This window comes from Centrocercus urophasianus, unplaced genomic scaffold (assembly GCF_019232065.1).
Source record: "Centrocercus urophasianus isolate 14NV4802_14NV808 unplaced genomic scaffold, USGS_Curo_1.0 seq_24, whole genome shotgun sequence".
Taxonomy (NCBI): domain Eukaryota; kingdom Metazoa; phylum Chordata; class Aves; order Galliformes; family Phasianidae; genus Centrocercus; species Centrocercus urophasianus.
The window spans coordinates 12,162,140-12,233,224 of record NW_024884800.1 but is presented as its reverse complement, the minus strand read 5'-3'; the positions used below and the strand labels follow the sequence as shown (position 1 = coordinate 12,233,224).

Here is a 71,085-nt window from a genome sequence, read left to right as displayed (position 1 = left end):
CCATGGTGCTGCTCTGCAGCCCCACACAGGTGCTGGAGGATCTGTCCTTCAGCAGCTGTGGTTGATGGGCCCTTCTGGAAGGGCTGGGCCAACAGCGCGCGTCCTCAAGTTTTTCCAGGCGCAGATCGATAGGCAAGCACAGTTTAACAGCAGCTGCAACGACAACAACAGAGAAAGCTTGTTCTGTGCGGCTGGTCCCCGGGGAGAAGTGGAGAATTGTCCTCATAATAAGAGAGGCTCAGTTTGGAGTAAGTAGCTCTCCCTGGGAAACTCAGAAGCAGGGCAGGCAGCAACAGAAAGCAGTGCTGTTGGGCTCTCGCTCTCAGCCAAGCTCTGGTGCAGCACTCCCCGCTTCAGGTTGTGGCAGTGGCAGCTCTGTGCTATGGGAGCAGATCCGAAGGAAGGGCAGAGCCAGTGCCTCTCTCCTTCAGGTGTGCAGCACTGCATGGCCGGGAGCTGCTCAGGCAGGATTCACAGCAGCATCACACTCCTGTATGCAGTGTGACTGTGCTGAGCCATGGCCGCAGTGGCCACCTGCTCTACATAGCACTGCCAGGAGCTTTTCCTCACTCGACCATGTCCCTAGCAGTCCTCCCCCTCGCCTCACCTATCCTCTGTGCTCCGTGGGACAGGACGTGGTGAGATCTGCGTGGGGTGGGCACTGCTGTTAGCACCTCGTGTCCATTGGATGTGGCACTTTCCAGACTGTGTCGGTCCCTTTCCTGGCTGGGTGTGAAGGCACCAGGACCCCCCAACTCCTCATGGAGGTGGAGCACAGCCATGGACTGCAGTGCTTTGAAAGCATGTGGCCGCAGGGGCCGATCCTGGGAGATGCCCACACATTGCTGCTCTTGCTGGTCCCCCCAGCAGCCCTGCCTGTGCCAGCCCACACTGTCCTCTGCCAGAGCACAGTTATTTTCCCAGGGAATGGGATTAAACTCCAAACAGATCCTCGTGCCTCCTGGCTGAGGTTTGCTGCTTGCTGCCAGCTTGCTTCTGCTATTGTGGGGTTGTAGTGTGCGCCAGTAAATCAGTGGAGCACAGAGTCTGGTAGTAGGAGCTTTGCACGTCTCCCCCATGCTGCAGTATTTTCTGTTTTTCTCGTGGCTCAGAACTTGTGTTTCTTTGCTGAAATTTCCTTGTGGCATGCCAAGAAGCTGGTGAGTGCTGTGCAAGTGCTGGACACGTGCTGCTGTTTGCGGCCACCCATGTCAGTTCTGGCTGTTGAGCTGCTGCTGTCCTTGCTCTGCAGTGTTATTCCAGTGAAATCATGGGATGGATGGTTTGGATGCAACATAATATTTCTTTCTCCCCCACCAGAATCCTCTATTTATTCCTTTTGCATTCTCTGCCAAACAGAGAGTAGTCAATGGGTGGAATTTTTTGCAAGAAATTCAGAAAAATTCAGATTTTTAAATTAAAAAAAAAAAAAAAAAAACAACTTGAGAACACAGCTTTAGGAACATGCATGTGTTACAGAGCACGTTGTATTGCACACAGCCAAATCCAAGTGATCCCACCCTCCCTTCTTCCTATCATTTACATGCAGCCAGCCACACAGAGCCAGCCCAGTGGTCTCTGTAGTAAAGGTGAGTGAACATATTGGGTCTGCACAGACAGGACCATGCCCAACAGGGCTGTGTCACGGTGTGGTGTATGGTGTGTGCAAGGTGCAGGTGAGAACCTGGATCAGTTTGCCCTGAAAGGTGGTGGTGACCCTGGCTCTGGAGACACTTAAGGTTGGGCTGGACAGGGCTCTGAGCACCTGATGGTGCTGTAGGTGTCCCTGCTCACTGTGGGGGAGTTGGACCAGATGACCTTTAATGGTCCCTTCAGATTTAAATGATTCTATGATTCGATGTCCATGGTTACGAAAATGCACACTTTGCATAAAATTGTACGGGTTGAATCAAATGTTCATTTTACTATGTATGTTGCTGCATTAGTGAGTTTTCCAAGTAACTTTCTGCATATGGGTGGGCTCCTCATTGAGAAGGTAGCAGTCCTGAACGCTTGAGTGAAATGTTCTCCTTGTAAATTGAATAGCAGGGAAACATAAATCTGCTTAAAAGAAAAAAAAGATTTTTCCAAAACTTTCAGAACGTCAAAAGTATAAAACTTCCAACTGTTTACACTGTTCACATCTTTCCTTAAGAATGTCTTTGGTGCTTGAATAAGATGTTGATGACTCCGGAGCAGAGAGCAGTGTGCTATGTCTCGGAGACGTGCCACTAGAATTGAAGCCATGGAATATGTGGGGTGATTCTCCACCTTGTTGGACAGAATTACACTTTCTCTGTCTTCTCTGTCTTAAAATATTTTGACTAGGTATTGCAAAAAATAAGCCAATGGAGACTTACTGAACAGGAGGTAGGGCATGAGTATTTTTAGTCTCAGAGTAAGCCGCAGCGCTGCGTGGTTGTGTGTAGTTTGGCTTTCTTTTTTCCCCCCTTTTTTTTTTAAGGGGCTACAGAAGCTGCTGTGGCTGTTGGTGTCTGTAGCACAGAAACTGCCCCATACAGCCTGGATAGGTGAGGGCTGAGGGTTTCAGCTGCTGCCTGCAGCTTCCCCTCACCTCGTGTTGTGCATGCATCAAACTGGCAGTGCCCTGCAAGTCAGTATTTCACAGGGTGTCTTAGGACCATGCAAGTCACCAAAGGAGAACTCCAATCCGTTGCCATTGGACAGGGCAGAGCCAGAGACACCCAGAGCTCCACTCTGCAGCTGGGATGTCCTGGTGCTTGCTGACAAGGCTGGGGGTGGGTGTGCATGGCACAGCTCAGTGGGAAGCTGGAGAGGCAAAGCGTTTGTGTTGGTTGGAAGGACGCTTATTAGTTCCATTCCTTGTCATTTCAGACGTGGCTCTGTGATGGTCTGTGTGATCCTTAGCCGTGTGTTAATCTCAGCTCCGCTGAGGTTCACATTGCTGTCCTTCCACCATTTTAGTGCAAGGTTTACATGCATCCCAATTGGAAATAAATTTCCTTATTATACATTCTTTGACCTTGGCGTGTTTGTAACCCTCACTGTTATTAGAGGGAAAAAGGAGGACTTCTGGGAATAATTGCCCCGTTTGTTCTTTGTCTCCGAAGCATTGATACCTGCAGTTCTGTGCTGAGATAATTAAATCTTAGAACCACAATCACACTGAGAGAATCTCTCCATTTTGGTGGCAAAATTGTATTTTTTCCTGGAGGTATAAAAGTGTGTTTTCGATGTGCAACACATCTCCATGGCTTTTGGAAAGCAGTTATAGCAAGTGTCCGGCTGGGACAGCTCTGCACAGGGCTCTGGGAAATAGCTGCTCCAGTCACCTTTGAAGGTAATCAGATGAAAACCTGTATACAAGAGAGGAGTCAGGTGCTGCTTCTTGGTATCCATAGTGAAAACAATTTTAGAAACCACTCCTCTCATAAATACCGCGTTTTTGGGATAGCTCTTCTTGTGTTCTGCATTGCCAAGTGCATTGGCATGAAAGCAGCTTTCCTCAAAAATTAATCCGAGCCTGCTGTCTTTTCCTGATGGGTGACATGAGCTGCTGTAAGCTGCTGCTGAAGCTCCATGAGAAATTTAGACACAAAAAAAAAAAAAAAAAAGAACTCAGAAGGAAAACGCTCAGATACTTAAAAAAAATTTTGGATTGAATGAAAATTCCCACTCCTTTCATATTTTTTTTATGCTTTGTCCCTTCTTTCTTTTCTTAGGCTGCTTCTTCCTTCCTGGTCCCATGCCATTTAATGGTGTGAAATAATGAAAAATTATCCAATTTTCAGTTGGCTCCTCCTGGAGGAGGAGAGCAGTCCTCACTGCCGCCGCCTTTCTCCTGCTGCACTGCATGTGGGATTGTAGAAAAAATAAATCTGCCTGCAGTGGCAAGGAGGTTTATACAGGAACCGGTACATTTTCCTGTGTGTTTTCTCTCCTCTTTTCTTTCCCTAAGGACACAGCAAGATATTCTTTGTGTCATCCAAGTCATTGCAACATCTTGTTTTCTGGAGCCTACAATTGATATGGAGAAACTTGGTTGTGCTGCACGGAATGTTTAACAATCGAAACAAAAGCAGAAGGAGGCCTGTTAGCAACCAGGGGAGCTTTGTCATGGGAGGCTGCCAGGAGCAGCCACTGCAGTCACCTCATGCATCACCTTCCCTTCATGGCAGCACAGTCCTGCTCTCCTTGCATTTAATGTTATCCTGAGGAGAGGTGGAGGAAGGTGCCCTCTCCAGGTCCCCTGCCTTGTTCTCTTAAGCGCAGCACTTGTTTCTGACTTGCTGTCCTTACATTGGGTGGTGGTTTTGCAGGATTGCTGTGCTTTCCTTCAGGAAGCTTTCACAGCTCCACGTCGGCGCTGATTGACGTTTCTGTGTCTGCTTTATTGCAACTTCTGGGCTGCTTTTTCCAGTGGAAAACTCTGTTCCCTTTAAATTTGAAGGTGTGAAACAAACTGCTTGGCTGAGGCTCACTGTAAATCTGGTCTTTGCGAGCAACAAACAGTGGTATTTTCACATCACGAAAGTTTACCATTCCTCCTAGTAGCATTTTCAAAGGGGAGTTGCTTAACAAGTTGCTGTCCTTACTGTGGGCTGTTTGTGCTGCAGAAGGTGCACACGAGGCTGGTTTATTGACAGCAGTCGTTAGAAGATGCTGTAGGCTTAGGTCTGGCTCAATCTAATTTAAATTGTCTGCTTTTGATATAACGCTGGCTGAAGTTACTTGGTATGCTCAGTAAGCAGAAGAGGAGCCATGTGCTGGGATCAAATGCTTCCAGATTTAAGGGCTCAGTGTGAGCCAGCAGGATCTCCACAGGCAAATGGATTGATAAGCAGGCTTGTTTCCTTGGCGGGGCTGGTGGCACGGGCAGGAGCAGTTTGGGTTATTTAAAGCAGCATCCATTGGATGTGGTGACAAATGGCTGCGATGCATCAGCTTTCATTACCTCACCCTGAACGTGGCCAACGTTGTTTTTCCCTTTGCTTGCCTTTGCAGCATGCTTTGCCATGAGCAGTGAGCTGGAGCTTTGGGAGAGCGAGTGAGGATGGAAGTAAATCCTTTAGTTTGGGTCAGTTGTGGGGAGCCATGCGTATGTGCCTTGCCTTTCATTTCAATTGGCAGTCCTGACCCTGCTTTCACATTAAGGTACTTAAGTGAAAATCCATTAATAGATTCTGTATCACTCTATAAAATAAGAGAAGCTGATGTCAGAAACCAGATATAGAAGTTCCCAGTTCAGTCCTGGTCGGTGCACAGCTCTCTGCACTGCACCTTTGTTCAGATGTTGTCTGGCCCAGCCTTGTTCTCTTGCACTGCCACTTGTGCTGCATCCCCTGAGAGCTAACTGTGCATCTTAACAGGGCAAGGAGATCTCCATCTGAAGCTTTCTTTATTAGTAATTTCATTCCGTTTTTCCTCCTAACAGCCTCCCATGCTGGTTTCTTCTGCTTGATGTTTACACTCTTGAAGCATGCAGATACGTATCTTACCCTGCTATGCTGGGTTCTTGCTTGCAGCCAGATGTATTCAGATCTTTTCATCTTTCCTTAGAAATTTTTCCCTTCGAACCCTTAGACTTTTTTTTTTTTGTTTTCTTTGTATGCTGTTCAATTTGTCAATGACTTTCTGGTAATGAGGTGTCCAGAAGTGAATACATTATTCCATTTATGGATTAATTACATCTGTAGAGAGAGGAGACTGTAACGTCCTGCTATGTGATCCCTGCTCCTGTGTTTTCTGCCTCTGAAATCAAGCTGTCTTTTTAGCTGCCACATCTTTCTGCCATTTCATCTTGGGCCTCCTGCCCTCTGCCTCTGCACCTCCCTGCCTGCATTGCTGCATTCTCAGCATCTCCATCTCTGTGTGTCTGGACTTTGGGCGACGTCCTGTTCAATATTAGGTTTACTCTTCCGAACAGAAATATCTACATATATAATAATATATTCTTTTATCTTTTTCCGTCTTCTTTCAAATCTGGCAGGCTTGGAAGTTCCTCCCAGAGAGGACAAGGAGTGAAGTTGATAAGGGCGGTCCTGAGAGAAGGTGGGCACCTTCCTTATCAAAGATGTTCCAGTCAATCAAAGCAGTGCTTTCAGGTGCCAGTGGAAAAGCATCCCTGGGCTATGGTTCTCCATGAACCCTGCCCTTTGGACCAAAAATCGCTGTCAGTTGGATTCAATTCTTACAGGCACCACCTCCCAGTTCCTCCTGCAGCAGGGAGACTCGAGGATGCTCACATTTTGCGTGATTCTTCCTTTTAATTTCAGGACCGAGCCTCAGAAATGCTGCTGTAATCCATGTGGCATTTCCTTTCGTCTTTTCATTAAATAAATTATTTGCTCTAACAAACCAAATGTGCATAACGAGGTGTTCTCAGCAAATTTGCACTTCTTGTAGCTTGCTGAGCTGCTACCCGCAACAGAGAGGTTTTTTTCTTAGTATTTTTCCTTTCTGTTACTAGGAATGAAAGTTAATTGCATCCATCCATTGAAGTAATTTTCAAACTTAGGTATTACGTTTATGTTTTGAAGGAATTAGCTAAATTTCCCTTTAAAAAGTAATTCTTCACAACTAACAACACTCGATTCCTGTGGTTAATTGCACAGATTGAGTAGTTTGGCAGATGACTGCATTTTCCACATACTCCCTTTTTCTCCCCTTCAGTAGTGGCTATTTTTACAAACTCGCCGTCGCTCTCTGATAGCACAGGCATCTTTTCTTAATTTACTTTTGAAGACAAATTTAATAAAGGAATTCCCTTTCTTAGCCACATTTGAATTATTCTTTTTATTTTTTTCTTTTATTAATTCGCCTACTCCTTCTTAACCAGGTTTTCGTCTGTATGTTTATAAATAAGTCCTTCATTCCTTAATCCTTTTGTCTAGCATTAACTCATGCGGAATTTTGTTTTTAGCATTTAATTGACTCTGAGAATTAAATGTCCAGGCAGTACTTGTTTGTTCTCATCTCTGCTCCCACTATTGTTGCTAGTAAGCCAGCTCTCACACACACATACTGAATGCTTTGGGTTTGGGGGAGGTTCACAGTGGAGGTTCTTGTTTTCTTCTGGTTTTGCTGGAATAGCTTTGCATAAATCGTGGTATTCTTCCCTGTTTGCCACATGGCACATTGTCAGCACTGGGGGAATTGGTGGAGTTCCTTTTTCTGGGTTGGTCTGGGGCTGCCAGGTTTGGAGAGATACTGAGGACATCCTGTGGAAATGGAGCTTATGTTTCCTTTATGGCTTAACTTACAAGGGAAGCAGACAAGGCTGGTATTCTTGACTTGACATAGTTTGTGGCCACTGGTCCCGAATTTTGGTAAGCCTATGGTAGAAAGCAAGACCTAAGTGAAGTCGCTAACAGTTGGAGCAGCAAATTGCATCCTAGACACGTTCAGGCTGCCTTGGAACCGTCCTTCGTCACTTGAAACTCTCTGCAGTGGGTTGGTCTGGGATGTTTTTAATTTGATTTGCTGCAAAAGGCTGCAGCCTCTTCTAGTTGATGTTTTTTTCAGTGCTGATGACACCATAATTCAGACAACCCGATCTTCCCTGTTGAATTTCAGCTTATTGGTATTATAATTAATTTTGACACGTAACACCACCCCTCCAACTTTCCCTCTCAAATCTATTAATGTGTAATGATGAAAGGTGTGTTCTATGCATAATATTGTTTTAGGGTTATAGATCTTACGCCCTTGTTGTCTGAGATGCATAAATGCATTAACTCCTCTTAGCTGTGGGTTGCTGAAGACTGGAGATGATCTCAAGTTCCGTAGCTTGCGGTGACAATATATCTTAGTCTTAGATGGGAAGATGTGTGTTTTATTAAAGCTCGAGCTTCAGTATTTCAGTCCAATGTCTTTGCAGTGTACTTTCCAGCGTGCTAATTATAAGATACTGGACTGCATTACATCATATTGAGCCTCACTGCTCCATAGTATTTATAGGACTGCAGCTTCCTTGGCTTCGTTTTCATGATCTTACAAAATGTGCTGAAGGCAGTTGGTGGCAAAGGAAAAAAAAACGCACACACACAACCCTGTGTGCATTTGTTACAGAGGCCATTAGCAATTACATCACTGGCATGTTGGTTAGATTCCATTTTCCTTCTGTACTTAGTAAAACTCCAGAAAGAATGCCCATGAGGAATTAAGCTATAAACACTCTGGCGGAGGAAGTGCGTTAAAAGCAATTAGCAGAAATTTAACAAAGTAGATGAAAATCAGATCTGGGCTCTCCGAATTTCCGAGGCAGGGCTGGGGGCTTCGTGCTGCTGTCTGTGGGAGGAGGGAGCCCTGGGCTGGGCAGCCCCTGCCAGCAGCGTGCCCCTGAGCAGCCCTCCAAAACTCTGGGAAACACATGTTTACACAGCCGAGAGTCCTTGTGTTGGTTTGGTTTTATGTTACTCATGACAGTGTGTTTGATGGAGATGCCAATTCCTGACTGCCTTTGTTTTTTTTCCCCCGCTTGCATCCTCGCTTTCTTTTTTTTTCTCATTAAAGGCGAAGGGAAATGGGCAGATTGTCCTGCCTGGGGAGCAGCACAAACAGCTGGTGCGGTTTGGGAGCAAGAGCGGGGGAAGCATGGTGAGTGCTTGGAGTGAGCGAGTGGGAGGTTAAGGGAGAAGGGGCTTCGCTTGACTCTGCCAACAAAATGGAAGCAGTGGTGAAAGTGAGCGCCTGATCTGCGGGGTGACAGGCTGCTTGCCTTTGGGAATCACACTTTGCAGCGTGCCCTTGTCCTGGTGTGTGAGCGGAGCCTGGCTCCGGCACTGGCGGGCTGGGAAGTTGGCAAAGCGCAGTAGTTGGTTCTGCAAGGCGCTGGGATAGATCACAACTTTACTATGGCAGAAGCTGTGCCAGAGCACCCTTTGAAAGGGCAAGGCATAGTAAAACATGGCAGCTCCAGGAGGTTTGGGGTGCTGGACGGCAGGCAGCCCTGTGCCCCTGTAGGGGTGCAGGACACAGAATGCAGACGTTCAGAAGAGGCCAGGTTGGTAGCATAGTGCTTGTCACAAAGCACCACGGTGTTTCCTCCCAGCTGTGGTCATTCACACCAACTGAGGCAGAAAAGCACCTCCAGCAACCCTGCCCTCAATTCCCCGCAGCTTGCCTGGCATGGGCAGGCGGCTGGCTCTTTTCTTGCATCACTGCATCCCAAAGAGCAGTGTAGCTGCAGCTGTTGGTTATCCACATTCTGCAGGTATCCATGAATGCTCAGTCATTTTGAATGATCTTCTGTGTCATGCCACCAATTACCTTGCAATCTCGGTTCCTTGCCTGCCAGGCACTGAAAACCACTGGCTGAGCGGGTCCCCACAGTCTTGCAGTGGTATCCAGCCCTGCAGCAGGAGGTGGCCAGATCTTTGCAGGGAAATGAAGGGGATGCTGAAGGGAAAACTGAACAGGGCAGGCACAAAAAGGCTGTAAATTGCAGCAGATAGACAATAGAAGAAAGTTTAAGTAGCAATTTATTCTCCTTTACATAGGTAAATGCACTTCATTTAAAAGAACCCAACAATTTGGGAAGCTGTACTTGATACAGCATGAACTAGATACACCTCGGGAGAGCCAAAACTGGTAATTGTGCAACCTCTCCAATGTGTACACAAGAAAACAAAAGTGAACAGTGATTGACAGAGTTAATCTGTTCTTAATGGATGCTTTATTTAAATATTCATTTTTCTCATTTGCATACTGGCTCTCTTTTGGGTCCCCCCTCAGCACCAAAGTTCCTGTGCTAGTGATGGTGGGTCACAGTCTGGGATACCCCTGGTGCATGGCAGCCAGCAGCTCCCCGAAGGGAGCCCTCCAGCAAGCCATTTGCACAGCAAGAGCATTTTCTCCTCAAACTAATACCAGAGCTGCTTCTGTGTGCTGAAGGCTCTTGATGAGGAAGACAGGAACAAGAGTGCAGGACTGATGTGCGTTGAGGCAGCATTCTCAAGGTGTTTCTCACAGTCTTATAGGAGAAGGAGGAGGGCAGAGTCCTGCTCCTGGCTGCATGATGTGACTGTGCATGTTCGTTAGGTGCTGGCCGTTCTTCCTGGTTACTGCCAGTTATCCCCATGTTAGCAGATCCCCTTGGCCAGGCCCGTGGTGCTTTGCTGGCTGGCTGCCCCAGCCTTGCTTGCTATTGGAATTTCCTTCGTCTCTCTGTGCTCATGGGAAACTTCAGAAACTTGCTCTTCAGAGCTCCAAGCTCCAAATCCAATGGGTTAGTGTCTGGAGGAGATGGCTTTCTCCCTCCTGCCCATTTCTATGCCTCCCAGGCATCCCTGCATTTGTCCCTGGGACAAGTTCTTGTCTGTCCACTGGGATTTTGTAGAACTGGAGAATGAATGCTGATAGACGCAGAACGTTTCCATGTAGTAGCACAGGGTTCTTGATTTAGTAAATAAGGCTAACTTCTGCATTAAAAGCGACCCAGGAAAAATGCCATTATTGTCCCACTGAAAGAAAACAAAATGATAAAACCACAAATTCCACCTTGTCTGTTTTAAATACATGAGCTTGAATGTCTGCGATTTCTGATATTTCTCTGTAAAGCTTCAGGTGTTCTTTAAAGCTCAGATGGCATTTTCCAATGCGAATTACTGATACGACGTCTGTACTGCTCGTGAGAAATGCTGCGAAATTTGTTTAAAGGATCTAATGAGTTCTGGGCTGTCTGCATCACGCAGCATCTCTGTGCTTCGTGGTACACATCAGGCCCTGTTAAGTATTTCTACATTTCTCTTCAAAAGATGCCATAACCATCAAAGATGCTTGCTATAAATGATTCTGAATGTGTGGTTTTTTTTCTCCACAGCTAGATCTGCACATCCAGTGTATTAAAGGAAATGTATTTTCCTTGAAGGAGGTAGTTCCTATGTTGGAGTTCTTCTTAGGACATCTGCACAGTCCATTTATTTTATCTCATTTTGTCCTGTTTTACCCATTTGTTTGTTGTTATTGTTGTTTTTTTTTTAATGAAGTTTGATGCTAAAGCAATTTATAGAACCAGAAGAATTCAAATCTTCATCCCAAGTGCTAGCACATGTTCTGAGGAGCGAGCAGCTCCTGTTAGCCTCAGAATGACACTACCAGTGCAGCTGTGGCTAACCCAGGCGCTGCTTTTCTCCTTCTCCAGACTGTCTTTTACACCTCAGATAAAAATCACATCTTGTTATTGGTGTGAGGATAAAGAACAGATGCATACAGTAAAATACAGCTTATTAAACTGCGGCTTAGATTGGTTAATTACTTTCCCCGCGTTAATAGAGGATCAGGGCTGCGACTGTCGTTTTTAGAATTCAGCAGGTTCTTCTCTGCCTCTGTAGAAGTGACTCAGTACAGTTCTTGCTTTGATTTACAAAATTGGATTTTAATCTCTTTGAAACCATTATGCTAAATCAATTTTTAACATAGCAGAGCATGGAGGTACAAAGCCCCTCTTGTTCTCTTGTTGCTAACTCTTTGGATGAGTGAGCACCGCATAAACAAGACTTAAATGGCTTCTATGTGGAAGACCTTGGGCCAGCACGGACATCCAGGTTCGCTCTGTTACAGTGAATAGCTGCTGTGGGGCACACAAAGAAAGCACAGGTGAAGCTGTATTTGCTACTGCTGCGAGAAGCTCCCTCCGGTAAGGCAGGCAGTGCAGGAGTGCACTGGGGGGCTGTGTGCTGCCTTCCTCTTTGCTTCCTCACTGCTGAGGTGGTTGGGAAGCACACAGAGGGCTCAATCACTGTATTTGGGGGTTTTGTGTGTTGTTTTTCCCCTCCCCTTAGCCCAGTTCCAGAGCTGTCACAGCATAAGATGAATCACCCCTCTGATGTTTTGGGTTTCTGGCACCAGTAGCAATTGGGCAATCATCCAAATCCAGCAAGAACTTTGCTAGTAATGAATGGAAGCTCATATGATTTCATGTGGGAAGCACAGTAAAGAGTTTTAAGAAGATGTTGTGTGCACATGCATGCGTGCACTTCTCTATTCTCCTCTTCCTTTCTGAAATGCATGGCATCCCTCTATCTAGTTTGTATATCTTCAGGGTGGGGATGGCCAAAACCCCTCTGAAATACCAGAAATGGATCTGAGCTGCAGGGTATCCTCAAAGATCAGATGATTTTACACCCATCCTTCTTGCCTAGTGTCCATTTTGAGATGCAGATTGCACGTCTTGCTTGGAAGCCTCTCCCAGTAACAGCTCCCCTGCCCCAGACTCTGCAGGGAACCAAATCTTGAACTTGATCATTCTACAGTTTTTTTCTTTGTTTCTATGTTGTTGGGTATTTTTGTACAGCTTGGAGCTTGAGATACTTCAGAAAACTTAGAATGGCCTAGGTTGGAAAGGACCACAGTGATCATCATGTCTTGACAGCTGCTGAGCCTGACCCCATCGTTTTTCCTCTCTACCTGGAATATTCTGGACTGTTTATTTCGGCTTTCAAATGAAAAGGGCATCTAGTGCTTATACTTGGCCAAGTTCACTTTTCCAAAACCTTATAATAAGCATAAAAGTTAATTGCAAAATAAATAGAATTGTGTGGGAATATCAAGAGAGAATAATCTTCTTACTCCTTAAAAATCTCCTTTAGGAGAAAGAATGTCTGTTGCAAGATTTGGGCAATTTGCTCCATAATAAGTCTCATTGCTTAAAAGCTGAGGATATTAGCGAAACAGTGATCCTGAAATGAAGTAGTAGTTCTATTTGCTTGTGATGGCATAAGTCTGCGGAAGGCATACATTGCATTCATCCTTGCAGTGTCAGTGTGGTGTGCCCCCAGCCTGCGGCGTGGTGCGTTGGCTGGAGGCAGCAGACATGGGCAGAGGAAGGATCCTTTTGCTTTTGCCTTTCTGTGCCTTGCCACTGTGATTAACAGGAATGTTTTGCTCCTGTTGCTCCTCCTTAGCCCCAGCAGTGCCATCGGATGGGGAAATGCACGAGAGCGAGCCCTGCTCCCATCCCGCCTGCAGCACGCGCTGCTGTGCACAGTGCCGGCTTCCTCGGGATTTCTGTGCGCTGGGCTGTTCCTCCCCCTCCTCCCCACAGCACACACTGGCTTCCTTTTCAGGAGCGCTGTGATTGAGGTCTAGGGGCTTTTTTTGTGTTAGAAAACTCCGTTCTGGTCCCCATCTTAGGCCAAAATGGCAACTTCTACCTGCTTTTAAACTGCATCAATTTAACTGATGAGTGAGCACATGAATTTGCTAATAATCTCTGATTATTCTCCGCTAATCTTGCAGTTGTAGAGGCTGGATCCCAATGACATTCAGCAGATGAGTTATTAATTATTTTCCTTTATATCGCTTGCCCTTCATGCCAGATTTCTCAGCACCTTTTGGTCTACATTGTTAGTGGTACTGTCTGACACTGATTAGTTCTTTATGCTCTCCTTTCCTCACCTAGGTAATGTTGTTCAGCATGCCTCAAATCAGCTCCATTTACTCAAGGCATGGCTTCACTGGGCAAAGAACCACTGCCACGTGTGCCCTGTGAGCAGGCGGCAGGCAGCCCAGCCCGTGTCCTGGCTGTGGCATGCCATGGCACGGGCATGGAGTGCTGGGTGCCTGGCATTGCCGTCACCTTGCGGCGGTGCTGGAGCAGAAAGATGATTTCAGAACGCTGCACTGCGCTGCTTTGTTATGAGGCAGGATCCCAAAATAACCACCTTTCAGTTGGTAAAATAAATCATAAAATTCTGTCAGATCTGAAATGCAATGGTTGGGCAAATTAATCCATTGTTGTATTGTTATAGCGCTCTAATCATATTTTTATACATCCCAGGAGTTGGAACTAAGAAGCATTTTGCTGTCATTGCAAGCACAATAATAAGAATAGTCTTAACAAAGTGACGTGCACTAAGTTGACTTTCTGCAATACATTTCAGCGGAAATTACAGATGCTTTTTACATTTCATTATCATTAAGGTACAAATAACTTTCTTGTATTGAAAACCAGGCCTACTTTATCTGGTTTAATAATTATATTGAGGCTCATTATGGACACCTTGTTTGTAATTCTCTTTTCTTATTGAATTCTAAATGAGTTATTACAGAAGTATCTACTTTAACAGATGGGGTATATTATGGCAGTGTTTAGTTCCAGTTGATCTTTTCCGAGGAATACACTGAATGATCTGGGGCTGAATACAACCGAGTCAGTGACACCCATCTCCCTGGGAATGCTGCTGACTGCAGTGCCAGCTGGGAGGGAGCAGAGCATGAGTGGGCTTGGGGAGGCCTCGGGACTGGGAGAGGTGTGGGATCTGCGTCACAGCAGGAGAAGCTTCTCCAGGAAAACATCTTGGTTGGTGTCAAGGTTGTCTCATTCACCAGTGGGATACTGCTTTAAAGGCGTTCTTTCTTCCTCTCCAGTTTACATAATGAGATCAAACTAATTAAACCATGTCTAGCTCTGGGAAAAGATCAAAATGTGAGCTCTTTTTATTTCTTTTTATTAAAACCTTCACCCTGTAATAGAAGATTATAGAAAGTACCTTGCTACCGGTGCATCTTGCTCATTCCTGGCAAAAATAATAGTTCTTTTTTTACTGGTGCATGCCTGGGTTTAATTGTTTTTTCTTGTAGCTTCTCATGTTTCAGGAACTTGAGGTAGGTAGGCAGGCAGTAGGTGGATGAAGTGGAGCAGCAATAGCAGCAGGTGAGGTGAGATGTCATACTCAGAACTACATTAAAGCCTGGTGAGAGGTTCTTGGTGTCATCCCATGATGTTTCTGAGCAGTTGCTTTGGTTTGTGCAGCTGCGTGACACACAGCTGACTGTCCACTGCCGTGTACAGGTTGGGAGTTCCTTGATCCTTGGACATTTTCCCCTGTATTTGCAGGGCTTTTTTCCCATCAAGTTTTGTTTTCTCCTCCTTTTTTTTTTTTTTTTTTTTTTAAATATCTGAAAAAGCAGAGGTTTTCATCTTGCTGGCTAACCTCTGGTCAGCACTCCTACCCCTCGAGTTGAAACCACTGTCCCAGCTGCTGCTGCTGCTTGGTGCCTGCTGGGTGTCCTTGGGCACGGGGTGATGGGCATTGCCTTTGTGGTAGAAATATCACAGAAACACTGCCAATCCATGGCCACAGCCCTGCAGCTGGCACGAGTCCGGCAGCCCCTCTCTGTGGGAAGGTGATGGGTCAGCGTCCTCTGCTCCCAACAGGATGTCCTGGTGTGGATCCCCGTGCTGGCGGTGTCCCATGCGGCACAGCGTTGCATTCAGCTGTACGCAACGCTCGCCATCAGATGCCATTTGCTGCAGCCACCACAAGTCCAAATGAGGAGAGGCTTTACAGACTGATGAAGGCAAGGAGTTATTGCCAATACTAATATATTACTGTATTAGAGGACGCTAATGATATTTTAAGCTACAGCGATTTCAGAAACATGGAGAGGAAATGAGGGCTCTCCCAGGCCTTCTCCCTCTTTAAAAGGAAGCAAGGTTCAAGTATTATTTTCTCTTCCAGAGGGGAGGAACAGCTGTGCCGGGGCTGTGAAGTAAGTTCATAATGATTGAGTTGAATTGCAGAGTGCATTTTAGGTTGCATTCAAATCAGGGCGATTTCACTTCTCTCAGTGACAGAGCAAGGAGCTCCACTTTGCTCGTTGATGTTGACTTGGAGAGGCAGAAAACAGAAGCAAAGCTTTTGTTTCAGGCTTGTCATGTGTCTTTGCACACGATAGCACGTCAGCGTCAGCTGTGCCCTGCCTGCACCACAGGCTGCAGCAGGCAGGTGGCCAAAGTGCTGCATGGGCTGTCACAGCAGCTCTCTAGGGCAACAACTGTGGGCCTTTTTGGCTGCTGGTGTGGGCCTGCTGCAGTGGCCACAGTGTTTCAGGTGGTCAGGTCCTTCAGTCTACCCCACTGCTGGAAATCTGCAATGGGAAACAGGATCTGAACTGGCTGCGTGGAGCCCATTAGGGTCAGTCATTGTCTCCATCTCTAATTCCCGTGTCCTCATATGGGGCATGTGCAAAAGAAGTCTAGCATGGAGCAGACCAATCCATCAGTGGGTCACACTGCAGTTTCTTTGCCCATGTAACTTTGATAGCTAAGCAAATGCACTTAATAGTGTTTTTCACTGGATTTCAGTGGTTTGAATGTATGTGAAAATTACAGCAAGGGCATCATTTTTTTAACAGCTGTGTTTAGTTGAATAACAGATTTAGAAAGTGCAGACTTTAATTAATCTGTGTTTTCTGCTGGGATTTCAGTGCCATCTGATTTACTTTTCATGGCTGGAAAGTGTAATTGTAGTTTTTCCCTTTAGCTGCAAGTTTATCCTCCCAAGAAATTGATTTGGTTCTTCTTTTTCTTAAAGAAAGCTCGATATCAGACTGATGGTACAGGTGATATGCAGACAGCAAGGATGGGAGCTGCTGGACAAACCAAGCAGGAAGGGATTTTGCAAGAGCAGTGTGATTTTTGTAGTTGGGATTATGGAGACTGCTCCTCTCCATGCTTGCTGTTCACTGCAGGACATGCTGATGTGAGGTGATGGCCTCGGCTCCTCGGCTGTTATCCCGAAACCTCGCTGCAGAAGATGGCAGTGGGCGTGTGGCAGTTGGGAGAGCTGAGCAATGGCTTGTGGGACCGGGATGATAAATTGCATTTATCATGCACTGTTGATCTCTCATTATTTCATCTCTGTTGAGATTCATGTGAGTGCTACAAACGCTCAGAGAGCTTCAGTGACTCTCGTTTGGGAATTCATTTTCTTTAAAAATCAGCCCGCTGTGGAAACGCGTGCTTTTCCCAGCCCTCCTGCACTGGGATGGGACAAAAGCCCCAGCATGGGGCCTCTCAGTAAGTTACACCCTTCGGTGTCTTCTGCCCTATAGAATGTCAGTGTGATGGCTCTGTCGTCAGACCTCACCATTGGCTTTCTTGTGCAAGGAAAACTGCTGCTTGTGCCCCGCAATAGCAGTGGTTCACTTCCAGGAGGGTTTGCTCAGAGTTGGGTTAATAGAGATGAAGTTTGGACAAGAGGGGCAGTACTCGTGTTTTAGGGGAAGCCTGAATCACTGTGGTTACTGTGAGGTGTACTCTCCTCTCATGTATATTTTGTTAGGTTGGCCTGGGTTTCCTGTTGTTGCAAAGCCAGCAGTGTCTGAGGAGAAGCAGTGCATTTCAATTCACAGCATACTCTTAGGATGGCTGCTAATCTGAACAAGGTGAAAAAAAAATCTCAATGCGTTTTAAAACTGATTTTAATTAAGGCTTTTCCTTTCATCTCACCAAAGCCCTGAGTTAGCTTCTTCATTCTCCCACAAACATGGGTGGGTGCAGGGGGGAGCGGAAGCTCTTAGACCGCTTCGTGGCCCCGCGCTGTGCAGAGCTGGGCCTGGCATGGAGCTGAGGACAGCAAGGCTGGCAAGGCTAGGAGCTGCCACCTGCATGCTACGGGCTATAGCTTGCTGCTGGGCCTTCTCCCACAGCCCCTAGAGAGGCGGTGGGTCCAGAACCCACATGGCATTGTGTTGGAGCTGACCTCATTGCTTGGCCACCCAGTTGGCCGTGACCAAGGTCCAGACACCTTCATCTGGGAGAGAAGCAGAAGTCTTCCTCCTGCAGAGCGTTCTGGAGTAGGGAAAGTGCTGAATGTGATGGAGCTGGGCTGCAGGCTTGGCTAGGGCTGCCACTGCATAGGTAGAAGCCTGCCCTTGCTGCAGCCACCCCAGTAAATAGCCGCAGAGGGGATTCCTTTTTCTGAGCTTTTTTATCTTCTGCTAGTTCATAGGAATGGAATCCACGAGCAGGAGGCTGCGAGGGGCAGCGAGATACCCCTATGCTGTGTCACTCACGTGGCTTTGCCTGGCTGGCAGCTCGCGAGCAGTGCTTCAGAGTACAGGCAGTGTTTATTGTGAGGAGAGAGGGAGCAGCACGCAGCAAGCACAGCTCCCTGGCTCCTGCTGGGGAGAACATGCTGCAACCTGGCCCTGTACGCTGCTACTCAGTGCACCCCACTCTGGTCCCTGTGGCCTTGCTGGGAGCTCTACAAGAAGCACAGCAGTGCTTGCAAAGCCTGGTATAAACACCAGCTTTTATGATACACAGGTGTTACCTGTGGCTGGTTATATCTTCTGCCTGCTGCTGGTTAGAGGATACAATATCCCCCGGCTGACAATTGCAGGACCATGCGCTTCCAGTGCTGTGCACTGTGACATCTTCACTGTGCCTTTCACTGGTGCTCATGTAAGCTAATGCTGGGACAGGCTGCTTTCTGCGCTCCTTTGCAGACATCAGAATCCGTGGCCGTGAGCAAAGCGGTGAGCCTACCAGCCTGGGCCCCCAGACCTGGTGGCCATTGTAGTTGCAGTGACATCCCTGGCTATGCTAGGGATGCCATGCGTGGAGCATAACACTTGCATGCCCAAGAATAAGAGCAGTGGGTTTATACAGCTGAAGTATCGTTGCATCCCAGGCCAGCAGTAAGCGTGTTCCTTGTCACTGTGCAGGTTCATGGGACAGCATGAGGTTGTTTCACATTCACCAGCACACTGGGAGCAGCACTAAGCCAACACTGCCTTCCTCCTCAGGATGGCCCTGTATGTGCCAAGCGAACCGCCTCCTGGCTGGCAGAGCCCGTGGCTTTTGTCGGCTGGGTGCTGCCTTTGCTTGGGAGTAGCGTGTGGATCCAGACCATCCCTGATGATGGTGGGCGCCACGAGGGGCAGGGACCCCCAAATCCTAAACAGCCGTGATGTACTGTGCAGCCTGGGCAAAGTGCGTTTGTTGCCTTGGAAACAAATAGCAGCACTGAACAACTAAATGAAATTTATGGAATCAACTTCAATAAATCTTGATGATTAATGTGCAAAAACATACACAATTTGATGAAGATCTACAGTATGCAGATGTGAGGGATGACAGTAAGTTGCAGAACTGCTTCGGATCCATTTTTGGGCTGCCACAAATGCATTCCTGGAATATGACTTTTTTTGTTTCTGAGGAAGCTGTCTGTTTCTTTTCATAGATATGGCATTTAATTTTGATTTCCCGGGTATCTTTTAGCTTAATTGGCACGCTGGATGATTGCAGTGTGTTGTTTTGTCTTCTGCAATTCCTGATTCATATCTAACTCAGGATAAAAATAAAATTGACAACTGTGGCAATCTAAGAGAGCAAAATGCAGCGAGCACCATGTCACGCACCCCGCATGGGCGCAGGATGCACCACCTCAATTGCAGCCCTTGTGCAGGACGTCTCCCTGCCCCCTAAGGGGCTGCGCTTTGTGGGAGGAGGACGGGGCAGTGACAGTGAGGTGTGGGGAAGGGCTGCTGTGCCAGAGCAAGGAAGGGAAGGATGCCTTCGTGATGCAGATGCATGAAAAGCTCCAAGCACTGTTTTCTAAAATAGATATTTTTGTTTCTGGTTTGACCTGTGGATCGATAAAGGTTCGGGAATATCAGCGGGCTTGTCTGGAGACTGTTAAAAACCTTTAACACAGCCCTTAATGGAACTTGATGTTTTTCCATTCGTTCTCATCCTGCTTCTCATTACGGTGTCTTATTTTCATGTCTCTCTGCTGCCTCAGGAGCGTGGGGATCTCCTCTTCCCATCGCGCTGTGGGGGCAGTGGTGGGGTCCCAGCCCTCAGCCCCCTACTGGTTCCTCCATGTCCCAGGTCCCTCCTGGCATGGGGCTGCGGTGTCCCTGCTCTGCCTGCAGGTAACACAGCACAGCCAGTGGTCCTGCCTGGGCTGCTGGCTGCTCATGGGCAGCACTGTGCTGCTTCATAATGAGTTTTGCTCGGTGTATTCCAGTCCTGGGGTGAAGCATGGAGTGCCACACGGCAGGGGAAGGCAGCACACCTGCCCAGTGCCATCCCTGCCCTTGCACAGGGCTCTGGAGCGCTGCGTGTGTGTGTGCATGGTAGCTGGTCCCTAACCTGCAGTGCAAGGCAAGCTGAGCTCCACGAGGAGCTAAATTTAGTGACTCGCTAACTTCTTCTTGATATGTTTTTGTAATTTCATTGTATTATGACACTCAGTTTTAAATTTGCATGAATAAATGAGCTTCTCACTAAGTCAGGTAAAGAGATTTTTCACTTATCTACCATGAAATAAGGCATTAGAAACCAGGAAGAATAGAAAGCAACGTATCCTTGACATATTTCGTTTACATTTTTTTCAACTGTGCTGACTGAACACTTCTAATTATTAATGATATAATAAAGCTATTTGTACTGCATATAGCGGGCTAAATAATTTCACATTATGAAGACTTTTTGTAATTAATTTACTGTTCTGCGTGAGAGCAGATTTTGAAAAACACACATTTACATTTAATTACACACTAAATCTGAATGCTAAGCCGCAGTGAGTGCATGCTGGCCTTTCACCTCGCAGTAGGAAGGCCCGTGGATGTGGTGGATGCAAGAGAACAGCTTTAGGCATGGTCCTGGTGCATGGGGAAGGTTCAGCACTGTTGCAGGGTCGCAACACCGAGGGGCTGCAGGGGAGCCCAGGACACAACCCCTCCTCACGTTCTGTTCTGCTGTCCCAGAGTTAAGGTCATCTTGAAAATGCACCTCAGCTTTCTCTGCAGGTGAGGCCAGTAGGAGCTCAGCAGCTTGGAGACCCTCACTTCAGTGCGTCTTTGTCCTTCCTCAGGCAGGAGGATCCCCAGCACCACCCCACCACCTCCCAGCCCCACCACCTGCCGCCTGCTTGGGTTGATTCACTCTCTCTCTCTCTTTTTTTTTCTTCTTTTTTTGCTGTTTCATTAATAGTGACAGATGCTTTTAATTAAAAAGAAAAGACAAAACAAAATCCCGCATAAAACAAGAAGGGAATATTCTAATTTGGCGTGACATTATGAGGCAGAATGGCTCCTGGCATGCAAGGTACAGAAAAGGTCATCTTCCCCGACTGCAGCCTTTGCAACGGTGGAATTAAGTTCAAACTCAGGCTGGTTTTGAAGTCTTAAGTCTCTCTGGGGATTCCTTTCATAACATCTTCGAACTGGATAACACTACAGTAAATGAAATACACTGCACTGGATTAAAGGGTTATTTCCCCTGTGTGTCAGGCTGACACAGAATACCAAACCTCAGGTTGCCTCCGAGTTGTCTCTATCTGCTGATACCCTCTCTTCTTTCCATTGCAGCTCTCAGAGTTCTTGCATGTGAGTTTGTGATTATTTATTCAGTTTCATTGCTTTGTGAACGTGGAACAATTTGGTGCAGCGAGTAGCCAAAATGAAGCAGCTAAATGGGAAGGCATGGAATGGGCTTATAAATGTGAAAGAGACAATGCAGGAAAGAGTGGAGCTGCCTCTTCAGTTCTCTTATGTTACTCTGTAATTTATACTCAAATCCCAAACCCAGATCTCTCAGTGTTTCCACTCGTTCTGGGCAGCACATACCTGCAGTGACAGCGGGGATGGTGCACGCTCTTCACTCTTACCTGCCTGGGCCAGCAGCTGAAGTTTGCCAGGGGAAATTGCAGTGTGCCCGTGGCTTTGAGCCTGCTGAAATCCTCCTCCATCTTCCTTTTCCCCACCACAAACCCTAAAGATCAATCTGAAATACCAGTCTGTAAAGGGCTAGCTATACAGAAAATCTTCCAATGATGAAAAAGGAGAAGCCATTTCTTCTCCCTGCTTGCCTCCACCCATCGTATTTTGTCCAAGGCAGCCCAAGGCCACCTGAGGTCATGCAGTTGTCTCACTATGCAGCAGTGTGTATGGAGATCAAACACCCTCTGCATTCTCCCTACGCTTGTGTTTGGTGACAAACAGGGCGCTGTACACAGACGTGGTCTTGCACACCAATGTCTGCCTCTGATTGCTGTTCCCTGTATGAATCCCTGGTCTCTGGCTGAGCATCCTCCTGCCTGCGGGTTTCCCTCTACGGGCTCTCTGGGCTGCACTGAGTTGCCCCCAGCAGCCCCAGTCTCCAGGGTGCTGCCCTGTGGCCATGCCCTCACTGGGCCCACCTGCTGGCCTGAACCAGGGGAGTTATTCCTACACAAGCTGTGTGTTTGGTGGAGTCCCATTGCAGAGATCCCATGTGTCGTGTCTCCTCTAGTGCCAGGTTCCTCTGCTTCCCAGTGTTACTCACATACTTGCTACACACGTTAAACACACATGGGAAATGGCCATTTTCTGCTGCCCACCAGTAATTTGCATTAGCTGCGTTTCCAGACAAACCTCTCACCAGGTGCCACGTTTTGTAGCACTAGAAGAAACGATAACACATGCATTGCTGGGCGCTCCCAGCAGTGTTCCGTTGCAGCGTGGCAAGGTGGAGGCGCTGGGTTAGCAGACCCGGCTTCTTGTTTCTGCACTGTCCTCCATGCCTCAAGCAGCTCTGTTCATCTGTGCTTTCCCTTCCCCTCTCTGCTAATCAAAATGGAAAAGCTTCCTGCCTTTGTTAGCACACTTAGGGTTTGGCTGAGGCCGGTGGGCAGGGGCTGAACACCGCACTGCTTATGGGAAGCACTGTTGGGTGCTATGTTGGTACTCTGCTGCGTTAGCGCGTGGTTCTGTGTCCCACTGTGGAAGCCCCGGCCCGATTCTTTCCACAACCGAGCGCAGTGTCTGTGTGATTTGGGAAATGCTGCTTTTTGGCGGTTGTGATGTCTGTACTTGTGCATAAAAACACCAGGAAGCATTTCTGTAGGTGTCACTAATTTAATTTAATCTGATGCGTGTGTACGGAAAGGCCTGTTCCGCACTAAAGTGCTTCTCTTTATTTTGCAGTCTCCATCGTCATCAAATACAACTCCTTTCATTCTCCTCCTCCATTCACCTACCCAAAGACCAAATCTGGAAATAGTAACCAAAAGAGAAGCCCACATCACACACAAAGCAGAGAAAGGTTGAAGTAATTTAAGGGTAAGTAATTTTTCACCCTTATTCTAACTTAAAGCTTTGTGCTCAGGGTAAAGCTGTACCAGTAAGAGTGAGGTGGCGTAACAAAGCTGTTAAGTATATACAGAACTGCTCTGTCAAACTGACTGAAAAAGCTGGATTGGTGATGAAAGCCAGGAGTAGCGGCACCTTCTGCAGGGGAGAAAGCTGAGTGAGCTGGGAATGGTGGACGCCTGTGCCATGCAGTGTGGCTGATGCCCTTTGCTCCATGCAGTGCCAGCAGCGCACTCGATACGTATCCTGTACGTATCGTGTTTCCACTCACCTTCTTCCCTAGACAGACAGGGTATGCGTTTGCTTGGATCTGAAAACTTCACTTTGCACATCTGGGTTTTCTGTTTTATTGCTGCTTTTTTTTTTTTTTTTTTTCCCTGCAGTGTTTGTTCATGCAAAATTCATATCTGGGCAGGGCATCTCAGATCCCCACTTCTGAGTCAAAAAGGGAAAGCATGGAAGTGAAAAGAGAGATTGTATCACTTAAGAAATATGATTCATGAATTAATCCTCGTCTGCTACACCATCTGTGGCATGTGTTTCAATACCAAATCCTCTTTTTACATCTCTTTAAAAAGCCCTTTCCCCACTGGCTGCTGAGCACCCCACAATGCCAAAGGGAGTCAGCCACTCCCACAGGTGCGCAGAGATCTCAAGGAAGGTTGGTTTCCCTTGCCCTTGCTGTCACTCATGGTGACCCCAGCAGTGCCACGTGGCCACAGCCTGGCGCTGCCCCTGGCATACAGTAATTACAGCCCCAGTAGCTCCCTGGCACCGGTGGTGCTGATAGATGGAGGCCAGCCAGGAGCTTGGGGCCGGCACTGAAATATTGCAGGTTTGTTGCCTTTCCATTCATTTTGCTTTCACGCCTTTCTGCCTTCCTGACTCATGGCCATGCAGCCTCTGCTTGCAATTTCTATTTGCTGCGGTAACACCTCCTGGACAAGACAGGAGTGCCTGAAAGCAGTGATGCTTGCTGATGCTTGTAGCTGCTTTTTAAGCTTCTTTTTTAATTGAGCATCTAAAGGCAGGATAGCAACAGAGTGGAAAACGGCAGTGATGCCTTTTGCTGTGGTAGGAAGTACGAATGAAGTATTCAGTGAAGGCAAAGCAGAAGAACCACACTGGGCAGAGCCCCAGGGGCTGCAGCGGGGTCCCACTGGGAGGTGGTCATCTGCACAGCTAGGTCCAGGCCAGGGGTACCAGACCAGTTCTAGAACTGGCTGTTCTCTAGGAAATGCTTCCCTTGCCCTTCCTTTGTCCCACGTCAGCCCGCTATCTGGGGGGCTGTATGGGAACTGCCGAATCATGTCCTGAACCTCCAATTGACCACCTGAGACAAGCACTGAGTCAGCCCTTGGAGCACAGGTGAATTGCCTTCATCTGTGCTACTGGTAGGGGTGGAGCATTGCTCCACATCTCCTGGACTCCGTTTAAGAGCTGACTACAACCAGGGAAGGATCTCTTTTGGAGATTGCTCCTCTTGGAGTCTTCTCAGTGAGCCCAGGACAAGGGTAACCTTTCCATCCGTTCTTCTTTAGCGTGATAACCTGTTTAGCTTAACTTTCTTGTATATTTCTTAATTATAACATCTGTATATTTGCTGATTATGCAAAGGCCTTGGAGGTGCAGGTGCTTTGCTGATGGGAAGTGCAGCATGAGCCCTACGAGTACTGAGCAGCCAAGGCTTCTGTAAACAGCCTCATGCAAAAAGGAGAAGCAATGTTTAAGCAAATGTTTAACCCAAACTGGGCTTGTAGACTGCATTATTTCTGAATGAAAAATACCTGCAGGAACAGGAACACAGCCCTGAATCAACACCTAGCTTTCTTTTTTACTGCGCTCCTGTGCTTTCACTAGGCACTCTGCCTGGCTTAATTTTTGCCTTTGCAATATTTTGCAGCTGTCTTAAGGCATGTTTTGTGACTGTTTCAATCATTTTTGACCTGAGTTCTGGAGTCTATGTGCTGTGATTTGTCCTGTGCTGATGTTTGGAAAGCTCAGGCTTTCCCTGGGTCTGTTGTGGCTGCATCTCACCAACAGTCACAGTGCTGATTCCCCAACATAAGAGGGCTTCAGATTCTCTACCTTGAGAGATTTCAGATTCTCTATGCCCTCCTGCACAGGGGTAGTGAAGGACTGGGGAGCATTGCTTCATGGCCTGGTCATTAGGACCCTGGCAAAACAGCTGCCTGTTTCTCATCAACAGTAGTGCCGTGAATGAAATTGGTTTGTGTCTGTACGTACTTTTTGGATGGGGAAAATTAAGCAGTAATAGGTGGAAAAATAGTATGGGTTGTGAGATAATAGATGCCTAAGGGATGAAATTAAACAGTACTTTACAGCGAAGGAAGAGGTTTTGGCAATGCATCGTTTACACTGGACTTTTTTACTTGGCAGAGGATTTGCTGGTATTGCTTTGGAGGGGTTGTCCTCCAATGTATTTCACCAACAGACATCAGAGCATTCTGCAGGTCCTTCTCTCCTCCAGGGGAGGGTGCAGTGTTCCTGCTGGCAGAAAGCCTGACACTTGGTCCCACAGCATGGTGCGACTCCCCTTGCCCTGCATGCTGGCTGAACTGCAAGGGGACAGCCGGAATCATGAAGCTTGGAAAAGGGCACTAAAATCTAATCCAACTGTCACCCCATCACCACACCCACAAAACCGCCTCTGAGCCAGCTTTTAACTTAGGAAACTCTCCTGGGGGGCCCCTGAACAAGAAGAGGGCCCAGGGGGAACCTTGAGGTGTGGGACTCATGGTTCCCATACCTGCAGTGGGACTCAGGATGTTCAGCACCCATGCAAATGAGGCTGCGCTGCCTGGCATGTTGAAAACAAAGTCATTAAGTAGCGGTTGCATTAAGACGGCTTTTATTCATGGAGTGTAATGTGATTCATTTGCCCTTTTGCTCTCATGTTGAGAAGGCAGTCATCTAGTATGCGTTGCTGGCTGCAGGGAGAGGTTTGTTGTTTGGTTTTTTTTTGTGAGGGAGCAGACATTTTCATCAAGTGCAGTGGGGCTGTAGGGCTGTCCCTTTCTTGGTGGTTGTCCTTTTTTTGGCAAGCAGCCCTGTTGGTGGAAGTGCTGAGCTCAGGCCATCTCCTTGCCTCAAGGCCTAGATCCTTCCTGTTGCTGTGCTGGGGGCATGGCTGGTGGTGCTGTGGGAGCACTCTGACAGCACCCTGGGGGCAGGCACAAGGGGCACACTGGGTCTTGTGGCTGAGCTCAGGGGCCTGCGTGTCCCTTGGTGTCCCCAGGACACCCAGTGCCAGCAGGGCATAGGGCCAGTGCAGGTTGAGATGTGCAGTGGGATCTCATTATGTGGGGGGGTAAGGAGGTGGTGGGTCCTCGGTGCTGCAGGCGACTGCTGGCGGTTAGGTGAGAAGTTAAGTGCAGCCAGGGGAAATCAGTTCTTCCTGGAGTTACAATAGGAAACAAGCCGAGTGAGCGAAGAGGGTAGAATACAGAAGAACAGAAAAATGCAATTTTTTTTTAATGTTAGCATGGGGAGCATTAACTAAGTTGCTAATTTCAAGATCAGCAGTGAGTAAGGCAGTTTGAGTCACTGCTTCTTGTGGCGGATGGGATCAGAGCAGTACAGCTCTGCATGTTGGAGCTGAACCTGCATGTTGGAGCTGAACCTGCAAAGTAGGAAGCAAGAAATTCCTTTTTAGCCCCAACAATAGCAGCCAGCACTACTTAACACAGAGATCTGAACAGCGTCTGAGCTCTGCGTCAGATTCCAAGCAGTCATGATGCACGGCACAGGGACCATCTTGAAGTCCTCAGGTGACAATGGGCTTCTAAAGTTACAGAGTCATACAGTGTAAAAATCAGTAAGGCATATTTCAGAAGCAAAAGGCAAGTGGAGGGTTACTTGTGCCTTGTCCATCTCCCCTCCATTATGAAGAAGCAGCATGTTGGCTAGGCAGGAGGCAGCCAAGCGCGGGCCAGGGAGAGGCTGTTCTGCAGGAGCTGGGCCCTTCCTTTGGAGACTCTCCTACACTGTGTTGACAGGGAGGCGCAAGAAGAATGGGTCTGGTGTGGTTACAGATGTGGAGAAGGGATTTTTGGAGGAGCTCGGCGCTGAGAGCTATTTGGGAAGGGGGATTTTTTTTGCTTCTGATGACTTGGGTAATCAAAAGAGAAGTGCTTGGAGCTGCAGAGGTAACAACGCCGACCTTCCCTGCTCATGTTTTCAAGCAAGAAATGCACAAATCACCGCTGATACTGCTGAGTGGTTTCCTGCTGCTTTGTGGCTTGATTTGGATCCGCCGTTGTTCCCAACCTGGTTCCTGTTTCTGTTGTAGTAGCATACAAAAGCAAGCAAATCCTTGCCTGTGGAATTGCAATTGTTTTGTAAGCGCTGCCTGATAGAAAGACTGCTTCACAAACACTTTCACCTTGCATCGTGCTTTAGATCCTAAATGGATTTTGAATAGATTAATGTATTTCGGAGTGTTCTAGAAAGGTCAAAAACAGAAAAGAGGATCTAATAGCAGTGTAGCAACCAGCTGGTAGCACTGGGTTTCATTTTACTGCCATAGTAACACTATGAGCCACAGTATTAATACCATGCCCACTGAATGCCATCCTCCCCCCCCCCCCTTTTTTGGTTAGAAAACAAGCCCATAAGATATTTTCTTCCTCAAGAATTTCTATGGAGCAGTAATAGGCTTTTTGGAGGGGACTGTCCTCATACCCAAAGATGTAAGGTGGGTAATTTACAAGGCAATGTGCAAATGCCAAATTGTTAGGCAGAACTGCTGCTGATTTAGAAGGCAGTTAATGCTATAAATGTGCCAAGTGCCAGTAGAGTGTTTCTACAGATGGAATAACTGGAAATATTGGAGAGGTTCCAAAGGTTTAATCAAATTCAACCAGTCTTTTTTTCTTTTTTTTTTTAAACTGCAGAATTCTCTAAGGGATGCAAGTTGCAATAGTAGATTATTCCATTGCTTTTAGTACCAGGGGAGATTTTCGTAGGCACACACACAGCTTTCAGGCAGTCGTGTCAGCAGGTACGCAATCAGGACAACAGCAGCTATGCTGTGAAAGCCCACATTGGTGGCATTAGCAGGAGCATCCTCTTTAGATACCATGGCAAGAGGGACCTTAGAGGCAGACTGCTCTGCTGCACGATGGCAGCGAGGGAAGGAGTGTGGAGGCAGATGGCGGCAGAATCGGTGTTTCTGCGCCGTGCTGCTGCCACAGCTGGGCAGGTGGCAGTGGGGCTCTGGGCATGGTAGCCTCTGTGTGGCTCAGCATGCAGTGCCGGGGCACACATATGTTTCTGCGCAGATGCACACCTTCCCCTAGTCTTGTTGACAGCCTTTCCAAGGCTTCTTATTTAGCCAGACCATATGTGCTTGGGCATGGAGCTAGCGCGATGTGGAAAGAGCATCACATTATCCTTGGGCTGCAAACACCAGCAGGAGCGATTCTAAGCAAATTTTGTCTGCAAGATGTAGAGCTCTCAAGCTTGCATCACACGGCATTTTTGATGATTTTTTTTTTTTTTTCCTCATTTGTTAAAACCAGGTTCCAGAAAGCCATTTCCTTTTGTTCTATTGCATAATTAGCTCTCCTTGTCCATGCCTGAAACACAACAGCAAAGCATGGATGAATGCTACCAGGCAGGAGAGGAAGCATTGGGGCACATCTGCAGGTCGGGCTTTGCTGCTGACGAGGTGACAGGGACTAAGCTGGGGCAGGGCTCGAGATGTCTCCATGGTGTTTCCCTTGCAATTGGTATGAAAATGTAGAGCCCTGCTCCCTGCTGGCAGCATGGTTTTGCTTAGGGGTGGCACAGCCATGAATCAGAAACCATAAGGAAGCACTGGACATGAAGTGATGCTATGACAGCACTGAAGCTTTTCTCGTGGTTTTTTTTCACGTGACGTTTCTTCAGTGAGATTTTATTTTGCAGATGGCCTGCTTGGATCCATTAATTGTCACTCCTTTTGTTTTGTAAGCTGCCTGCTTTTCCTGGAGTGCTCAGTATCAACCCCTTCTGCTCTCTGCCACTCTGGAGCTGGGGCCTATGCCCCTCCCAGTCCTCTCTGCCCGCGTTCTGCCAGACCCCCGCGTTGCTCTGTGCAGCATTTCTCACTGAATAAATTGCTACAAAGCTATTAGCCTCAATGCCACAGTCTGCTGCTCCTGCGTTCCTGCACCCACCCCACCCCACAATTGATCCAGCCTGCTGTCTGTTCTGCAGTCAAGAATGCCGGATGCCACTGCGCACAAATTGCTTTAAAATTGAATTGTTTAAAAACGTTTTCTAAACATCCCTTCCCTTTGTGGCACTGTCTGTTGTGCCAGTCAGGGCTGGGAGCTTGCACTGATCACTGCTGGGCAAAAGGCAGGGGAAGATTGTCAATTTCTTGGTTGTTTTGTTTTTTTTTAATTCAATGCAGAAATTAAGAACTATGTGATGGTGTGAATCAGATCTTTGATGTGTGCCAGATTGTGCACCCAGTCCAAAAGCTGAGCTCGTGTGCCTCGGCTCCTCGCCAGCTCTGCTGCTGTGCTGCAGTTTGGGTTTGCTGTTGTTGTGTGTAGCTCACCAATGGCTTTGCCTTCCCAGCAGTTCTGTCCTGTCCTGAGAGGGCTGTTTTCCTGGTGACGTGGTTGTGCTTTACTGGAGGTGTTCCAGAGCTGCCCCTTTCAGGTCTGTTGGCAGTGTTGGGGAGCACAGGTGTGTAACCACTGCAGTGTCCAGTGGGAGGCTGGCAGCAGTGCGTGGTCGTGGCATTTGGGAGTGCATCCCTCTTAAGAACATGAGGCTTTTGGTGGAGGACCATGGCCACATCACTGCCCTGGCTGCAGAAGTTAAAGGCACTGTGGAGCCCGTGAGTGAGATACACACAGGGACTGTCTTTGTATGCATCCGCAGCAGTTTTCTGCACAGATAGGAAAAGGGCTTCGCAAGTGCCATGGAAAGAAGATTTCGGAAAAAGTGAATAACTTTCTAGATAATAGTATTAAGTCTCACCTTGAGAAACACTTTATTATACAAATGCTGGTACAGCACTTCCAGTACTTCTTGATATTCCTTGTTTCTCATTTCCCCGCCAAAAAACTCCGCATCGCTCCAGATACTGATACAAGAGCTCTTCTGAAGCAACATTTACATCAAGTGCTGCTATATCTGGATCTATCTTTTTTTTTTTTTTTTTTGGTCAGAACATCATCCGTGCCTAACTGGAACACCAAGTATTGAGGAGTGATGCATTCTCCCTTCCTGCAGGCCTGCCCTGTGCTTATGGCTGAGGATGTGCCATAACTGAAGCACGCTTTACAGGGTGAGCATCTCAGAGCTGTGAACAGTGCAGTAAAGCCCTGTTGCACATGGTCCGTCCCCAGGAGGTGCCAAGGGTCTGGCTCAGCGAATGGAGAGGTGTTGTTCTCAATGCCCTGACATCCTCATGGCCAGCTGGGGGGCATTTGCCTGAATTTGGTCTTCCATTATGGCTTTTATTTTTCAATGTCTTACTTTGCAGTAACTGCAGTTGTATTACTGAGGTCCTGCAGTGCACTTCCAGGGTTCCTCTTTGCTACCCTTGCCCAATGCTCCCTGCATCCTGCAGTTACAGCCTCTTTGCCCATTTTTCATTTTCCATTGCACCATGATGCATGTCATGGCAAATACCCTGGTTGTGTCCTTCTAACATTTGCACACCCATTCCTATGTTATGCTGAAAGTGGTTGAGCTGATTTGTGCAGGAATGTCTCCCAAACCTACAGCTCCTCCCTAAAGCTCTTCCCTTTATCAGCAAGGAGTGCACGTTTGGCATCATGGAGGTCTGTGGCCTCACCCTTATAATCACTCTGCCCAGCCAACCTCCCCATTGTCTGCTGATAGCGCTGCAGCAAACTGAATATAGAGTACATCATTGTGATACCTGTACGTGCTTTAGTTTGAGAACATATTTGGGCCTTTGACAAATAATAGAGATAGGAAGTTAGCCTGGCTGATGGGTTCTGTATTGACACTCCTGAAGCTCACCCAGAGAACCTAAATAAATTTGTAGCAATTGAGTTACAAGTCTTGGTTCAGACAGGACCACTTTTCAATGCAGACAGCAGTTCAAGTCTTCATTTAGGTGTTGTCATTTATGTTGTACCATCAAGCAGGAGGCTATCGTGCTGCTGATGTTTACAGCAGGCTCAGAAACGTGCTCAGCAATAAACCATCTGTTGGGAAATTCCTGCCTTGCTGCTGCTTTGAGCTCAGATCTGAGCGAGAGGTGAGCTGCTCCTGTTACCCTGTTGTGGTTCCAGCCCTACTTCTCATCTTTTGATTCTTTTTTGCATCTGTTTTTCAAATGCTCTTATCCTCGGAGTTCTCCCAAGGGCAAGAGAGATACATTTGTGCAGACAGTATTGTGCATCTGTATTTTGCAGCACTGACCTTGTGTGCTGCAGCTAGATGCCATCTCCAATCTGCTCAGTGTATGTGGTGATGTCATTTACGTGGTCATGTTGCCCTCCCCTTGCTGGGGAGGACATGAGGGTGGATGACACAAGGTGCTTGCCTGAGTTGGGCAGGTGGAGCACTTCTCATTGAGGTTAACAAAGGCAGCATCATTTGAGGAGAGTGCAAAGCCCACATCACCCCAGGAAAGGCTCTGAACCAGAACCTCCTCATCTGAGAAGTCCAATGGCCGTTGCTGTCCTTTGCAGGTCTGGTTCTCCGCATGTCTAATGAGGTTTTTCTCCAGAGTGAACAGATCTTTTCTTTCCAAAGAAACAGAAAATATGCAAGAGGATGAAAATCTTTTCCAGTCTGTATTGATTTTAGTTTTTTTCAGTACAATGTAGTCATTCATTTCCCTACATTATACTGCCTGGTGGAGATGTGGGGCTAAGCCACCCTCCCAGGACCCAGGTCTGCTTCTTGCTGCTTTCTATCCCTTGCATGCCCAGAGCTGTTCCTTTCTGGCTCTTGGCCAGACAAGGATTTCAGTATTTGGGAAGTTTGGCCACCCTTGCTCTCACAGGTTTGTTAAACACAGGAGAGCTCAGATCGCATTCAAACAGCAGTAATTTGAAAGAGCTTGAGACAATGCTGGAGATTAAGTAATAAAGTTGTCTATTACTTCGGCGAAAAAGACAAAATTATTCAGTTTGGCTCAAATATTTAATTTTTTGAACTTAAGGGTTAGATATTAATATGGGCTTGGCAGAGAGTTCGTCACTTACAAGGCTGCACTAAGAGTTCTTCATGTGCTGAGATCAGTGCTTGAAGTCAAACCTGTCTCCGTGAAAATTAACCTCTGAATGAATAATTGGCCTCAATGAGGAGGTGACCGGGCAAAATGTAATTGTCTGTTATGGTAGGAGGTCCTAAATGAGCTGGTGGTCCCTTCTGGTCTTAAATCCTGTGAGTATCTGTAATGTTTGGAGACAGCTTTCCTAGGGATTGAGTGGTCACCCAGCCTGCTGCCTCATCCCTGCCAGCCCTGGCAAGGAAGCTGGACGTGACGTTGCCATGCTTTTGGTGGTACTGTGTACAGGCTGGCCAAGGAAAAGCAGTCCTTGCCTTCTCAAGATGGGTAGATGGAGTGCAGTTGCATCTTTCTTCTTAATATTATGTACCTGCATCTGTTCCGATAAGGAAAAACAATCCTAACTGCAACCTTCTGAGGGATTTGTAGTAAATGAGAACAAGCACAAGAAATTTAGAGGGATTGTGGTCAAAATAGTAGTGACAGCTTTAGTCAAAATAGGGGAGTTTAGGGACTTCAGGAGTGTTTTCAGTGAGCGTAAACCTGCAGTGTGCATTAAGCAGTGCCAGCAGCCGGCTGGTTTCTGCACTGGCTCAGCCCCAGCAGTGGGTGGCTGGGTTGGGCTGTCCTGGGGCACAGGGCCCCTCCTGCAGAAGAGGTAGCAGATTCCAAGCAGGCATTGCTAGAGCTGCCGCGTGGCTAATGCCGAGCTGTCCGATGTGTCGTCGTGGTTGCATTGCTGCCCCTAACTGGCACCAGGATTCGGTTGGTCATGCAGGCTGCCTGGCTGGGCTCCAAGAGTGCTGAACCGAGCGCTGACAGCATTACACGATCCTACTGCCCTGGGGTGTGAGCTTCCTGCACGCTGCTTTTCTCTGTGTTTGCACCTCTGCTTGCAGGCCTGCGGTAGGCGGGGGGTTAACTGTGTCTTCTCGGCTCTTCAAGTTACCCCGTCAGGACTGTTGAAAAATTAGCTTCTCCCCACTTGCAGCACTATAATTAGGATACAGGAGTTGTGGGGAATGATTTCACAAAGTGACTTGGTGTACTCGCCCATGCACCCCAGGGAGCCAGGCAATTATGCATACATAATTCTACTCTTTGAATATTTTCTCTTTCTCTGCATAATTTCTCTCTATTCATCTTTCCAATGTCCTTCTGAGATAAACTTAGAAGTCTCAGCTTTCAGAATGCAAAAAAAGAATCTGATGACTGCATGCTCACTATTTGTGTCCAGACCAGAAGGACCAGGAGCCATGCTGGAGAAGCCCCAGCAGTGCGGAGCTGCAGTGCAGGGGCTGAAGCAGTGGGGGGCTCCTTTGCAGCCCCAGCCTGCACTGGAGGGGCCAGAGGCTCCATCAGGCCTGAGGTTTGGAAGCCCAAGGGCAGCTCACATCCATGGCTGGGCAGCAGTGGAGACTGTGGAGGAGCTGGCTTTCCTGAGCACGACGTATTTTTGTTTCTAATCTCCTGTTTATGCTGTTCTCAGTGAATTTATTGCAATGCGATAAGCAAAACACAAAGTAACTGCCAGCGTATTGCTACTGTCTTCAGTCAGTTTATCTCTATAAACTTGCTGTTGACATGATGCAATTTCTCCCTGTTGCAGTGTAGCCATATAGCAGCAAAGTTGTGATAAAAGACAACTTGTTGAAGGGATTCTTTGTCATACTCCCGAATCACCCGCAATTCCTTTTTTCCCCAGCACCAGAAGCGTGCTGGTGCTTTGCAATTATACCTACACATGATTCCTTTTTTTTTTTTTTTTCTCTCTCCCTCAGCAATTCATGTTCCCTATTGTGCTCTCATTCATTTTCTCTCTCTTTTAGTTTCTTTTCCTTCTCCTTTTTTTTCTTTTATTTACCCAGCACCTTCTCAAAGCACTGAAGCTGGAACTGTGTCGCTGCAGTTAGGCAAGGCTGCTGCTCTACTTCCTGAAGAAAGCTCATTGTGTGGTGCCATGAGAAAAGCTTTAAGCAACACAAGGGAATAAAGGCACTGCATTTCTCTGATTTTTTTTATTTTTTTTATTTTTTTTTTCTTCTCCTTTTTTATTTTATTTTTAAGGAATAATACATAAGCTGCTGGGAAAGGGCAGGAGTGTCTCCTGAATCTCTCTGGTTGTGTCTGCGAGGCTGTGAAATTCTAAGGAAACCTGCTTTTCACGTGGAGGCTTGAAAGGTGGACCACCTCACCTCCACGCCTTTGCTGCTCTCTGCTTTGGTCTCGTGTGCCTAACAATAAATCCTAAGATTGTGCCCAGACAGCGCAGAATCACAGCTTACCAGGCAGTAGCATAATTACTTCTTTTTTTTTTTTTTTTCCTTTTTCTTTTTTTGTACTAGTTCACAGCAATCTAATGTAAGTTCTGTTTCGAGTTGTTCTGCAACCAGCAATCTTCAGAGTTGTTTTAGTGCCTGCACACTCAGGTAACGGAACCCTGTTAAATCCTTTGGTGATACAGTGAAATAAAGGTCAGCTTCATGCACTGAGGTAGATTGGTGTGCAAATCAGGAAAGGATAGAGTTTGTGCCTTGCAAAGAGAGGAGAGCTGCCACAGGTTGCAGCTGTAATGTAATGGCCCAGCCACGTCTCAGGGCTGCCCATAAATACCTTTCTTCCTGTCTCTGCACAGGAGCTGTTGCTATTATCTAAACCGTGGTAATTAATCAGTGCTTAGAGACAGCATGAAGGGAACTCCATTTCTGTAATTTCTCCTGTTTTTCATAGTTGGTTGTACAGCAGGATGTGGGAAATGCCATCATGGAGCCAAACCAATTCCACAATTGGGCTCCCTCCAGTGCAAACCAGTTCTGTGAGAAGAGAGCAGGTCAGCGTGGAAGTGGGGCATGCAGCCCTCGGCCCCAGGGGGACGCCTGGGTAGCCTGCATGCTCGGTGCCTTCCAGCTGCACTTTGTTGGCATTGCAGTGCTGCTTTGTGTCTGGAGCCCATGAGATGATATCGTAGAATCATCGAGGTTGGAAAAGACATCTCAGATCAAGTCTAGCTGTCAACCCATCACTACCATTTAATTAACCACATCCCTCAGTGCTGCATCTGTACGGTTTTGCACACCTCCACGGGCAGTGTCACCCCCCCCCACCACAGGCACCCTGTGCCAATGCAGCGCTACTCTTTCTGAGAAGAAATTTTTCCTCATATCCTGGCTGAATACCCAGATGTGGTGCCCTGGCCACAAACCAGCCTGTTCCTTGGCAATGTGGCAGAGATAACGCCTCACAGAGCAGCTCGTGACACAGTATTTTATTACCTGCTGTCAGTACCTGCACTTGTGTGACCCACTTCTGCCATGGAATCTAGCAGCAGGTGGGAGGTAGCAATGCATTATTTGTTTCATCAGCTTGTTTGCTTAACTTTTAGCTGGCATAGCACTTAAATAGAGCATCTCCCTGGGTACGTCTCATTTTCCAGGCGCTTGTTCCCATTTGCGCTGCTCTCCTCCTCCTCACATTCCCCCGCCTGTGTTGTAGCACCTGTTGCATTTTGCCACAAATTAGAGCACAGCATGTTCGCAGCAGGGATGGTTTGTGCTGTTACTTTGGGCTCCAGTTGCCATTGCCACAGGGCTGGGTGCTGCCTGTGTGCCTTGGGGACCGCACGCAGCAAGGATCTGCACAGGGGCTGTTCTTCACCCGGCACTGAGATATGCCATTGGCACCTTGAAAAGCTGTCGCTGCCATTCCTGGAAAACTTTTGAGGCAGCTTTCCTGAGTAATATGGAATCTGGACACTCAGATAGCTAGAGCACACTGAAGGCAGTCAAACTAGAATCCCTTTTTTATCACAATACGCTTTGATTAAGATCATTACAGCGATGGGAGCAGCACTACTGTTAGCACAGAGTTGGTATTTCTGTCTCACGGGCTGCAGCTCAGTGTTCAAGCTGTCAGCCCAGATGCAATTTAAGAAAAAAAAAAAACTAAAAATGGTTTCCATCCATTGAAGCGTTTTAGAGCTGTGTTTTTATAAGAGAGATTTTTAACTTGCTGTGGAATATTTTTATGGGTAATGCACATCTGCATGTTGTAAGATTTTCAAGACTTCCAAAGAAAATCTTGCATTCCTTCGGCTTTCCTGTATCTTGCAGCATGATGACATGCACCAGTACAGGTCAGGGACCTCTGCATAATGGACTGGTGCAATCTACACCTATTTGCACACTGTTCTAAGTCCATTTGCCATCTAAAATACTTTTTGTTTCATTTGGAGCTCTGTAAGAAGGGGGAATGATTCAGTGCCCTGCAGCTGGGCATCCTGAGCAGATCAGCAGTGCTTAGCACAGCCTCGGGAGGACGAGCTGGGGTGATGTGCAGCCAGGCTGGCAGAGAGCTGCAGGAGGAACAGGGCCGATCCCTCTGTGTGCAGCACTTGTAGGACTGGCTTAAATTGCATCATTTAAAAGACCGCAAACCTTTTTTCTGTTTATGTGACTTTGCTGTCTGAGCCTCCAGGCCATATCTGGGACACGTTTTAAGTGCTTCTTTGCAGCCCGGCGGGCCGGGCACAGTGTTGCATTGCAGGTGATGCTGTCACCTTGTTGCCAACTCCAGGAGCGTAAGCGCTGGCAGAGCACCAGGCAGGCGAAGATGGTGGTGCCAGGGAGCGGGAAGCACTATATTTAGGTGGTTTGAAACCCTTCACTTCTGCAGTGCTGTGAGATTGTTATCTGAGATGAAAAAAATTGAAGTACTTTGTGAGTTTCAAATTGATAGCATCCTTTAAAATCTTAGCATAAATTCAGTGGCACTTCACCTCCCGCACACAATCGGATCTAAAGAGCGAGAGTAACTGTGACATTTCTTCCTGAGCTATACAGAGAACCCATATCAGGGATGTATTAGTGAAATATTGGCGAATCAACACCAAGAAAAGCAACAGCGTGCTGCAGGCAGAGGAGTTGCAGCAGTGACCTGACCTGCTGGCAGCATTCAACCCAGCGATCTGCTCACTATTCATGGAAGTGCTGCTTGCTGAGAGCAGGGAGGACCACAGCCTGTCAGCGGGTGGAGGTGACCAGCAGTGACACCTGTGTTCAGTAATGGGCATAATGGGCATGGAGATTGTGCAACAAAACATGTGTCATTTCCCTCAGGCTAAAGAGGTTTGATTTCTGATGGGCTCTTGGAGCTGTGGGCATTTGTCAGCTGGCAGACGGACGCAGCACTGTGCCCACAGCACCTGGTCCTGTGCCTGACCCTAAAGGAGAGCCACTTTGTGCTGGCAGGGCATGTCCTTGGTACACGCCAAAACACCAGGCCATGTTCTGTGATGTCAGCTTTTGGAGATGCCTTTAGTTAGCTTAAGCTTCTAGCTGTGGTTCCCTGCTTACTTGGGGTGGGCTTCCTTCACTGATGCTGCATATGTGTCCCTCTGCAAAAGTACCACTCAGCCAGAGCCCTCTAGCTATCTGCGTTTGGGCTGCATCGCTTCTTAATGCAGGTTTCCATCATTCAGGGATCTTTCTGTGCACACTTCTTCCCTGTGCCCTTTCCCTTGGAGCAGGATTTACAGCCACAGAGTCTATGCAGACGCGTGGGAGCCCTTGGCTTTGTAGAGCCATCATGCTGCCATATGGGATTTCTGGAGCTTCCTGAACCTGTTGTGCATTGGGGTGCTCTGTCATTTCCAGAAGGTTATTCCCAGCCAAATAGCAATGAGGATGTGTTGCAGATTATTCACCAAGTGGTTTATTTACTTCTTTTCCTTAGTAATCAGTTTTTGCTATAATAAGCCACTCCTCTGTCAGGACTGTTGTGTTTTTTTAGGTAAGGATGAACCTGACCCATGATCCCCAAACTTGCCATCCCATAGAGTCCTATGAAAGCATATCAAACTGGAAGTGAGCCCAGCTGTCACTTGCAGGGTGGAAGTCCCACTCTGCTTGCCATTGAAACCATTCTGTTTTCTCAGGCAGTTCATACCTGATGTGAAATATCAACAAACCCTCAAATAAGCCCAGATAACCTGACCTGAGCCCTTCTGAGCTCTGCATGTCCCCATGCACGGGGCTGACCGGCCGCAGCTGCTGCTGCACCTGGTGCTGCCAGCTCTGCCTTGCCGTGCCTGGGGTAAATTGGCTCTTTCTGAAACAGCTCACATCTCTTTGGGTCTGCTTTCAGCACTGCAGCCCGGAGCTTGCTGCAGCCCATTTACCGGTTCCTGCTCAGAGATTTTTAGCATGCACCAGGACATCATGTAGGTTTAACAAACTGGCTGAGACATGCCATCCAATACCTTCTCCATTAACCTCTCAAATGTGGCATGCCAAAAGCCATCGCTTTAAATTGCTGCAAGCCTTGTCCTGCTGTGAAAGCAGCCTTTCTCCGTCCTTTGGATGGACTTTGACGTGCCAATCCCCATTTTTAAGATCCAGGGTGAAGAATCAGGCACTGCCTGCTGCGTCGTTCACAGCATCATCTCTCTGTGGTGACGGACAGGAATCCCCTCAGTGACTTTAGGATGTTGTGCTAACATTGCCTTAAACAAGATCTGTGGACACAGCTCAGGCTCCACTTCAGTACTGAATTTCTGTGTTGCTGGTTGATAAGTTTCCCCTGTGGGGCATCACTTTGTCCCCAGTATGCAGCTTTTTGCTTCCTCATTCTGTGGGCAGGTCCAAAGGGACGAGGGGAGCAATAGGGGATGGTTCAGGATGGGTGTTTGGGTGCTTTGGTGCATGCATACACTGCACTCTGCTTTGTCCACCAACACCATCCCTGTCCATTGATTTGATTTAAGTGAGGTTAAATGGAACCTGCACACCACATTTTACTGGACTTCCATCAAATTGCTCCACAGTGGCACCACTTACAGTGCACACAAATATGCCACTCCTCTCAGAGTGAAAGTAATTTATCAACAAGTAGTCCTTGTCCCTTTACCATGTAAAGTCTTTGCGAAATACACTTTCACAGCAAGCTATGATTTGTGCAATGTTTCTCCAGTTACAAATATGCTGTATTTCTCTTTTAAATGTTAAGACACAGAAGAATGAAAAGGAAGCGTGCAGGTCTGAATAATTTTTGAAAGGGAAAGCTATCCATTGTGCAGACCCTCCTTGAAATGAATAGATCTGCATTAAACGTGTTCTTGAACTTGGCGACGGACTTTGATTTAATCCATTGTGGAGACTTTTCCACCAGCGTAAGTGAAATGCACGGAAGGGGAGTGCTGGGTGATTATTCCTTCCTTCGCCACCTTTGTGTTTGTCACCTTGGTGGCAAGGGAATTGTTCTCCTGCCTGTGCCTGCTGGTGAGGGCACTCGGTGATGGGGACAGGCAGTGATTGGTTTGGTGATAGGGACAGTTGGTGATGGGCATGCCCAGTGGTAGGCACTGGGTACCCAGTGATGAGGATGCATGGCATGACCAGAACCGGCTTTGGGTTCACATCTGGCAGATGTTTGCTCTGTCTGGATGAAGCTCTGCATCTTGATTTCTTTCTCCTCTTAACTGCATAGCTGGAAAATAATACACAGGGAAGGAAGAAAGTGCTTTTAGAGCACACTGTAGGCTGGGTGCTTCGATTGTTCGTCTCTGCAGTGCTCTTGGAGTTCAGGGTTGGAGTGCTGGGAGGGAGGCAGAGCAGACATCATCACCCAGGAGCAAACCAACCATGTACCTGTGGTGTCTCCATCTCTCCTGGTCTCCATTAAAGGGCTTGGAGGCAAGTTAGCATGAAAGGAATTTAATATCTTCTCCTTATTCTGCACGGCAATGTTTCCTTGAAGGGACATGTTGTTTTTCAGCTGAGTCTTTTCCAGGTGCAGCTGATGCTTACGCTGTAAAACTGTATGGCTGCAGATCCTTATTGGTAAGTGCCACGTGCCAGCAGCCCGGGGAGGTCAGTACTCAGTGCTCCAAACAAGACCATCCTCTGAAAGCGTGCCCCACTAAAGCATCATTGAAACACAAAGTGGTGTTAGCACTGAATTGGTGAGCAGCCATCTGGAATCTCGAAATATCACCAACAAAAAGCCACGGAGGTGACAGCATGCAGATACAAGTGGGCAAGATGAAGAACCCGGAGCAGGAAACTTGAACTCAGCATTTCTTTGCTGCCTTTGGCTTCTGGCTTAGCAGTGATGTTATTTTAATACAGTTGCATGGCTTGAGTTGCTGTGATTAGCAGAGCAATTTGCAGTGCGTTCTTCAAAAATTGCTGATCAATTTTAGCTTGAAATAGTTGAAAGCTCCCATGTAATTGACGGCTGCTGTCCAGAAAGCACTACACAGTTTGGAAAATCTGAAACGGGATTCAAGTTGTTTGCACAAAGCATGGGATCCCCAGGATCTCCTTGCAATCTTTTAACTGCAGATTGGGGAATAAGAACCTCAGCCTGAAAGGGTCTGTGACTTCACCCTTGGGGTTACGCTTGAACTGACTGTTGTTTTTTGGCTTTGTCCTTGTCTCACTCTCTAGGGTGCAAGGCTCAGAATTTTACCCAGAATGAAGCTGGGATTTTGGCTGGTTTAGAATGTGTTCTGTTAATTCTTTGTTAGCGTTTTCAAAGAGAAGGGTTTTTTACTTCTAATAGTTCCTGTGGTTTGTATCAGTGCTGCTGGTTGGCCTGAGATCTTTTCACAGCCACAGGGGGTACTGTCCTCGAGGGGCTGAGAACGTGGCTGTGTGAGGAACCTGAATAGAGATGAATTATTTGGTTTTGAGAAAAAATGAAGAAAAAAGGTGATGGTTCGTGGAAAACAAAGTACTTAGTGGGGCTTTGCATGAGGCAAAGGCAAACCAGCGGACCTAAAGCTTGCTGCATAGACGTGGATTTCCTCCTGTTCCATCATTTCGTGCCTCACTAATGCAGTGAGCACAGATTTGGATACAAATTTTGTATTTTTACTGAAGAATTGATTTCGTGGCTGCCTTAATTGAATAAAGCTGTGATGTATTGACTAGTGTCAGGGACAGGATGCGTACCTATTTATCTTCTCTGTGGCAATGCCTGTAGTACTCTTTCCCTCTGCTCTCCAAGACTCGTTAACGTCACAGACGTAACCCAGCTCCTCCTAATGAAACAATCGCAGCCGCTCAACTCGATACGCAGAGCAACACCTCCAGCAAAAGCTGATAAATGCTTTTGTTTATGATTTTTCCTCCCGCTATGCTTTCACAGGGAAAGAGCAGGGAAACATATTGACATCCTCCTGGCTGCAGAAGGGTGGCCGGACGGGGTGCTGCGCGCTGCTGGTGCTGTTGGGCTGGTGCAGGCGGAGCACTGAGAGTCCCGGGCCCAGCGACTTGAGCTGTGCGGTGAATATGAGTAATAATCCATGACCTCACTGTGATTAGAGATGAAAGAAGGCTGATGAAGGGACCCCGCCGTGACACAGAAAGGAATTAGACATTGTCTAAAGCCAGGGCAGTACCGGAGCATTTGGATTTCACATCAGAGATTCACGGGTGAATAATTCAGCACTTGAAAAAACGCTTCAGCCGCAGTGTGACATCTCCACATATTCTTTCAGTGATATCCAAGACTTTAACTAAACATTGCTTCCTAGGGAGTTGGGGCAGCTGTCCAGATAGTTCTCCTCTTAAATATCAGCATTCCGAATTGTTACCTGGATACAGGCGGGGATTTGGACCGATATCTTAGGAGCTACAGGCTCTCCCAAGGCAGGATTTTGCCTTCAGAAATCGCCCCCAGTGCTGGGCTGAACCCAACATCTTTCTGAGTGAAAATTAAGAGACGTATCTTCATATTTAGTTGACACTCTCAACTAATTGGGTGAACCGCTAAGGCATGCGGAGTTGTGGATGGGGTTGTTTGGGAATTTTAAATAAATGAACCAGTTCTCAAAGGCGAATGCTGGCACATTTATTGAATGTGAATAGAGAAGTGGAGGAAAACTAGAGTGTGTATAAAACAGCCTTGTAAAATCACTTGCTGTTTTATAAATGCAGGAGCCCTATAAACTAAACCAGCCACTTGGTTTTAAAGCCTCATACACGGCTATGAAATCTCTGCCTTTGGTTAAACATACAGCAGTCCAGACGAGTAAGTGTTAATGTGCTCATGCAGCCCTAACTCTGCTTCCTAGAACATATACATTATAATAAGTCTTTAAATAAATGATCACATATTATTCCTCAAATAATTCATCCTTTTTCTGAATTATTAGCTAAAAATGGATGGTATCTTATAATCATCATCAATTCAGACACCTTATCAGGCCCGATAACTTCTTTTCACTGTGTGATAAGTGTTTTGATCATTTGCTTTTCCTACCTACCCCTATTCCCTTTTTAGTCAGAAGCATTAGCTCCTTCAGATGCACATCACGGGATGAGACTTTGAAGCTGTTTTCCCAGTAGGATGAGGTGCTCCAGCTGTGCAAGCTGGCTGAGCCCACTTGCTCTGCCATGAAACACGCTCAGGTCAGTGGGTGCTGCACAGGGCTGTGTGCACGTCCCTCCTGCATTCACCTCGTCTGCGGGACCCAGTAGGACTGGCTAACAAATCAGCTTTAATATCTGAGGGGTTCCATGTGAAGGAGGGAAGTGAAACCATTCTGGGGACCACTGTCGCCTTTGCCTGTTCCCTGGCAGCTTGGCTCTCCTGGATTCTCGAGGGCTGCTGTGACCCGCAGCCCTGCAGCCTGGATGGTGCTGTGAGTGCTCCCACCTGGCACAGCTGGGCACAGGTGATGCATTTGGGTACACATGAGCACAGCATCCACGCAGAAAAGGGTCTCCATGTGCACTGAATGGTCCCTGTGTGACCGTAGTAAGAAGGAGCCCTTCCATGCCTCGTGGCAACTCTGTTCCTTCCCCTGCCTCATCCAAGCACTCAGTTTTGTGGTCCTGCTACCTATGCTTTTAAGAAAATTCTGTGGACTTTATAAACGAGCACTTTTTATCCCACGTCCATGTGTGTTAATTGCTAATAAGAGAAAAACTGAGCTCTTCTAAGATTTCTTTTTCACTATAAAATTTCTAATTTGAAAGTATTGGAAAAGAGACGTTTACCTCACTAGGGTTACTGCAGCTGTCCTGATGAGCTTTCCTATCCTCCTCCAACACCAGCCAGCTTAATTGCCCTCTTTAGTCCAAACTTCAATGTATTACAAATTCATACAGATTTTTTTTTTCTCTCTCTCTCTTTTTTTTTTTCTTTTTTTTTTAAACAGGTTGTTAACAGCAAGAAGAAACTTTTCTAGCAGGGAATCCTGACGTTTAGAATGGAGCCTTTTCTTCAGCATACCTCTGTGAAATGTGTTTCCTCGTGCTGTTCTGGCTCTGTATTAATCCATGTCTTTAAACAACATTTTACACACCGTTCTTCAGCTGAGTTATTTGATAATATCAGTGTGCAGGGAACCGTGAAGCATCTCTTTTCTTAGAAAGCCTTCAGTAATATTAATGTACTTGACCTTGGTCGCTCGTATTTCCTGATTAGGTTCACAGGAAGGCTTTGCTAAGCTTTTAAGATACTGTCTTGTAGACCTATACATAAATACTGCAGTAGAATGAGAATTTTGGTAAAATAATATTATTTAACTGAAGCAATTTTTCCCATCAACAAAGCTCCTCCCTGAACTATTCCTTAATGGATTTTGTTGTTTCAGGCTAGACTGGTACATAATTAGCTTTGGAGAGGTCCGTGTGTTTTTGTAATGTTAACCCCCCACATCTCACTGCATTCTCAACCCCTGCAGATTTACAGGAGCTGGAGTTTTTAATCATTCTAGCCTCGTTTTCTCTGAAATGTGGGCCCTTAACTTTTCTGATTCATCTTAACTTTAGATCCGGCGATTGAGTGAGAACCACATGTTCAGAAATCTGTTGCTTCTAAGGAGAGGAGTGATGTTGTGATCTGTGTGTGGCCATGTGGAGATGGCCAGGGCTCCAGCAGGCTGAGCACAAGCAGGGAAATGCAGGCAGTGAGGCAGAGGTGCTTCACAAAGGGCCTTTCCCCGTTCTGGCCCACGTTGTGCTTTGTGGCTTATTGCTGGCGGCTGCGGTTTGCGGTTTGAAGCTGTGTGTAGTCAGTCCCTCTTGTCCTGGCCCTGCCAGCCTCCCATAAGCATTTCATAGCAATTTGCTCTTAGATACTTCTGATAATCTTTGTGCAGTTGTAGCGTGGGACAGCGTAGTGCAGAGCTGTGCTTTTCCTCAGCATTGGCTCCATTTTGATTTCCTAATTCCTAAAATTGGGTCTGCTAGAAAATAATGAGCCCAGGTTATTTGTGACCTTCATGGAGCTACTGAGCAAATCAGCTCTACACTGTGTGCCTGCACCATGGTGCAAGGTGTCTGGGTTCTTCTCTTGCGGATGCATTCAGCCTCACACTTTGCTGCTTACCTAAATCATGAGCTTTCCCACTGCTCGCTTGCATTCTCTGGGCTGGGTCAGTGGTCTCCTCTTCCACAGCACTGCCCTGCTCTGAGGGCAGGTCTGCACTTCCCTATTGCCTTTCCATCCCCCTTGCTCCTTGCTGTTTGTTGCTGGGCGCAGGCTGTCTTTGCTGCTCCCATTTTTTCAGCCTCTTCCAGTCTCCACGTTGCTGCTTGCATGTTCCTCTACCCACACGGTTCCAGCTTTCCCCAGTCCCCCTCAGCCTCACCCCATCCCCTTGCACACCCACTCTGTACCACCCTTTCAGCCCGCTCTCATCTCCTGGTATTTCTGGGTTTAGCAGCAATCCCTTCTCTACCATTAAGCTGAAACGCGCTGTATTTCAGACATTCCTTCATGCGTTTCAGCTTCTTGAGGCTTTTAATTGCTGCCTTTTTCCCTTTATGATATACTGCTGTTCATGATGTGTGAGAATACATTTACAGAGAAAGCTTCTTCTGTATTTTATGTGTGCTGTGTCAGGAAGGCTATAATTTTGTTCACTTCCTTCCCTTTTCCTTAAAGTTGTTTGTGACAGGTCTTGAAACACTTGCACCTTAAGTCCTCCCAGAGTAAGGTCAGAAACTGCCATTTATTTCAGAATCTCCTCTAAAATAGTCAGCTCTTAATATCGTGTCTCAGGGTCTGCTGGAGTTGGGGCTCGGGCTCTGTGATAATTGTTGCATCTGCTTTCAGCTGAGAAGAAAGTGGAGGCTTTGCTATGAATATTAACAAGCCATCCATCCTTTACACCTTCTGGGAACACACGAGTTCTTAAATTGTTTCTTCTTCTCATGATTTTTGTGTTCTCCATTTTCTCTGCAAGCTCTTTTTTTATCAACTTCATTTTTTCCCATTTTTTTCCTAATTGGAGGCTTTTATCCATATTTATATCTAGACTGCCGAACGTATTCGCAGCTAGCATTTATTCTGTTGAACCCTACCTCTGCAGGCTTTAGATGTCTTGCTGCCGGAATGAACTCTCTAAGACCTCAGTCTTGCCTTTCTCCTTCACTCGGCCTTTTCTCCCATGGTCGTCATCATTGATAGGACAGAAGTGGATAAAACTACACGGAGATTGATTTCCTCATGAGAATTTTCCAGCTTTGAAACTGGGACCCTGAAATTTGGCATCATCCATAGCCTGGGGATGGTGGCCATGATGGGCACCATGATGAGCAGAGTGGGAGGATCATTTCCCACAGTATCTTTCCTTTGGAACATCACCTTTTGAACCATACTGGTTCTGGAAACCTCATGTATAGTGCGTTGGGTTTTTTTCCTCTCTCGTATGGTGTGCACAGGTTTTATTGGGACAAAAAGAATGGGGAAAAGAGAAGGTAAGAAGATATTTTTCTCTGCAGGCCTCGCTGCCCTGGTGAGCGCAGAGGAAGCGTGCAGCACGATGGCCTTGCTTTGGTCAGGGCTGCAGCCCGGGGAGCACTCTGAGAGAGCATTACTGCTGTTTGCATCTGATTCGTGGCAGATGGCCCTGAACTCGATCTTTTAATTCTGCCTGAGAGTTAATGAAGTCCACCAAGGGCAGAAGATGTTAGGAGAAGCGCAGCGTGCTCAGCATCCATTTGTACTGCGGAGAGAGCTGAATTCTTTTCTACTATTACTCCACTGAATGTAAATATCTCAGAGACATTTACATGGTATTTCTTTTTAAGTATATAATGTTTTCATTCAAAAGTATCATAATTCTTAAAAGACCTGTCAGAGGCTCTGACATGTAATTAATTTCTCTAAAGCTCTTTTTCTGAACGATCTAACCGCATATATAGAACTCGTTCCAACACCTGCGCTTATTCACAACTCCGCAGAAAAAAGCCACATCTTCTGCTTCGCTTCTTCCCCCACTTCTCCGTAAAAAGATTTTCCTTCACTGTGGATGCTCCCTCTTCATCCACCCTCATGATCTACAACAAATAAAAGCTCTTGGTTTGTTAAAGGTGTGTGCAAATAGGAAGTGGCACGCTGGGCTTTGTCTGGATGCTTGTGACCTTTTGTTTATTCAGCTTCAAGCTGAAACACTCTCACAACTTTAATTATGGAACAGCTATCATTAACCCATAATCTAGTCCAGCTAATACAATTCCCATCTGTGTAGGTGGGCTTTCAGTCAGTCTAGTAGGCTGTTTATTTTTACCTGGTGGATTTTTTTTTCTCTGCTCGGGTGTATATTAAGCTCCAACAGGATGATGCTGGTGCTGGGGACATCTGAACGAGGAGATGCTCACAGCCATGGACATCGTCCATGCCACCAGGCACTGGTTCCATGGCAGGCATGGCCAGCTCTGAGTGCCTCCAGGCTACTGCTGAGCCCATTGCTGCTGCAGGGATTCAGGAGCCAGAGCCCACTGCCACTCGAGGGAGAGCACATGCAGGAGGAAGGCTTCCTGCAGGGCTGCTCCATGGCAGCCCCTGGGCACGTCCTCACCCCACAGCACCTCCAGCAGCAGCAAACGGTGGACCCTCACATGTGCACTGTGCAGACAGCCTTCAGGATTCCCCTGCTGGGGAAAAAGGTGTTTTTGGGGTGAGAAAGAAGCAAAGCAGCTTGGTGCTGTCTTTGTAGAGGACAAGCTTTGAGCAGAGGCATTTTTCCCTCGCAGTTGTGTAAACCTTTCACCCTTGTAAAACGGATACAGTAAGAAAGTGCTTAAATCCAGGCTGTATAAAAATGTGTCTGTTCTAAGTGCACATAAAGCCTGTCCTTTACTTGACTTGAACATGGAAACATGCCCAGATGTTTTAGCTTTGTAATTCGAGCATTTCCTCCTCTGTTGTAGGTAGATAATTGGCACCCCTCAGTTTTGTTTCCTGTAGGGAGTGTTGTTCGTGTTGTTGTTGCTTTGCATACTTACTCTGTTGAATTCATAGCCAAAGAAATACATTCATTTTACTCCAGCTAACTGACAAGATGTGTCATATTGAGTGTGCTTGGGCTGTTGCCATGTCACCAGGAGCAGAGGGGGCTCAGGGAGCCTCAGCTTGGGCATTACTCTGACCACGTTTGTCTTCTGAGACAGATGCTCCAGCAGTAGTGACGCCCATGAGGCTTCTCAATCATCAGGTGGGTTTTTAAAGAAAAACGCAAAAAAGTGTTGGGTTATGTGGCCAGCTGAGCTGAAGAGCACACGCTCCAAGGCCACGGACCTGCTCCCGAAGTGACAGGAGGTAAATGGGAGGATCCACTTTCGGTGTTTGTTGGTGTTCTGCCAGACATCTGCACACGATCTTGTTGCTAACAGCTTTTGCACAACCCTGTTATCATGAGTAGTGGGAAAATGTACAGAAGACGTGAGAAGGGGAGAATTTTCTCAGCTGTGGTGGTGAAGTTTTTTCTGAGGCACTTGCAGTCCTTCCGCTGACATCAGCTGCATGACTGAAAGGGATTTCTCCAGGTCACGGAGTTCTGTGTGCTGCTATCACAGGCAATTGTTTCCTGTCCTTCTGCCCATTAATTTGTCCATCTCTTGCTGAAAGCAAGTTGGATTATTTTCCAGCTCCAGTGCTTGCTTTCTGCAACTCCTTTCTTTCCATCTCCTTTCATAGCCAGCACATTTTTCAGTTATGCCAGCTGTGATCTTAGCAGATCCCAAAGTACACAGTGCAGTCAGGACTCGGCTGTCCTTAGGAACTCTTCCTTGTGACTGAACCACCCTGCCTGCCCTTGAAGCCCAGCCTGGCATGCTGTGCTCCTGCTCTCCTCCTCCAGAGAGCTGGAGTTTGTCCGACACCATGGCTTTCACCATCATCTTCCTCCATCCACTCCAGCTCCAGTCAAGTTCATAAACTTCAAGCTTGTGACTGAATTTCCTCCTGCTGCTTCTTCATAATAGTGTGACCTCAGTTGTGTGTGTCTTCAATGGCTGGATGCTGTCTGCAAGCCGAAGCCTCTCCCCTTTGTTCTTCTGTCTGCATATGGCTCTGTTCAGCTCTCCTGCTACCCACTATATTCTCTGCCGATCACCTTTATACCCCAGCTCTCTGTTGGTTTAGCTTTTCTTACCGGAGACCCAGCTGTTCTTCTCCACTTTGTTATTCCCAGTCTTCGGTTTCTTCTTGCTCTGCTTTGCGTCAAGCCCCTTTGTCAGTTTTATTTCACAGTTGCTGGCGTTTCTCCCTGTCCACCTTGGGAGCTGACCTTCTGTCGTCACAGTGCTCTGGAGAGGTCCTCTTGTTCAGCAGGTCCCTGCAAACCTTAAATTGTCTGTTTCATTTGCACTTCATCTCTCTTCAGCCATATCTGAAGATCCCCTCTCTGAATTCCTTTCAATTCTTTCCAGCTCGTTTCTAGAACTCAGCTCAAGGTACTTCAGTCGAGCAAGCAGTTGTCTGCAGGCAGAGCTCCTTCATTCTTGCATATCATCATCCTTTTTGTCTTCTCCAGTCTTTGGTTTACATCCACCAGAAACTTTCCTTCTGCGTTTCCCTCCCTCCTGTGCACTTGCATCCCAAAAAATAACAACAGGGGATGAAAAATCACCCAGGTTCCCCACCTATAGGCTGTCTTTTTCTGTCTCTGACTGTCCAACTGCCTGCTTGCTTGTAGCTTGGCTTTTGCACAGCGAGTCCCGCTGTCTCCATGAGGTTTGCCTGTGACACGTGGTGAGAAGTGATGAGGGTCAGAAAGCAAAGCTACCCTCACATCTCGCTTGCAGATCCCACCTCCAACATGCGCAGCTGGCAGGCAGCCCCAGGGCAGCACGAACCACAGTCACACCCCAGCAGCAAGCAGCCAGCAGGCAGGGACGCGTCTGCAAACACACACGTAAGACCTTGCTCCTGTCTCCTTCAAGAAGTCCCAGTGGCAATAGGATGATGCCTTCCTAATAGTGCCTGGGATCCTTCTTTGTAAGCCTGCTGGTGTTTTATGTCCACATTAGTTTTCTCTCTGGACATCTTTTGTGCACTGCAAAAGACAAATCCACATTATTGGAGAATCATTGTTTTTGCTTTTGTATTATGTTTTATTCATCGCAAGCTCTTATTTTAATATGATTATGTTACCAGTTGAAAACAGGCCACATGTGGCATTTTACACCAAATTGCTATAAACAGATAAACCCTGGCAAAAAATCAGGTCAGTAAACCAGTGCAGAGATGATGCTTGTGCTTCTGAGTGATGTGGGTAGATGGAAGATGTGGCCATAGGCCTCATCTTGTTTTGCTGCTAAGCAGAGACTTGATGTGCAGAATTAATCTTTCTGCAGCAAGTTCTGGATCATCTCTTGTCCTTCAGCCTAGTTCCTATAGGTTACACAGTGAACAGTGAGAAAGGGTTGGTAGTGTCCTCATCTACATTGTGTATTTGGATCACGTGAAATATTGCCGTGACTCTCTTGATGAATGTTATTATAATTAAATATCTATATAGCAGTCATACTCAGAGTCCTGTCTGGGACTGAGGCCATATTTCTGAGCCCATCCTTTTAGGACTGCAGGCTGAAACTGAGCAAAAGGTGGTTCATTTTATACAGCACAGAAGGTACCACATGCATTACTACAAGGTGCATGGGAGGCCAGCATGTCAGTAAGGTAAAAAGTAATCTGGGAAAGTGTGGAAATTCCTCAGGTACAGAGTGTCACCAGTGAAGTGCTACAGCATGGCCTCTCCATTTCACTTTGCATCTGCCAGTGACCATCAGGAAAAACCACGACCAGAATTATCAGCGTGCCACAGTGCAGTCAGCCCCACAGCTGGGGCCCAGCAGAGGGACTGCAGTCACAGTGGGTGCCTGCTGGGTGCCGTGTCCTGCTCCCTGGGGAAGGAAGAATGCCCCAGCATGAGCTGGCACAGATGAAACTCTCTTGGAGCATTACCTCTGTGCTTCAGAAAGGCAGCAGAGATCAGAGTAGACAGGAATGCTGATCTGTTTGTGTTGTAAAGATGCCAGTCTGATCATCCACAAGTGCTCTTTGAGTGCTTTGAGGCGAACCGTGAGCAGCAGGTTGAGATGTGTGAGCATCCATAGCCGAGTACTCTGGACTCCAGCCTGACCCACCTACAGTCAGTTCACATGGAAGGTCTCTTGCACCTCGCAAACCATGAAGATGTACAAAACCCATCTAGCAAATTACAGTCTGTTGGGTATCCGTAAATAATAACTCAGCTTTTCCTTCTCACAAAGCTTTCTCGTGCCACTAACAGCCGCTCCCAGAAGCCTTGCTGGCCCACATATTGCTCATATTGCTTCAGCCTCCCATTCAACAGGCCGGTGTTACTAAGGAGGCATGATGTTATAGGATGTTACTGAGCAGCTTTCATACTTAAAAGTTAATCTACTTCAAGTTACACGTAAGTACTCCAGCCTGGTGTGTGGTTTGGAGTTTGGAGCTCCTCAGCTGAGCTCAGCTGCCTTTTGTCAGCCTTGGTGGCAGCCCCGGGTGCCAGCGAGGGAGAGAAGGCTTACTGGAGCCAGCGATTTGTCGTGAGCTTTGAAATATGGATTTGCATCGCAGTAAAACTCGGCGGGTTAGTTAAATATTCTTCTAAATATGCAAAGGAATTGGGTTACTGATGCTTGTTATTCTTATCTTACTCTTGGTGTCACAACATCTTTAAGTTCAGTGAAGGTTTTGCTTACTAAGACGGTTGTAAAGATTTCACATTAATTAAGAGGGCTTCACTGCAAATCTGAATATCAATGAAGTTTGGCTGCTGAACCCAGGGCAGTGAGTACTGTGGGAAGATGAGGCATTGACAAATGTTGATTTAAAAACAAAAAAAAGCCCAGTGCTTCCATCTATTATCTGTTGTGAGAGTGAAAGTTGAGTTCAGGTTGCCAGAAGCTACAGGCAGATTCGGTCTGTGATTTCTGGCTGAAGTGGTCCAGTCCCACTCGTCTGGTTGTTCCCTGCTGCCTGTGCCAGGACTCAGCTGTGTCTCCACTGCACCATGTTCCTCTCCTTGGGCGGCAGCGATTTCAACATGGGGCATTTTCAGCAGAGGAATGGAGAGGACCTGGCCCTGATCTGGATCCTGGGTTTGATGCCTCCAAGAAATGATGGATGCAAATAGGACCAAGAGGAATTTTGATGTGGTTATGGACTGTGAGTGCTGGTAGGTGGCATGGGAACGAGAGCAGCTCTCTGAGGAAGGAGTTCTGATGGTGAAGAAGTGTTTTCAGTGACAAATGAGACTGGAGATACTTATTCCAGAAAGCTCCTTAGGTGAAATTTCTCATGCCTGGCAGTGCCTGGATGAGGAGAGTACTATCTGGCAGCTCGCGGAGCTGTTATTACTCAGGACATCTGAGTTTTTCTTCCAACTCTGCCATAGAATTGCTGTTGTCAGACCTGGGGCGAGTCCCCTCCTCTCTGTGTGTCTGCTAACCTGTCTGCCAAACAGGGATAATAACGCTTACCTGCTTTTGCAAAGCAATTTCAGGTGACATGAAAGGCGCTTTGAAAGTGTAGAACACCACTCCACCTTCTAAAGCGGGACTTTGAGGAAGGAAATTGGGATATATATCATTTTAACCCTGCTGAAATGTGTTGGACTTGGCTTTTGGAGTAGAAAAATGAAAATACGATAGCTTAAATAAATAGCATTTGTCCTCTTAAGCAGGGCAAGGGCAGCATGTAATGTTGTGTGTTTATTTTTATTGTCATTATTTTTTATTCACGGTTCCTTGAGCTGATTTGGGGAATTGTACTGACTGTGGTTATGTTTCTGGAAATGTGCAGGTTGGCCAGATGCAGTGGGGCATGGAATGAACAGAAAGAGGTTAAATTGATGGATGACCAACAAGAGCAGGATTGTGCCTCAGAAGACCAAGAAACTATCCTGATTAATGGGGTGAAAGAAAATGGTAAGGAACTTAATTACAGCACGTGAGGGAGCAGTGACAACTCACAAGCCAACTTATTTTTCTAATTCCTTTCATGTATTTAATTTTAGTGGTTTGCAGGTATCTCTACAATGCGGAGCCGTAGAGGAAATGGATATTTTCTGTACTCCAGCTATGGATGTACAGCTTTTTAGGTCTCAACAAGTACTGCTTTTGCCCATGCATATGCATGGTTGGAAATGTTTTTGTGCACACGCAGTTTGAATTATAGATTTTAGTTTGGTTTCCTAGGGAAAAAAGTGTTATGAGATTATGTATCCCCTCTATTGGGAATCTTTCCCCCTCTTCACAATTACATAAGCCACTCTCAGGCAGATTTGATGGAGGATTTTCGGTTCCTACAAATTTAGGGCAAGTTGGAGCTTGGGCAGAAGTAAGAGAGCTGGGTTAGCAGTGACCGGTAGGGAAGGTCAGACCTGGGGGCTCAGTGCTACCTTTGTTCTGCAGCCCATCGCTTGGCCTGTAACACCTGTGTGCAGGAGTCGTACTGCTGGTCATGGTCACCATCCTGGGAGCCTCTGCAGCACTGCTGGGACCAACCAGCCTCTTCTCGCGGCCTGCCCCAACTATCTGACTAATGTTGGTGTAATCTATTCCTTACTTGCTTTCAAAAACACCAGGTTGGTTGGAGCAGCAGGGGCTGTGTTGCCTGAAAACCTGATTGAAATAAAATTCCTCAGAGCATTTTCTTTGTGTCGTTTATTTGGCCTTCCTGTCACTAGCCGCAGTAAGTGCAGCAGCAGTCTGGTGTTGAAGCAGAACTCAGTGTTTTCAGTTCTTTGTGTTTTTATGGTTACTTTCATGGCTTTTCAGAATTTGTATTGACCTACAAATCTTGCACTGTGTGTAAATTGGTCCCTGTAAGATATCTAGTACACTGTTCTCCAGCGCCGTGTGCGTTCAAATCCTTCTGTCTTGTCAACGTGAGGTTTACTCAGTGAGAATGCACAGAAGCAAATGTTGTTCTCATTCATTACTAAAACCTGGAGCAACTCCAGACACACAGGTGCCCTGAGGTCCCCACAACACATACTGGAGGCAGGTGAAGAGTACGCCTGCACTTTCCTGTATGATGCAGTTCTGAAGATCTCTGTCTTCGCCAGCCCATCGCATTCAGAAATGCATGGAGGCAGGATGTAAAGCCACAGCTTGTGGCACCTGCAGGAGCTACAAGGAGGTTTTCTAGCCACGCTCCCCTCGTCTCATCTGGCAGACAGTACCTCCTCATTAAAGACTGAGGTGATTTCTAGAACCTGACACCATTTCTATGAAATTCAGTTAAACAGATCTTAATTAAACATTGTCGTGTAGGAGTTGCTGCTGAATCCCAAGCAGCGAGTTGCTCTAATGCCACCACCTCCCTATTGATGACATAGGGGTGTTGCTTCTTGAATCATCTCACCCTCACTGTAAGTTGGTGCTCACTGCACTGCTTGGGCTTAATCCAGAGCAGCCCGTAGGATGCTGTAATGCACGCTCAGGGATGGGCCTCCTTTTGGAGCTGATTCATAGTGGGATGATCAGCATTCCTCTGCTAAGGCTGCCTGTCTGATTTTGGGCAGTTGTTGAGTTAAAGCTGAAAAGGTTTTTTGGTGTTCCAGTGTTTTTCTTTTTTAATTGCAGTCTTCTTGCAGTGTTATTTACTTTGGAGTTTCACTGATTGCATGCCTGATTTTGGAACAATAAAACCTCTACAAAATCAAGTTTTGGTATTTGTATTTCACAAGAGTTAAGTTCACTTCTACAAGTATAAACCTTAAAAAAACACAGCTACAGACAGTATATTTTATATTATAGCATCTCTGTGTAAGACTGAATTTCAGCTCTCCGCCTCCCCCTTTCTTCAAGTGCTGCAGCATTCGTAGTCTTCTTTTATCCTCAAATTTTCCATGCTTCCTCTCAGCTCCAAGCTGATTCTTATTTTTTTTTTACTTGTAAGGTGGAAGTGCATTGGTTAATTTGTTTTGCTGCTTAAGGAAAAAGATACCACCTCTGCATTTCTAATCCAAAAATGGTGGGAGGAACCCGAAATGAGCTTTATTTTGGTTTTTAACCCTTTTTGAGGGAGGGAAACAGCATCAATTTCCAGCAAGTCTGTCTCTTCAGGATGCATACAGGCATTGCATTGGATTTCTGATTTGGTTTGCTTAGCATTTTTAAAGTTGTTCAAGCCTATTCTGTAGCTTCCTTGTCCTGACTTAAGTCTTCAGTAGTGGCTCCATTCCTGAGGCTACCAGGAGCCCAGAAGTAGCGGCAGCTTTCGGGGCCAGATCGGTGGGATTCTGGGGAACACGTGCAGCAGAGCAGCTCCGTACTGTGTAGCGAGGTGCTCCTTCCCATGTTTGCCAGCTCTGTGTGAGCATCCCAGTCCCAGCTGTGCTGGAGAGGCTGCTGTTTCTTCCTGGTGGGGCCAGGCCATGCCCCTCCACGTTCTTTTCAGTGCTCCTCTGCTCACAAAGAGCAGGGCCCTGCCACACAGACCCGCAGCTTTCCATGAAATGGCCAAACAGGTAAGACGTGCCGGGATGTGAGCACTGGGAGTCACCTTGAGGGTAGCAGAGGTCTCTGGTTATTATGAATTACACATTTGTGTATTTTTTTAGTATGGAGATATCAGAGCATGTTCATGGATGAAAAGACATTTCCATTTCAAGGGTCATACCATCTGCTGAGCCAGAAGCCAGATAAATGATTTTACTTTGCCATAAAAATCTACTATCAGGCAAAGAAAATAAAAATCCTTAAGCTAAAAAAAAACAAACAAAACACCTTACAGAACGCAAAAGACATTTTAAAGATTAGGTAAAATGGAAAGAATTGCAAAACCAGCAGTAATTCTAATAATTGCTTTAAGCTCTCCACCGCCGCCTGCTTTCCCTGCGCACGGACAGTGGCAGGAAGGCTTCTGGATTTAAAGCAGCCCTAACTCTGTGACCCTGCAGCAGCTCAGGTGCGTTTCAGCTGCAGGCACTGCCAGGAGGATGCTTTGTTTCTTTAAGAATCTCATTTTTCTGTTAGTTTTGTAAATGTTAATGGGAACGTTTTTATTAGAGTTGTTTTGTTTTTTAATAACCTTGTCAGATTTGAAAGGGAGTATCCAGGTAACAGTATGTATATTAGGAGGAAAGAACGGATGGTTTCCGTTTTTTAAACATAATCTTGTACCTCTTCCAGCTGGCTGTGGGGGGCAGAGTGTTTACCTCTTTGGTTTTTGTACATCATGAAATTAATTAGCTCTGAGAGTGTGATCTTGGGGGAAGGAGCCTGCAACCCTGCAGAGGGGGACAAGTCCCCCCTGAACCCAGCGAGAGGGGGAGCACAGTGACGGGGCTGCAAGATCTGTAAACTCTTCTTTTTCTCCCTTCCTCTCCTCCCACTGCTCCAGAGCTACGAACCTCGGACGGCGAGGAGAGGCCATACAGTATTGCCGACACCACCGACGCCTTCCCAGCCCTGACAGCAGCCCCAAAGGAAACCCAGGCGTGCCACCGTGTGCTGCCAGCCCTGCCTGCCAAGAAGCCCTGCTCGTTGAGCCCGCCGTCCCCACTGCGGCTCACCGATGTCCCTGAGCACACCTCAGACGACTCCTCGGCACACGCCATCTCCCTCACGTCCTGCGTGACGAAGGGCATGAGCTCCTGGTCTCTGCCGGGCGACTGTGAGAAGGCTCCCTTCAGCATGATGGAGCCTGGAGGCATGTCCGCCCTGACCGGAGACTGCCTGATGCAGCCGAGCAGGACCTGCCTGGGCTGCTTCATTGAATCAAAGGACGGCATTGATGCGGAGCCGGGAATAAGCTTGAAAGTGGGGGATATAAATAGGGATTATGACACCTGTTCGGTCTCTGATATAGGGATTCACTGCATGAGCACAGGAGAAACCATGAGATATGGGGATCAACTGCTTTCAGACCAGCTTTTAAGCTTCCCTATGCATAAATCGAGGGCAGCGGACAAAAGAGATGCAGAAAAATCTGACAGTGATTCAGAGGACCCCACTCAGAAAAATTATTACGAGGGATTACTATTAGACAAATGCAATGGTGAGGAACCCTTACTAACAAATCCCAACCAGGAATGGGGCTATTTTGAATCTTTCATTAGTGAAAGTAAAATTGAGCTGCTTGACCTATGCTCCAAAAATGAGCTTTCTGTAAATCTGTTTTCTGAGGAAGATGTGGATAACTACATGTTTGATGATGACGATTCGACCTTGGGAAGCGACGTCTGCTCCTTAAAGATCAGATACGAGTCGTTCCAGGACAACGTGCGGGAGAAGACCACCGCCCTACAAGAGGATGCCCAGTTCAACTTCTTCCCCAGCGTCTTCGGCAACTGCACCAAAAGGGACAGCAGGAGCACCCTGAAAAGGGGACCCGGTGGTGCCACCGACCCTTCTCAATTCAAGTCCGAAGAAGGCATCATCTGGGGGGAAGAGGAGGAGGACGGCGAAGAAGAGGATGGTGAGGAGGAGGAGAAAGCTGCCTTAAATAAATCTTGCAACAGCACGGAGGTGGTGCAGTACGTGGGCCCTAAAAGGAGCCACTTCTTGGACTCTGTGAATTCCACAGAGGACTCTGGGGAGTTCAGCGACGACAGCACGTGCACAGAGTCCTCCTACGATGTGCTGCGGGATATAAAGGACTGCAGCCGGTACCTGTCCCGGGACCACTCCAGCTCCTTCATCCAGCAGAACTATGGGCTGCGGGCAAAGAGGAAAGTGCGATACAGTGACGACTACCTGTATGACGTGGACTCCATTGAGAACGAGAAGATCCTGGACAAGAAGGAGTGGCTGCCGGACGGGCCCAAGGAGGAGGATGACGACGAGTGGTGCCCCAAGAAACGGCGAAAAGTCTCTCGCAAGGAACCCCCTGTTATCATCAAGTACATCATCATTAACAGGTTTAAAGGGGAGAAGCATATGCTGGTGAAGCTCAGCAAAGTGGATGCCAACGAGACAACTGTTACCCTGAACGAGGAGCTGCTCAGTAAATATGAAAAGCTGGCCCCATTGAAGGGCTTCTGGCAGGAGAGGCAGCAGAGCCGGCTGGATTTGCTCAGATCGTCTCTCTACCACAAGCAGAATTTCTATCTTAACGGTTCAGATGCTTCGTTCCTCCCTCACCCACGGAAGCGAAAATGCAAGCTAGCAAACAGGCACAGGATTCAAAGAATTAAAGCCATTGAGCAGTCAGTGAACAAGCTGGGCTCCTGCTCCTCTGATCACAAGCAGCCTTGCAGCAGTAAGGAGGATGCAGGCCTGAAAGGGCTGCAGGCGTTAGCCATTGCCACCCCCAGCTGTGCAAATGGATTACACGTAAATGACATCACGGACATCGCTGCTGTGAAATGCAAATCGCAGGAACGAGAATACAAGGGGACGGAGAGGAAAGTGCTCCGCCGGATCAAATTCAAAAGTGAAGCCAGGTTGAAATGTAAGAAAATCAAAGCTGCTGCCAGCGTGGCGGAGGGTTGCCCAGCTCTGGGAAACCAGGACTCTGCAGTGCATCTGAAGGATGAAAACGTTCCTTGTGCTTCAGACAGCTCCCATCTCTCAGAGTGCCATGAGGATAAGATTGCTAAAAATTCTCCTTTCCTACCATCCACCTCCTCTTCAGACAAGCCTCTGCCATCTGCTAATATCACTACCAATGTACCCCTGATCCCCGGAGGGTATCTGCAGACACTATTAGACGCTTCGGATTTGTCGAGCAGCACCGGCATCTCATACTTCGCACAGCATCCCTCTGAGCAGCAGCACCCACTCCCCAGCATCATCCCAGCAGACAAACCATTCACTGCCCTGCAGCCGTCGCAGAGCTGTGTGCTGTCCCCGCCGTCTGAGTCTGAGCTGCAGCAGTCTCCTGGCCACCTGGAGATGGAGCAGAGCACCTTTGGCAGCATGTGGCCGGCCAGCAAGGCTGCTGGGGGCAACCGGCAGGAATTCGGTGGCGAGCTGCAGGATACCGCAGCACTGACAGGCGAGTTTGGTGGTGCAGCAGGCACTGATGGCCTCCCGGCCTCTAGCTACCCTCAAGTCAATCTGAATAGCAGCAAGTTGCTCTACCAAAAAAATTACATGCCAGATAGCCAGCAAGTGCAGCCTGATGATTCTTATCAGTCGTGTCATTTTAATAATGGAGAGGGGCGCTTTCATTTCCAGCGAGGTACACTAAGTACAGATGATGGCAGACTCATTAGCTTTGATTCAGTGGGTTCATTGTCAGTTAGTTCTAGCAATTACAGCTCTTTAAAGTCCTGCGAAAAGGATGGTGACGATGATATTAATGACGATTTCTTGGCCCACTGCAGTCCCAAGCTAGTGATCCAGCAAAGCATAGATGAAATAACCCCTTTGAAGGAGTCCACGGACCTTTTAGACATTTCCAACTTCACACCCGATAAGTTCCGCCAGTCATCGCTCTCGGAGATGTCCCCTCCAGACACTCCCAACCTTTCCCCACAGATAGCTGGCTCCGACACCAAGCCCTTGGGCACCCTTAAGGGCTTCCCGGAGAGTGCCCAGGCTGCTCTGAGCAGCTCCGAGAAGGTCAAGTGGAACTGCGGGGTCCTGCAGACCGAGGAGCAGGCAGATAATGGGTTTACTTTAAATAATCACCAGTTTCAGTTCCATATGTTCAACGATGAAGATTCTGTCAGCCTTCTTGAAAAAAGACCATGCTTGTCAACATTTAATGAGCCATCTGGTCAAATTAGCACCAATAGCAAAGTGTCGAAATCTAAGAGGAAAAGTTCATCCAGCAAGAATGCGGGTACAAACCAAAGCTCTTCCCAGAAAACCACTAGGAAAAAATCTCCCAAAACCAACAAAGGCACCGATAAGCCGCAAGGGAAGAACTCCAGGCAGGCACCCAAATCCACCAGGAAGGGGAAGAACGCGGTGAGCCTCAGCAGCGAGAAGGCCCAAGTGGGTGGCAGCAGGGCCGTCAGCCAGCTGGCCAGCCCAGCCTCCGCGCCCAAGGGGCTGGCTGACGGCATTCAGCACAGCAGCCCCGCCACTGGCAAGCTGGGCAAGCACAACGGCCTGGCTGGAGAATGGGCACTGGGGAAGGATGGTGGCACCGCCTGGTCGGAAACAAGCCTTGGGAGCACCACAGGCCTGCTGGATGATGACCAGAGGGAGTTCGAGGAGCCCTCCAACATCCTGTCCAACATCGCCTCGGGAATGGCAGACGTCCAGAGGTTCATGATGGCCTCCATCGAGCCCCTGTGGGGACCTGTCAACCATAACAGCGTGCCGGACATATTCCGATCGCCGGAGTCGAACAGCCTGAAACTGAAAACCCTTAAAATTTTAGCAGGGACGCCCCAAGAGTCTAAGAAGAAGGCGAACAGCAGCTCGCCGGGAGTGGCAAAGAACCACAAGTCGAACAACAAGGGCTCGAGTAAAAGCGGCAAAGCAGCCACCTGCGACCCTGGTCGCCCCAACTGTTCAGCTGGGTACAATACAGACATTCACTCTCCCTTTTTTGATAAAAACTATAGTAACCTGAGCACTTTAGGCAATAACGGACCTACCCATAAAAAACTGTACCGTCATAAATCAAGTTCTAAATCGCTGAGGGATGAGAACTGTAAGATAAAGCGAACAGACCGGGAACAGACCCATAAGGACCCACCTGTGACAGCTTCTTTTGAGAAACTGAGGTAATGCTGCACCAAACTGGCTGGAATGCCCCTTTAACTTTCCTACTACCTGCTAAGCCCGCTGTTCCTCATTTTTTCCTTCCTGAAAGCAAAAGTTGCATGAAAAAGACATTCCCCTTTTACAGTTTTTGGTTTTTTTTTTTTTTCTTTTTTTTTTCCGTTGTTTTTTTTCTTTTTTTCTTTTTTTCTTTTTTTAAATGCATGAAAATACTTATTACTTGCAAGCTACCTAAAAGAATGACCAATTTCTGGCTTGGCTGGGGTTATAAAAAAAAAACACACAAAACACTAACAAGGCTACTCTTTTCTGCTGTTTGGCTTCTTCAGTTTTTAATTCCTTATTTATTGGGGGGGAGGGGGGAAGATGACGCGATCTTTTTAATGATTTTGAAAAGGAAAGACTTTTTTTTGAACATTTTGTAAAAAACAAAACACAAAAAAAGAGGTTATGCATCCAAAAGCCAAGATCTCTAAACTAAAGGCTCTTTAGTTTGAAAATGAAAACTCATTCATAATTGAGCTTCATGTGGCAATTTTGAGTGCTTTCTAGCCCCCTCTGCTGTTTATCTCCTAACCTGCATCATAAAGCTTCATCTCCTGTGTCAGAGTTTAGCACATTTGATCCTGTCGTGGTGACTCCACACAAGCTAACTAAGATGGCATAAAATGTTTGGTTTTTCTGCAGGGAATCAGACTCCATTCTTCTTAAAGCAGAAACAACATTTTTGGTTTTTCCTGTATTTGAAGAAGAGACTCCCTTTTCTAGAAAAAAGACGTTTGATGTTTCTTTTTTTCATTTGGTTTTTTTTCGTTCGCTCCTTTCAAAATATGCCTTGTGGTATGTTGAGATGTAAGTGCTGAAACGAAGAGTTTGAAATTGTGGGAATTTATTATTTGAAAGCAAACCTAATCTGGTATTCTCTGTGAAAGACTGTTTTAAAAGTCATACTGTTGTACAGTAGTTTATGCACTATTACCCACAACAACAAAAAATTGTGCCAAACTATGAACAAGTGACTGTATTGTATATATTTTTACTTCTCTATCAACATTGGGTTGTGAGTGTTTTCTGCAGCTATGCCTTTTGATTTTACTAGATACATTCCAGTTATTAAGTACTAACCACCCCCTTTGAAAGCACCTGTAACTCACAATGAAAACAATATTGTTCACTTATACAACTTACCAAAAGTTTTATGGACATAACTAAAAGTGTGCCAAATTTACTTACCTCATTTCATGGATTCACCCTGTGGTTTAAAGCTCATAAAGAAAAAGAAAAAAAAGGAAAAAAAAAAAGGAAAAAAAAAAAGAAACAAGGAACTTTGAAACTGATGCTGGGAAATTGTAATGTCCTCTCTTTAAAACCATGAGCAGAAAAACATAATGGTGAAATGTTGAGTTTCATTATAGGAGAGAGTTGAAATGGTGAAGGAGTTCAGAAAACACTCCAGGTAAGTTTGACAGGAACTCGAGTGTCTGCATCTAGAGACTACGAAACAGCTGCTTTTCAAGTGTCTGTTTTCTTAAAGCAAAACCTGTAGCTGAAGAGCATTTGAAATGCAAAGTTACATTGCTAATTCTTTGTATCTCAGTTTTATATATTTTATAATAACCTGGGATAAATTCTAAAATAATTATAAAAACGGAACTAATATGTTTCATACATTTATTGCTATTTACTTTTACTTTGAGTAGTTTCTTAAATATTTTTGATGCAGAGCCTGTCCAAAGCGCTCTCATTTCATATCTTTGGTGTTTCCTAAATGTCTAACCTTGCAATGCCAGTATAGTTTGACATTTTGAAATCAGAATCATTGGTTTAAATGCCACTCTGAGCCTTTCCTTTGATTCAATTCATAACGTAGGGAGGAAATCAGAACTATTGGTGATCTCGCTGATCAGGGCCGGTTCATACGTGACTGGACTTTGTTCGACAGCATTAAGTATTGAATGCTAAATGTATTATTGAAAGGCCTTATCTGTAACCCTACTCACTGCACCCTCGCCCATCAAGAAAGTAACAAAAACAAGCAAACAAGCAAACAATCTCTTCCTTGTGCAACTGAGAGCCTGTGCATTTTGCTGCTGATTTCTTATGAAACCTTGATATGCAAGAGACCTGCTAGCTGGGAGCTGTTGGAAGCAGAGGGGTGTGAGGCTCAGACACACGCAATAGAAAGGGGTGAGGAAATGGAGCCTTAATGTAGCCGACAGATCACTCTCATGCTCACAAGCATAGAGGTGGTGTTGCACATATCACAGGACTAGACTCAGTTCTCTGTACAAGCCCATGCTGAAAGCCAAAGCATCAGGAGTGGCTGAACAGAAGATTTGGGTTGATTTAGCGAAAACATGGACTGTTCCTCATTGAACACTTGGAGATGCAAAGTGTCAAACTGGCATCAAAGTGTTTCCAGTAGTTGCGGATTCTCAGATCTTGAGGTATAGCAATTCACAGAATCACAGAATATCAGGGATTGGAAGGGACCTTGAAAAATCATCTAGTCCAGTTCCCCTGCTGGAGCAGAAACACCTAGATCAGGTCACACAGAAACACATCCAAGAGGGTTTTAGATGTCTCCAGATACGGAAACCCCACAATCTCTCTGGACAGCCTGTTCCAGTGTTCTGTCACCCTCAACAAGAGAGCACAACGATCACATTACATTCTATTTAATGAAAAAACAGGTGGTGCAGGCAGGAGTGAGTGTTGATCCTACCCTGCCTTTGGAGTTTGGAAGGTGCTTGGAATCTTGGAGACAAGAACTGTGCAAGGGCTCCAGCCCTGGGTGTTTGGCTTACTTGTGCCGCAGTGCTTTCTCCTGCATCCCCCTGTAGCTGTCTTTTCTATCCATACAGTCATTCTGGGTCCAAGCCCTCAATGTGTTCGTCCTGCGCACTGAAGGACCCCTGGCTCCATTCTTCGGTGTATTGCACCCACTGCTCCCGTGGAGACAGATCAGGCTTGCAGTGAGGCTGTGGCATCTCCCTTCTTTTTGATCCAGAACCATGCTTTGAGAGCACTGGCCACTGGCCCACACTGTGTTCTTCATGATGAACGTTTAAGCTGTGTGATCCATAACAAAGTAAGTTGTACTGGAACAGGCAGCAATATTTATTGCATTTGAGAAATGTGCAATAGGGCACAAATATGAATCATAAGACATATCGGGTGTTTTATTGTATATCATAGAATAGCTTTGGTTGGAAGGAAAGTCAGAGCCCATCGTACAGCCCCCTGCCATGGGCTGGCTGCCCTCCACCAGCTCAGGCTGCCCAGGGCCCCATCCCACCTGGCCTTGAGTACCTCCGGGGATGGGGCACCCACAGCTCTCTTGGTAGCAGTGCCAGGGCCTAACCAAGCTCCAAGTGAAGAATTTCCTTCTCACGTGTAATTTAAATTTCCCCTCTTTTAGTTTAAAACCATTCCCCTTTGTAAAAAGTGTGTAAAAAGTTGGTCTCCTTCCTGATTATAAGCTCTGGAAGGCCACAACGAGGTCTCTCCAGAGGCTTCTCTTCTCCAAGGTGAACAAGCCCATCTGCCTCAGCATTTATTCTTAAGAGAGGTGCTCCAAAATACGGAAAACCAAGGAATAACACAGCTGCCAGACATTTCAGGACAGTGTTAGTTACAAATGCCTGCTGCCTTCCTTGCTGCTCTCCCTTCACTCCTTTTTTTCTCTGCCATCTTTGGTTGCCATCCCACATCCCTGACCACGGAAATTTTCAAGAGCCCTGATGCCTTCTCTGTGTCTGAAAGTTGTACCCCTGTCAACGTGCTCCAAAATTACCAAATCTGGGCAATTGCCACGAGCCAAACATTTGTCCTTCTCCCTTTTGGTTTTGATCTCCACCTGCCTATCACTACCTCAGGATTTTAATCACTTCCACCTTTGCCTCATTCCTTGTCACAGAACTTCAGTTTTTCCCTTTGCCTTTGTCAGGATTGTTCAATTTTCATTTCTCCACGTGCTGCTTGCAGCCATGGGATATTTGTCCCATCTTTCCTCCACCCTCTTTCCATGCACCCCTCAGGCTTATTCGCTTTGGCTTTCCCATCCAAAACTTGTTGTCTTGGCTGACCCCCATGCACTTGCAGCCATCTTTGGTCAGGCTCCTGGCTGTTCAGGGTGATTAATTCAAGCTACACAAAGATGTTTATTCTGCATCATCCCTTAGGATGTCTGTTCTACTTGATCTTGTTCAACCCCTGCTTTAGAGGCATCCCATCACTACCTGATGTGTAGTGCTTTGCTCTTGAACGGTGCCGTGCTGGACCACGGCAGCTGGGCAAACTGTAGTCAGCAGCAAAATTAGAAAGAAAGTGGCTGCTTACAAAAAATGACTGTAAAAGTGGGTTGAGACCAAGCGGGGCAGTTTAACACGATCCTCAATGGAGTGTGTCTCCCACAGGACAGAGAAAGCAGCCATTCTCCTTTGGGGAATACGTAGCAAGGACAGTGTCCTTCCACGAGAAACCCTACAGCAAGCTGAGAGCAGCCAGCTCACCCTTGATAGCCACAGTTTTGCTGGAGGTACTTGCATATAGAGGTTTTGTAAATATAAAAATATCAACAATGGGGATTCAAGTAATCATTAAAAAAACAACAACAAAAAACCAACAGGTTTACATCTCGCTTTTTGTTTTTAATTTCGAAGCATAAGAGGTTTTCTTGAAAAACAGAGAGTTGTGAATTACAGACCAGGTTTAGCAAGGTATCTGATGGAGGGAGGTGAGCCATGCCGCACGGTTCTGTCCTGCTGAGCCCAGCCCCACATGGAGAGCAAAGCCAAGTTCAGTCACTTGTGCAGCAGATGCCGTGCAGCTGGGTTTTTAAATAAATCAAGATCACTGTTATGTTTTTGGCATTACAGCTCAAATGAGCCAGGAACCAAAATCAAGACATTCTAAGAGTTTTAATCCCATGCCTGTTGGACCGCGTTATTCCTTCTGTGAGGTCCCAGTCTAGCAAAGTACTTGGGCAAGAAGCACGTGCAGCAAATGGCCACTGCTCACCCGAGTGCTTTCCTGGACCGCAGTCTGCTCTGGCGTGAGCCAAGAGAAAACTCCACTGAAGTCAGCGTAAGTGAGAAAAGGATCAGGTGTATGGACTTCAGTCGGTGCAGGATCAGGCCCTTGGTCTTACTTTCTCAACTGAGCGTGTTGGAGTTTGCCTGTGCAGCTCCCACAGTCCGGTGGCAGCTGCATGGTTCAAGGCGCTGACATCTATTTGAGAATGTGCCTCTTTATCTCTTCAGCGTGTAAAATAATGCAAAAAAGAATATATAGAGTAAACAAAGTACAATGTCTGTGGTAGAAGCAAGGCTTTTCAAATCTGTTTCTCAGGTAAACAAGTGACACTAATGACAGTGGAGTAAGAGCCATCTAAGGGAATTCAGATCTAGAAAAGGAGGATGTCCTCCTTCCCACAGGACACTTGGGTTGCCAGACACGTTTACTGAGCCTTTGAACACTTGGTGCAAAAGGAAACAAGAAATAAAATTTGTATTCACCGTTACCCTTCGATAGATAGAAAAAAAAAGAAAAAGAAAAAAAAAAAGTACGTTTCAAAAGCACAAAGGGAAGATTTAAAATAAAATAGAAAAAGGAAAAAAAAAAAAAAAGGATTCTGGTTAAACTCCTTTTGTCTTTTACTCCCCGTGGGAAGCAGGGTAGGAATTGAAGGAGATGCTCTGTTTCACATCCCACAGCGCCGGCTGCGGCTGTTCTGACTGCTGCCTACAGAGATTTGAATGTACTGCTCCTTGAGTTAACTTCCATAGAACTAGAGGCACCTCGCGAGTAAGTTGCTACTGTTTTATGGTGCTAAAGAAAACTTTTATCCCCCTCGAGCATTTAAGAAATATTAAATGGCCCTTTTTATGAATGTAACATATCCATTTCTGTTTAACATTTTACACTGCAATTTTAACATGTTTGGAAATTATTTGCCTTTTTTCTTTTAGAATAAGCTTTATAAATATTCTGTAGAGTCAATTGAAGTATAATTCTTAAGGATCACTCTAAGACGCCTACAAAATCTTGTATATTTTTAAGTGTGCCAATTTGTAAAATATTTTGTAAGTGTATATTTTTCTTAGAAAAGTGCTGTGAAGTGTTTGTATGTGTGAGGTTTCCCTTTTTTTGCACCTTCGGGTGTTAATAAAAGGATGTATACTTAAAAGTTTCTGGTTTTAAAAACCAAAATACAAAGAAAAAATTAAACTTTTGTTGGAAATTTTGTAATAAAAAGAAATGTTGTGAAAGAGTGTAGTGATATTGTGTAAAGGAAACTGGAAAATTTGTGAGCGCTTTGCTGTTTTATAGATCCTCTTGTAAATTATTCTTGTAATATTTTTGGTTTTGTTGTTCTTGTTGCAAAGGTTTTAAATATTTGTGACTGACTCTGTATGGTGAAAATGTCATATTGTTAACTTGCTGAGTTTTGTTATATTGTTTATGGAATAAATAAAAAAAAATTAAAATCTCATTTTAAGATCATGTATGAAGAAGAAATTAAAACTGCCGTTTATTGAATATTAGAAATTGTTTCTTTAAACAAACTGCTGCCCTCAGAAATAAATCAATAACTGCCCTACTGCCGCTCGCACACGCACTTGTGGTTTCGGCCCTTTGGTTTAATTGGGCTCACATTAATTACTATAAATCACGTTGGAAACAGGGGTGCAACAGAGGACTGCAAGAAATGGGAAAAATTGCTCGGATGGCTTTTGCTGCTCCACCTGAGGCTTTCTGCACTGAAAATGGAACCTTGGGCAGGAGCTGGAAGCAGTAGGGATCTGCCTCCTGGGGCAGCTCTGCCCAGGGCACAGTGGTTCCCTGCAGCACAGGCTGCCTGGGCTTCTTTGTCTCTTGGAAAACACTTTTTTAAATTGCCATTCCTTTCATTAGCACTTCACACTGATGGGAAAGATGAGGTGAGCTGTCTCTTTCTGCCGGAAGAAAGCTGGGTACAGTGCTGTGGGCAGGGAGCACTCACCGGGTTCTCGGGTCTGTCGACGTGGGAATGAGAAGCTACCAGTCAGACCTGGCACCTCCACGAGCAGACAGCTGCCTGGATTCATGGACAGCCGCAGACAAGCACTGCCTCTGAAGCGCAGCCCAAAGTGATGGCACAAGATCTTGATGTTTCCCACGTTGTGTGGTGCCAATGCTGGGATGCCAGATGCAGAGTGGTGAGTCGGAACTGTTGGCTGGTCTCTGCTCTCTGATAAGTGCAAGGTGGTGGGGCTACTGGCCTGAGCGGGACAAGTGCTACCTCTCTGGAGATAGTTCCAGCACGAGTACAGGTCCTGCACAGAAAACAGACATTGTGCATGCAGCAATGTGCCTGTCAGTGTTAATGGCATCAAGGTGCAAGAGAGAGAATGCAAATGCTTTCCAAATCCTGAGCAGCATCAGGCCAAGGCAACTGAGAGTTTTGGATTTGCTGTGATTCATGGCCAACAGCGCCAGTGTGGCTGCTGGACTTGGGCTCTCACTGTGGGCATGGAGGGGCCACTCCACAAGGGGAAGTCACAGGATGGGATGTGCTGAGGTGCTGCCAAGCACAACACCCACGAAATGCTGCACAGCCAAATCAAACTGCTCACTGGAATTAAAAGCGTTGCTCTGACTTCCCTACTGCTTCCTCCAGCCCCAGTCCTAAAGTTCTTTCAGTTTCTGACCCCTAAATCCCAATGGAATTGTATTTGTTAGGAAACATCCAATTTCTTGGCCTTTCCTCCAGATCCAGTTCCTCCTGCATACATAAGGCAGCACCTGTGGGAACCTCACTGCCTCCCATCGATGTTTGAAGCTGAACCTGACAATGTTTAGGGTGCTCCTCAAAGTCAGTATGTTGTTTTAGTAGTTCCTTTGCTATGCTTTCATGGACTGTATTATAGAGATTGGAGGGGGGGGGGGTCTACCAAAGTAATTGCGTGTAAACAGAACGAATGATGTTGTAAGCCCATTGAGCAGCTGAGGGGTAAAGCACATTTTTAAAGGCCAGTTTCACACACAGTTGTACCCAAACAGGCTTTTGCAGCTTGTTTCCAGCAGTCACGCCTCCAAAACCTAATGCTTGTACCATGAACACATGATAAAAAAACAACCAATTCATGTGTTTACCAGCATGCTGCATTGGTAAAGTGGGAAGTGGGAATATGCTCCGCTTTGCACACACAGCAGCACTGGGGTCTGACAGAGAAAACACATGTGCTGTAGCAATTACAGGAGATAAGACTTGCTTCATGTCAGCCTCCTGGAGGCAAGGAGGGATGCTGGCAGCCATGCCAAGACAGGTTCCAGCTCTGCAGGGACCACCTGCCAAACCCCAAACTCCCTCCAACCCAGCCACAGCCACATAGGCTTTTACAGGTCCCAAACTGCAGGTGGGAGCAGCAGCGCAAGCCGTGTGGAGTTGGTGTTGATGAGGGCACGCAGGCTTTCACAGACAAGGCGCAGGTGTTTCAGTGGGGGTTACACCTATAGCAGTATTACTTCACAAACATCTTTGTGTTGCACTGGTTCAGTAAAACACTTAAACATGCACTTTATCTTAAGCATGTTAGAGATTATATCGCTCTTTAGCAGAGCATTTAAGTATGTGCTTAATTTAGGGATTTAATTAAGGATTTTAATTGTAGACTTCAGTATGTGCTTACCTGTTTGGCTGAATATGTGTGAGATTACTCCATGCTGAAGATTTCTACGTACAGAAAGTGACTAATTCCTCTGGAATGAAAATGCTACATTATTCTTGCACAATGCAGTTAAAATGTAAATAGGAAAATCCAAGAGACAGTTAACTCGATTCCTCCAGCTGAAAGCATTATCCATGACCAAATCTGAGTTGATTAAAATCTAATATAATTAGTTTTCACCTCTAAAGTGGCATTACAGATCAATAGAACAAGGCACTTTAAAAATGAGTCTCCAGCTCATAAGCTTTAATTACGAGAAAGGAAAGATTCACACATGCTCTCTCACTGGAGATAGAGACCTTGAAATGTAAATGGCCACCAAATAATGGGCTGTGAAGCAGTTTCTCCAGTCATTAGTGTTTTAAGCTGATTTCCTAAGGAAGGAGAGCTTCAACAATTTGCATCATCAGCCTGCCTTTGGGTCACTTCCATAGCTTTTGAATTCCCTGATAAATTTCTCTTAATTGGGGAAAAAGGAGATTCCAGAGACACAGAGCTCCAACAGGTTTGACACCAGCAAGCAGCTGGTCTTCTTCTGCAGGAGCATCGGTGCCATAGAGCAGTTTGCTCCCACCAGCACTGGGACCACCATGCTGTGGGGCTGAAATTTCACTTCTGCTTTCCTGCACTGCTGATGGTTTGGGATGCTCTAAAGCCCTGAATACACATAGGTCTGAGATATCTGCTGTGACATTTATTTTATTGCATGCCTGGAAAGTGCGTGTAATTTAAATGCACAACAGTGATACCAGTCTGAACTACAGGAGTCACTGATTTACTGCCAAATGCAGTGAAACGTCTGTGTTGCTTCTTTGCCTTTCTGCTTCTTTGGGTTTTTGTCATTTTACTGTTCCTTGCTGAAGTTACATAGTAAATGATGCGAGGGAAGATGTGGTAGCTGTCTATAAGGTTTTGGAAGACATAAACTCTTGCAGATGTGAGAGAAAGAAATGAGACTCAGAATGTTTGGAAGAAATTGAAAAAAGGGAAAATGTCTAAATCCTCACAATGCAAGAAAAGTATTCTAGCAGTGTTTGGTGGCATTCTGCACCATGTCTCCCAGACCATAAGAGTCATTATGTCCCTGTTGCCTGTGTCCTGGGTGTGAGGAAGTAACTGGGGAGGCCAGCTTATTCCTCTTCTCTTTTGGTTTCATTATCTGCCAAGCTGCAAAATCCTTATTTTTCTCATTTCATTGAATACCCCCTCCATGTTTATCTCTTACCACCTAAAAAACTATATCTCAAACACTCCCCTCCTTCTGTGCTTCTGTCTCTGCACAGCATCTTCCTGGTTCCTTCCAAAAGAAAGGAACATCTGTGCTCTTCCTCCTCCCCAACATGCCTTCCCACAGCCTCTGTTCCGCATTATCAAGGCAAACATTTCTTGTCTGCCACCCTCTGCTGTCCTTTCATTTTGCACTCCCTATGCTACTCCTGAACAACCTCAATCCCTTCTTCCCAACTTCCTCCATGAGCGCTGGTCAGGAATCATCATCCCAAGTCCTGGGACAGCAGCTGAAAATTGGGGTCTCCTTGAACCCACTGCTTTCTGCCACACATTGATGTTTTATCCCTCCAGCTCTGCTCAAGAGTGTCTCTATCCCTATGTTTAAGGACATAGACAGGTTTCATGCCATTTGGAATCCTCCTATAGCAATGCCTCTGTCGTTTTGCTGGCAGAAGTCAAACAAGTTGAGATGTATGTTACCCACAGCTTCTGCCTGTGGAGGAATGAAAGGGTAGGTCTGCTCTGGGAAGGTACTCCAGATGGAGATCAAAGGTGCCACAACATTCAGTACAGCTCACAGAAACAATCTCGGGATGGTCTTGGCTCCGTAGCTGGGTTGGGATAGCAGAGCTGTATGGTCAGCATAGGAACTGTCACTAGCTGCAGAGGTGTTCAGTGTTGAGGCTAACATGGCCCCTGGGAATGGCTCAAGAACAGGAGATTGGACTCTGGATAATAACTTATTTCATACATACTGGCAGGAAAGAGGATCATTTCCTGCTCCTCTGGGCTGTAGGGATGATCTTGAAGGGAAGTGCAGGTTTTCATGAGAAAACTGAATCCAGGTTTTAGATTGTCCTTTGCTTTACTGTTGCTTTACTATTGTTACTTGTTTTACTGCAGTGTGCATGAATGCAACTCGGAGGAAGAAATGGTGTGCTAAAATCAAAGTCTTTCTGTCTCTGGTACCATGAGATACCATAAGCTGTGTTGATTGGATTTTCCTTTTCAAGTTCATATATTGAGCTGTCTTAACGTGGATAAAGGGGAGCAGTTTGACACCTGGAGAGGGAAGGGCCACCAGAGCCAGAAGGGCTCAGGAGCCTTTCCTGGGGTGAGCCATTCCAAGGCTCCCCCAGCAGCCAAAGGACAG

General features: G+C 46.6%; 1 protein-coding gene across 1 annotated transcript; it reads left to right on the top strand.

The window, feature by feature from the left end:
* Positions 1 to 22,601: 22,601 nt before the first annotated feature.
* NEXMIF (neurite extension and migration factor) lies at positions 22,602 to 63,298 on the top strand. Its single transcript, XM_042825360.1, has 4 exons — positions 22,602 to 22,821; positions 52,157 to 52,281; positions 55,706 to 59,990; positions 60,676 to 63,298. The coding sequence occupies exons 2-4, from the start codon at positions 52,206 to 52,208 to the stop codon at positions 60,842 to 60,844; spliced, it is 4,530 nt and encodes a 1,509-aa protein (XP_042681294.1). The 5' UTR covers positions 22,602 to 22,821; positions 52,157 to 52,205; the 3' UTR covers positions 60,845 to 63,298.
* Positions 63,299 to 71,085: the final 7,787 nt, after the last annotated feature.

Excerpts from the sequence above, each read along its gene's own strand:
- NEXMIF (XM_042825360.1), top strand. The coding sequence starts at position 52,206 with ATGGATGACCAACAAGAGCAGGATTGTGCCTCAGAAGACCAAGAAACT. Across the intron at positions 52,282-55,705 it reads TAATGGGGTGAAAGAAAATG|AGCTACGAACCTCGGACGGC; the intron begins GTAAGGAACTTA and ends CCACTGCTCCAG. Across the intron at positions 59,991-60,675 it reads GCTTCTTTTGAGAAACTGAG|GGAATCAGACTCCATTCTTC; the intron begins GTAATGCTGCAC and ends GTTTTTCTGCAG.